We start from the raw sequence: 72,089 nt of genomic DNA, 5'->3' as shown, positions 1-72,089 counted from the left end.
GATGTAACTAATTATTACAAATAAGGGAATCCATGGGAACTATGTTTCTTTAAGACTGGCTTATTTCACTTAATATGATTTTTTCCAAGACCTTCCATTTCCTTACAAATGAGGTGGTATCTTTCTTTCTGATGGAAGCATAGTATGTGTGTATGTGAGTGTGTGTGTCTCATTTTCTTGATACATTCATCTACCGAGGGGAATCAGAGTTGATTCCATATCTTAGCTATGGTAAATATTACTGCGATAACCATAATTGTGCTGATAGCTTTAGTGTGGCCTTGTTTGTGGTCATCAGGTTAAATGCCCAGAAGTGGGATTACTGGGTAATAGGGAGCATTATTGTGTACATCAAGGATAATCTTAGTAGATGAGTAGAATAGCTCAATAGCTATGTACATATGACCCTATAAGGTGATTCTAAGTGAAATGAACTCCAAGACATGTTCTTTGTTGTTGTTGTTCTTAATGTACTCCATGATTTCTTTTTATCCTTTTGTGGTTTCCCCACCTATGGTTTATCCCCTGTAGTCACTGTATTTGATTTTGATACCCTGTGTATTGTAAATATTTTGATCTGAACTGGGAAAGAGGAAGGAAAAAAAAAAAACAAAATAGTGAGACAAAGGACAAAGGGGGAACCTATGCAACAGTGATACTCACAAAACAATTGGTTGGAAACGATCTTGAGAGGTGCGTTGGGAGGGAAGAGGGAGAAAAATGGTTGAAGGGGTAAAAAGTTAGAAAAGAAATTAATTCATTACCTTAATTATGTAACTATAACCACTCTGTACATTACCTTGACAACAAAATTTAAATAAAAAATAAAATAAAATATATGAGAGCAGCAATACAGTCGGTGGGACTAGGGGAAATTCTGTACTATACAAAGCAAAGTAGAACAGCTGTGGAGAGCAGCAATTTGACTTCAATGTAGGAAGTAAGAAACTAGCATACAGATTTTCAGATCATGTCAGTCATTAAAAAGGGAAAACAAGGTGCATAATCAGCAAACCATTAGAGATAAAATAGAAAACTAAACAATTGAGTTGAAGAGATGAATTGGATCAAGAATAAAAAATGACAGAATTAGAAAACAATAACAAGATGGTAAGTTTAAAAAACATTACCGTAATTCTATTAAATGTTGTTTACATCACAATTTGTTAGAACTATAACTCAAATCACAGTTTGATAGTATATCATTTGAAAAATAGTTTACTTATAATTGATTACTTCATATTGAATGTTTAATATATAATTTTACTTTCTGCAGATGTAGAAAAGAAAAAATGAAACTAATTTTTAATAAATTAATGTAATAATTCAAAGTGTATCCTACACTTAGCACACATCTTAATATGAAAAAATGAATTATTGCTCATGACTCTTGGTATTAGGTGGAATGGTTCAGAATTGTAGTAAAATTCACACCACACAATACAGGAGGGTATGACTCCTCTAGGGCCAAGGAACTGGGGGATGAGAAACTGGTTTGGCTAGTACCTCAATGTTCTGTGGCATTATCCTTGACCTGGCTATGTCCCCTTTGTGTAAGTTCACTTCTTAACCCAGTGCTGGCCACACACCGGCCACTTGTGCTGTGGAAGTGGCAGGAGTAGAAGTGACATCTAGAATGACCAAAATCTGGATTTATGGCCTGATTGGGGTGTCTTTAAAAAATCTTAGAGCTGAAACTCAGACTTTGGCATTGTCCCTGAGCTTCCTTGATTCAAGGCTAACGCTCTAACACTTGAACCACAGCTCACCTTTCATCTATTTTAGTAGTTTAGTAGACAGAAGTGTCTCACATATTTTCCTGCTTGGCTTGGCTTCAAGTTGCCGCCCTAAGAGCTCAGCCACTTAAGTATCTAGGATTGCTGGTATGAGCCACTGGCACCTGCTAAGGATGTGTGTGTGTGTGTTTGTGTGTGTGTGTGTGTGTGTGTGTTTACCACGGCTTGAACTCAGAGCCTCAGTGGTATGCTTTAGCTTGTTTGCACAAGGTTGGGGCTGTACTACTTGAACTACAGTAGTTCTGCTACCCATCATTTTGGCGATTCATTGGAGATAAGAGTCTGCCCAGGCTAGCTTTGAATCTTGATTTATCCTCAGGTCTCAGCCTTGAGTAGTCAGGATTATAGGCATGAGCCACTGGCACCCAGCTGCAAGGCTGTGTTTTCATAATCTCTTCTGTTCTAACAGCTGTCTTGCCCTGGCCTAGATCTCTGACCTCCACATCAGCTCCCAGCAGCCCCTGACTGTGTGAAGAACATAAAGCTCAAACCTGATCCCATTTCTTTTTTCTCAGGGGAGAAGGTTATATTTCATCTGAAGCCAGGGTTAGGAGGGGTAGCTATAGATGGGTGCTCAGCTGGAGAGAGGTAGTCTGTTTTAGCCAAGAAAGAAACTGGCCAGTTGGTAATAGCTCATGCTCTCATATTCCTAACTCCTCAGGAGTCTGAGATATGAGGATTGCCATTCAGAGGCAGCCCAGCTAGAAAAGTCTATGAGAATCTCTTCTGCAAATAACCACGCAAAAGCTGGAAGAAAAACTGTGGCTTAACTGGAAGAGTGCTAGCCCTGAATGAAAAAAGTGAGGGACAGAGCCCAGGCCCTGAAATCAAGCCCTAGTCCCAAGATGCTTATGCACACACTCACAAAAAACACACACAGGAAGGTGGTTATGATGAACTGAACTAGAACTGGAGGCAGTCATGAGGCATAGTCACAGTAAACTCTCAAGAGATACATCCATGTACAGGCCCACAGGACCATGGGAAGGACACTACTGATGCTTATTTGTAGTCGGCCCACGATTGCAGACCTTCATCTGCCCCCTAGCACTGGTGAGGAAAGCAGGCCTCTGAGCCCTGGGACTCCAGGGCCAGCGACTGCTACAAGCAGCAACCAGCCAGCTGTGAATTCCTGAGCCTAAAATTCTTTCATAAGCCAAAACTCAATACCTGCCCAAGGTGTGCCTGACAAATTCACACTCTTGTGATACCTGCATGAGTGGGCATTACCTGGTGTGATATCTTGCAGCTTCTGCCCTCCTGGCCCAGAACCGTGGTCTGAGATGTCAATTTACTGCTCAGATCCATATTACACCCATGACAGATGCCATTCTGATTATCTCCATGCCCCAAGGCTCATCCCTTCTCGGGTACTGTGGCTTGCTCTATAGGTAATGGCCTCCAAACAGGCTTCTCTCAAGACTTGTAGGACACCTAGACATTGGGAGACCCTCAGTAGCTGGAAAGTACTCTGCCTAGAGCAACAGAGGGCAGTCAAGCAGGCCAGGTGTTGGCCATGGGGCTTGAACTCTGGGCCTGCGCTCTGTCCCCAAGCTCTTTAGCTTACCACTTGAGCTACAGAGCCACTTCCAGTTTTCTTGAGGTTCCTTGGAGATTAGAGTCTCCCGGAATCCTGCTTGGGCTGGCTTTGAACCGTGGTCCTTATATCTCAGCCTCCTGAGGATCTAGGAGGACAAGTGTGAGCCACCGGTGCCCAGCTGATCTAGCCTTTCACCCCCAATAGACTAGGAGCTCCTGAAAGCTTTTCTGTATTATATCTGTGCCAGTACACAGGCTTGAACTCAGGGCTTGGGCTCTGGTCTCTTAACATTTTCCCTCACGGTTAGCACTCTACCACTTGAGCCACAGCTCCATTTCTGGCTTTTGGTAGTTAATTAGCAAGAAGACTCTCACTAACTTTCCTCCCCTGAGCTGGCTTGACCCACGATCTCTATCTCATCTCAGTCTCCTGAGTAGCTAGGATTTACAGGGGTTGAGCCACTGGTGGCTTTGGGCTAGAAGCTTTTCTTAAGCAAGCTTTATTCCCTGTGTTTGCCTTGACTCCTCCATGCAAAGGAGGTCTGAGGGTCAAGAGTTGTGAAAAATAAGCTTCCAGCCACAGGAAATGGCTGGGGTACCTGGTAAAAAGCAAGCTAATCTTCCCCCTGGGCCCTATTCTGGGACCCGACCATGTACCCTACCTGTGACTCAAGTACAAACCTTCACCCAACCTTGAATGTCCTCCCAGACTTGTCTGAAGCCACAGAACCTTTATCCCACCCATACCATCTGCTCTACACACACCTCAGGACCTTTGCCTATGTTGGACCTTCTGCCTGATGACCCTCTGTCCTGAATCCAAATCTTAGAACTCCTGTGGAATTTTGCCCTGGTTATATCACCTCGTGGAGCAAGTCTTTTCTTCCCTTCTCCCTTTTTTTTTTTTAATATTGAGTTGCTAGAGATGACACTTTTGCAGGCTGACTGGCAAATGTTCTATCTTGGTGTGTGTGTGTGTGTGAGTGTGTGTGTGTCTGCATGGGTGTACCAGTCCTGGGGTTTGAATTCATGGCCTGGATGCTATCCTATCCTTGAGCTTTCGTGCTCAATGCTAGCACTCTACTACTTGGGCCACAGCTCTACTTCTGGTTTTTGGATGTTTAATTGGAGAAAAGTGTCTCATATAGGCTTTCTTGCTTGCAATTGGGATCCTCATATCTCAGCCCCCTGAGTAGCTTACAGGGGGGAGCCATCAGCACCTGCCGTCTACCCTACCTCTTACCTATAACCTCGGTCTTCCTCTGAGTCCTAGAAGAATATGTCTCACCAGGCTCACTTTTTTTTGCCAGTCTTTGGGCTTGAACTCAGGTTCTGGACCTGTTTCTGAGCTTCTTTTGCTCAAGGCTAGTACTCTATCACTTAAGCCACAGTCCCACTTTTGGCTTTTTCTGTTTGTGTGCTACTGAGCAATCAAACCCAGGGCTTAGTGCACGCTAGGTAAGCACTCTACCACTAAGCCACAATCACAGATCAAGACTCACTTCTAACAGGAATTATGAGGGTGAGATTGGCATACCCCTTTCGGCATAGATATTGCTGACTATTTCATGTCTTTGCCCTGATTTGGGACCAGCCTGTGACTCAGCAATGAGGAATGATAAATGAATGATATCCACCATGCCCCAGAGGTCTAGTCTCACATTCTACAGAAAGATAGAGAATATGGAGCCAGAAACTTTGTCAACTCCTACAGTATAGGTACTGTGGTCTCCCTGGAGGAAGTGGCTTGCTGCTAGGTGTCCCATCGGGCTTCAGTTATTAAATGGTAGAAAAGGATACTATGTTCAAGCTGCCAGCTCAGACTTAGTACAATGCAAGTCTTGTCCCAGCTTCCCCAGGTTGGACGGCTGGGCATGGGCAACCTGCTGAATGCCCATCATCCATCCATCATCCATCCATACACAGAGACATGGAGTTATTGCCTCTTTTTTTTGGGGGGGATGGACAGTTCCGGGTTTGTACTATGAGACTAGACCCTGTCCGTGAGCTCCTTTGCTCAAAGGTAGTGCTCAGCCCTTGAGCCACAGCCCAATTCATGTTTGTTTGTTTTTTTCCTGTGATCTCTTAGAAATAAGAATGTCTTGGACTTTCCTGTCCCGGTTGAATTCAAATTGGCATTCTCTATATCTCAGCCTCCTGATGAGTTAGGATTACAGGCAGGAGCCCCTGGATCCTGGGTTTCTTTTCTTCTTGTTCTTTTTTGTAATCATAACAATCTGAAATCTTCATGCTGTCATTCCAATGGTTTGCATTATAAGTAAACTACCCAAGCCTAGAGTTCGAATGCCAAGACTGCCACCCACAAATTGAAGGTGATCCTGACAAACTCATTCCTATTAATGTGAATGCTAATGGAATGTTATAAAAGTAATAATTAAATTTGCAATTAATTCATGATTCTATTTTAGAATGCCACATAAAAATTATTGGATTTATATCTTCCATTCTAGCACCATGGTATGATTCCCCTAATGGAAGGATATTGACTAATTTTTAATCAAGGCTTTTATAAGTATTCAAACATGATACTTCATTAAATGGAAGCATAATTTGCTAACTAATAATTGGTTTTATATATATTACCTAATATCCTCAAATTCCCTCTCTCTCTTCATATATATATATGTATGTATGTATATATCTACACACCAATTTATCTATCTATCTATATTGTGTACTCCTGTGGCTTGATCACAGGTCCTCAGAACTTTCTGGCAGCTCAGTTTGCTAGAGGCTGGTGTGCTAAGACTGTGACCCCATTTATGGCCATTGTAGGACATAAGTTGAAATCCCAGCATGTCCAAAAATTTATTCGTGTAGTAAGAAGCCAATTTTGACACCTTTTTTTCCTTTTCTGTGAAAATCCTGTGTCTCAGTATGATGTATAATCCATATGCAAATATATCCTATGTGATATGATGTAATAAAAGAACTGTTTTATGTGTAATAATACTAAATAAATAAGGGTAATAAACATAATATGCATGCATGTAAATAGATCTCATATATTAATATTACTTTTTCCAGTGCTGGTGTTTCATTTCAGGCCCTGGGAACTGGTCTGAATTTCTTGTCTTCAAGGATGGTGGGCCTTTCCCCTTCATCCACAGTGCCACAAAGTTATCCAGACCCTGAGTTCAAATACAAGGCCTGCCAGAAAAATAGTGCAAATTCCAAACCATGGAATTACTATTATTATTATTATTATTATTATTAGCCGAGCACAGGGCTTGCTCTCAGGTCTTGATACCTCTGCCACAGCCAACTCTTGGATCCTAGGACCTAAGTTCAAAATTTGGGGCTGGCAAAAAAAAAAGAAGCATAAAACTGACAAGTTCAAGAAGATGGTTTTACTTTAGTTTCCTTTGTATTGTGACCATCCTGGATGTAAATGACAATGCAAAGAAAGAGTACATGACCTTGTATTGCTGATGTTTGGTGGACTATTAAGGAAGCCATAGCCGAAACTGGCAACTTAGGTGTGGAGGTCGAATCCTGGGATTGCCACTAATGAATGGCAGAGATTCTAAGAAACCAAATTCTCAAGTACATCCATACAAATAGAATGTTATAAAAGTAACAACTAAATAAGTAGTTAGTGTTTGATTATATTATAAAATTATACACAACATTTATACTACCATGACTAATTTTCAGTTAATACTTTGTATGCAATCATGATACTTAAAAAGGGAAGGCGTAATTTCATTGCCAATAATCGGTAGCAATATCATGTATGAATTTTCATAGTATACAGACATCTCTCTCTTGTTTCATGCATCTATCTGTCTGTCTGTTTGTCTGTCTATATATCTATCTATCTATCTACCAATCTACACATTTATCTGTTTATACACTTGTTACTACTGGGACTCAGTATTAGAGTGCTCGCCTAATACGTATAAAGCCCTGGGTTTGATTCCTCATTGCCACATGCACAGAAAAATCCAGAAGTCATGCTGTTGCTCAACCAGCTGAGCACTAGCTTTGATCATAAAAGCTTAGGGACTGTGTCTAAACTCTTATTCAAGATCCAGGAATGGCACCAAAAAAGATAGAATGTTCTGACTGCAACTATATAAGGATAGGACTGCAAATACTTCATCACAGAGCAAGCCGGGAATCTGGTGCTGACAGCTGCCATCTAACCTGACTTAGCCAGAGGTAAACTGCTGCAACTCAGATCCACAGAACCAGATGCTGCTGGCTCACTCACCCCATCATCCAAGATCCTGGGGGACTGAGATCTGACACTGGTGGGTTTAAAACCCAGTGCTGGCAAGAAATCTGTGAAACTCTGAGCTGTGGCTCAAAGTGGTAGAGTTCTAGCTTTGATCAAAAGGTCTTAGGACAGTATCCCCAACCTTTCAGTGCAATCCCCATGGCTGACTCTACCTACGCAATAAAACCCACCCCTCTAAATCATTAGATGTGAACTTTGTGTAGTTTGTGATGTGTTTATGAAAGAATGGTGATACTAATGGAAGCACCCTAATTCTAATGACAGCGTGTGGGATACAGCTATGTGATGAGTCCTTCATGAGGTGTTGTGTGCTAAGTCCTTCACGGGGTACATTCTTTCATCTGGTTCTTGTAAGAGCTCCACAAGTCAGATGATTGTGCAGATGAGAAACTTAGGGCTCAGATATCCCCATGTCAGGGCCAAAAGGATGTATGTACCTAACTCTATTGAGTTGTCTCCTGCAGACAATTGTTTTGGTTTATTTTTCTCAGTCGTGGACCTTGAACTCAAGGCCTAGCCACTGACCCTTCCCTGTTGGGCTCATGGCTAGCATCTTACCATGTGGAACCAAGGACCCCTTGCAAAGGAGTGTAACAGTCTAGGTGTCTGTAGCTGACGTATGTCATCCTGTCTACTCAGCAAGCTGAGATGTAACAATCTCAGTTCCAAATTATCCCAGACACAAAGGTTCCCATGAGACTATTATCTCCTATTCACTACTTAGAAACTTGAAGTGGAAACTGGGTTCCTGCGACTCACGCCTGTCATCCTGGCTACTCAAGAGCCTGAGAGCTGAGGATCACAGCCTGAAGCCAGGGTGGGCAGCAAAATCCTTGAGAGGCTTCTCTCCAGTGACCTACCAAAAATCTGCAGGTGTGCTGTAGCTCAAGTGGTAGAGTGCTTGGCTTTAGCTGAAGAGTTCAAGGACAGCACCCAGGACTAGATTTCAACTCCTCCAATTTCCAAGAAAAGAAAGAAAAAACCTGAAGTGGACTGCTGGGAATGTGTCTGAGGAGTAGAGTGCTTTGCATGTATGAATCCCTGGGATGGATTCCTTAGTACCACATCACTAGAAAAAAGCCTGAAGTAGCTCTGTGGCTCAAGTGATAGAGTGCTATCTTTGAACAGGAGAAACTTAGATACACTGCTCAGGTCCTGAGTTCAAGCTCCAGGACAAGTGTATGCACACACATACATGAACACACACACACACACACACACACACACACCACAGATACCAGAAATGAAGCTGTGACACCAAATGGTAAAACACTGAGCTTCTGTTCTCATCTCATGGTCAGCACCCAGGCCCTTTGTTCAACCCCAAACCTAGCCACCCAGGACCCAACTAGGAGAGGTCAAAGGTTTCAAAACCTGATGAGCTTCACCAGCCCTAAATGACAGGAAGCATTGTTCTATTACCCATGTGCTTAGATTTTGCAAACTTCCAGAAACCTAGTAAGGCACCATTGCCGATAATGAATCATTTTATTAGGTTCAGATCCCTTATTGTCTGACAGAAGGACCATTGAATTAATTGTAGCAGTTTATTTCAACACTGAAACATAGTCTAAAAAAGACAGGATGAGTGCAGAGAACTTGGCTTTCCACAGAAGGTGGCACAACTGAAGGTTTCCTGTCAAAACAGAGCACTGGAGAGAGAGATAGATTGGGGTACAAAGAGGTCTTTTTCTCTTGGCCTTCAAAGCCTGCCCACACTCATCCTCACTAATTGCCCCGGATGAATTGTTTGTTACACAGCTGTACAGGAGTCAAGCTTTTTTTCTGCCTGTTCCAACAATGAGACAGAGTTTCTCCAGCAGCCTGGGGTGAAGAGAAAACCTCAGGCTACCCTGGGAACAGTGAGGGAAGCCCCGGAACATGCACTGTCTTGAAAAGACTGTCTGTGCTATGAAATCATTCTATTCAAAGCAAATTTCCTAGCTGGGTGCCTTTCATTATAGGGACTCTGGACCTTCACCGATAGAAATGCATGATACATGCCTGGGGAGACATGGAGTTACTTGTTTTTTGTTTGTTTGTTTGGCATGTCTGGGGGCTGTATCATGAGCCCAGGCACTGTCCCTGAGCTTCTTTTGCTCAAGGGTAGCACTCTTTCTTTGAGCCACAGCCCCATTCATGGCAATTTTTTTATTCCTGTGATCCCTCAGAAATAAGAGTGCTGTGGACTTTCCTTTCCAAGCTGAATTCAAACAGGCATTCTCTACCTCTCAGACTCCTGAAGAGCGAGGATTATAGGCAGGAGCCTCTGACACCTGCCTTTCTTTTCTTCTTGTTCTTTTTTTTTCATTGTGATGAACTGAAATCTTCACAGTGTCATTCTAATGGTTTGCATTTAGAAGTAAACTACCCAGGCCTAGAGTTGACTGCCAGGACTGCCACCTACAAATGGAAGGAGATCTGGAGAAAATCTTTCCTATTCATGTGAATGCTTAAAGGAATGTTATAAAAGTAACAATTAAATTTGCAGCTGGTTCATGATTTTCTTATAGAATGCCACACAAAAATTAGTGGATTATGTCTTCCATTCTAGCACCATGGTTTGATTCTCCCAATTAAAGAATACTGACTACTTTTACATTAATACTTTAATAAGTATTCAACCATAATACTTCATTAAATGGAGGCATAATTTATTAATAATTCATAATATATATATATATATAATTTAATATCTTCACATTCTCTCTCTCATATATATTGCAAACTATACATCTATCTATCTATATCTATATTTATATCTATCTATATCTATCAATCACTACTATGGCTTGTTCCCAGGTCCTCAGAACTGACTGGCACCTCAGTTTGCCAAAGCCTTTTTTTCTACAACTGACCCTTTCATGAATTGGGCATTGTGGGCTGTAAATTCAAATCCCAGCATGGCGAAAATTTTATATGTGGAATTAGAAGCCAATTTTGAGACATGTTTTTTTCCTTTTCTGTGAAAGTCCTGCTCTCAGTAAGATTTATAATCCATATGCAAATAGATCCATGTGATAAGATGTAATAAATGAAATAGATGCTATATATATACTAATACTAAATAAAATAAAAAAATAAGGGTAATAAATGTCATAAGGATTAAACCCATGTATGTAAATAGATCTCATATATGGATATTATTTTTTTCAATGCTGGGGCTTGTATTTGGGCCCTAGGAACTAGGCTGAAAATCTTGTCTTCAACGATTGTGAACTTCCTCTCCCCCACAGTGCCACAGAGTTACCCAAACCCTGAGTTCAAATCCCAGGCCTGCCAGAAAAGTGGTGAAAATTCCAAGCCAGGGCCTTAATTTTATTTTGGCCATGCCTGGGGCTTGAACTCAGCTCATGGCAACTCTGTCTCAGCTTCGATCATCCTAGGCTGGTGTGAAGCCTCAGGAACCACAGCCCATCCTGAGATCCTAGGACCCAAGTTCAAACCTTGGGACTGGCAAAAAAAAAAAAAGGAGAAGTGCTGGGAAGGTGGCTCAGTAATAGACGGCTTGCCTTGCATACATAAGGCCCTGGGTTCGAGTCTTCAGCACCACATAAGCAGAAAAAATGGAAGTAGTGCTATGGCTCAAGTGGTAGAGCGATAGCCTTGAGTTGAAGAGTTGAGGGACAGCACCCAGACCCATAGTTCTGGCCCCAAAACTGAAAAAAAAAAAAAAGAAAAAGAGAGGGAAATAAAGGAGAAGCATAAAACTGGGAAGTCCCAGAAGGCAGTTTTACATTGTTTTTCTTTGCATTGCAACAATCCTCTAAATGACAGGGCACAGAAAGTGTACATGACCTTGCACTGCTGAAGTTTAGTGGACTCTTAGGGAAGGCATAGCCAAAATCAGCAACCTAGGCCCCGTGTGCGAATCCCAGGACTGCCACCTATGAATGGCAGTAGATTCTAAGAAACGCATTCTGATATATATCCTTACGAATGGAATGTTACAAAGTAACAATTATATTAGTAGTTAGTATAGGATTATATTATAAAATTATACACAATAATTATAGTACATTGACTAATTTTCAGTTAATACTTTGTTATGTATTCAACCATAATACTTAAAAAAAGGAAGGAATAATTTATCGATAATTGGTAGTAATATAGAATATATAATTAACTAATATACAGACATTTCTGTCTCGTTTTATACATACATACTTACATATATATATATTTCTATATGTGTATATATATGTGTATATATATATATATATATATATATATGTGTGTGTGTGTGTGTGTGTGTGTGTGTGTGTGTGTGTGTGTAACAATCTACATATCTATTTCTACACTTGTCATTCCTGGGGCTCAGTTGTAGAGTGCTCGCCTAGTATGTATGAAGCCCTGGGTTCGATTCCACACTATCATATGCACAGAATATGCTGGACGTACTGCTGTCACTAAAGCAGTAGTGCACTGGTGTTGAGCATGAAAGCTTAAGGACTGTGTCTAGACCCTTACTCAAGTCCCAGGACTGGCACCAAAAACAAATTAGAATGTTCTGACTGCAAGTATAGAAAGTCAGGATTTCAAATACCTCATCACAGAGCAAGCTGGGGGTCTGAAGCTGATGGCTGCCATCTAACCTGACTTAGCCAGAGGTCAACCATAGAACCAGATGCTGCTGGCTCACCCCTTGCTGCGTGGGAGATGAGATCAGACACTGGTAGGTTGAAAACTCAGCCCTGGCAGGAAGTCTGGGAGACTCTGAGCTGTGCCTCAAAGTGGTAGAGCTCTAGCCTTGAGGAAAATATCTTAGGACAGTACCTCCAACCTATGAGTGCAATCCCCAAGGCTGATGACCCTCCCCACAAAAACACCCCTCTAAACCGTTAGATGTAAACTTGTGTGGTTTGTGACGTGTATCTGAAAGACTGTTAATACTGATTAAAGTACCCTAAATCTAATGACAGTTTATGGGATACAGCTAGGTGATGAGTCCTTCCTGAGGTGCTGGGTCATTCATGGGGTACTGTGTGCTGAGTCCTTCACAGGGTGCTATGTGCTGAGTCCTTCATGAGTTGTTTACTTTCGTCTGGTCCTTATAAGAGCTACACAAGTAAGATGATTGTGCAGATGAGAAAGTTGAGGCTCACATATGTCCCCAAGGCAGGGCCAAATTTATGTATATACTATGCTCTAGTGACTTGTCTCCTGTAGGCAATTGTTTTGGTTTAGTTTTCTCCATCATGAACTTTGAACTCAGAGCCTAGGTGCTGAATTTATTCTTGGGCTCATGGCTAACATTCTATAATGCAGAGCCACGAACCCCCTTGAAGCAAATTGTCATGGCTTAGGTGTCTTTAGCTGAGGTCTATCATCCTGCCTGCTCAGGAAGTTGAAAGTCTCGTTTCAAAGCTATCTCAGATCATGGTGCAAAGCCAGCTTGGGCAGGAAATTCCTTGAGATGGTTATCTCCAATAAACCACCAGAAAGCCTGAAGGGGCACTGTAGCTCAGGTGGAAGAGCACTAGACTTGAGCTGAAAAGATCATAGACAGCACCCAGACCCAGACTTCAACTCCTCCAACTTACAAGAAAAGAAAGAAAGAAACCTGAAATGGACTGCAGGGAATTTTTCTTAGGGTTAGAATGCTTTGCATGTGTGAAACCCTGGGATTGAATCATCAGTACCACATCCATAGAAAAGTTCCACATCCCTGAAGTGGCACTGTGGCTCAAGTGGTAGAGTGCTGTCCTTGTACAGGAGAAACTGAGGTACAGTGATAAGGTCCTGAATTCAAGCACCAGGACTGGTGTATACACGCGTGCATTAGTGCGCACGTGCACGTGCAAGCACACACACACACACACACACACACACACACACACACACACACACACACATAGGCACCGTTGCCAATAATGAATTATTTCATTAGGTTCAGCTCCCTAATTGTCTTCCAGAAGGACTCTTGAATTAATGGTAGTAGTTTGTTTCAAAACAGAAACATAGTCTTACAAAGACAGGATGAGTGTAGGGAACTTGGCCTGCCACGGGAGGTGGCACAAATGAAGGCTTCCTGTCAAAAGAGAGCACTGGGGAGAGAGATAGCTTGGGGTACAAAGAGGCCTTTTTCTCGTGATCTTCAGAGCATGCCCACATTCATCCTCACTAAATGGCCCAGATGAATTGCTTGTTACACAGCTCTATAGTATAGGAGTGAGGCTTTTTGTCTGCCTGTTCTAAAAATGAGGCAGACTTCCTCCAGCAGCCTGAGGTATGAAGAACCCCTCATGCTACCCTGGGAACAGTGAGGGTAATCCCGGAACATGCACTGTCTTGAAAGCACTCTCTATGCTATGAAATCATTCTATTCAAAGCAAATTTCCTAGCTGGGTAGCTTTCTTCATAAAAACTCTTGATGTTCACTGATACAAATACATTCATACATACACAGACACATGGAATTAATGGCTCTTTTTTGTGGCAGGTACTTAGGCTTGAACTGTGAGCTTAGACATTTTCCCTAAGCTCCTTTTGCTCAACGAACCATTTTATTTTGTCTTAAACCATGATTACCATAGGCTGGGGTGCAGCTTTTACACCCACAAATGATCTAGGGATCCTAGGACCAGAGTTCAACTCTCAGCACTGGCAAAAGTACATCCAACCAACAAAAATGGAGGAGGAGAAAAACAGGAAGTTTTACACAATAGTTTTACCTTTGTTTCCTTTGTACTGTGACCCTCCTGGGTCTCAATGACTCAGCTTGAAAATTTACGTGAGCTTGCATGGATGAAGGCTGGGGCCTGTCATTGAAGCCTGAGTCTAACCCAGACACCTAAGCCCTGAGTTCGATCCTAGCACTGCCACCTATACACAGCTGAAGATCCTAGGAAACTTGTTCCTATGTATAGGAACACTAACAGAATGTTTGAAATGTACTAACTGAATGACTAATTAGATAGTCATTCTAGTATAAGGTTGTATGCAATAAATATAGGTCATTGATTAATTCTTTATTAAGTGTTCTACTGTGATTAATTAATGGAGGCATAATTTTAGACCAAATAATTGGTAGTAATGGAATATATAAATATAAGCTATAGACATAACTCTTTATATAGGGTTACACACTAGAATCTATGTAAAAGTCTATCTGTCTCTCTCTTTTTATATTTATAGATGTATATACATATGTAAATACACACACATGCGCGCACACACACACACACACACACACACACACACACACACACACTGCAATCTAAACATCTATCTGTTTACATATTGGCCATTCCTAGGGCTTGATCTCAGGTCCTCAAATTTGCCTACCAACTTCACTTGCATCAGACTGGTATGCTAACATTTAACCATTCCTGAAGTGGGTCTGCTAGGCCCTGAGATCAAGTCACAGAACTGCCAAAAACTTAATACTGGTGGAAAAGCCAATTGTCACACTTGTTTTCCTTTTTGGTGAAAGCCCTGGGTCTCAGGAATGATGTAGAATACATAAGCAAATCTATGTCTTATGTAAAAAGATGCAAAAAATGGTATATGTGTAATCATACTCACTAAAATACATAAGAAATAAATAAAAAACAAATAAAATGAATAAGTACACTAATCACAATATGCAGTAAATGTGTATGTAAATATAAATCATGTATTAAAATGTATATGCATATTATTCTTTAGAGTGTTAGGACTCAAATTCAGGCCCTAGGAACAGGCCTGACTTTTGTCTTCCAGCAAGGTGAACTTCCCCATCCCCCACAGTGCTGCATATTTACCCAGAGCCTGAGTTCAAATCCCAGGTCTGGCAGATAAAAGGGCATGAATTCCAAGACAAGTAGCCTCATAATATTTTAAATATTTTTAATGTATCAATGTATGTACTTATTTATTTCTTTTTATTTTGTTAAGCACAGGGCTTGAACTCAGGTCGTGGAAATTCTGCCTCAGCTTTGATCACTCTAGGCTGGTGTGCAGCCACTGGACCCACAGCTGAACCTGGGTTCTTTGGCCCCAAAGGCTGACAGGGGAAAAAAAAAATTAATGCGACACAGAAAAAAAAAAAATACCTGGCAACTTGCAGATAGCTGCCAGTTTTGCATTTGTTTGGTTTGCAAGGTGACCATCCTGTGTCTGAATGACACGGCTGAAAAAGGTTGATAATCTGGCATTGCTGAAGGCTGGCGCGCTACCAGGAAAGCCATAGGCCAACATGGTAACATAAGACCTGTGTTAGAAGCCCCTTCCTGTCTCCTACAAATGGAGGGAAATCCTAAGAGTCTCGTTCTTATTCATAGGAAAATTATGAATGGCAAGGTGGAATTGGTTGTTTCTGAATACTACTATACAATTAGACAGAGTGAGTTTAGGCAGACAATGTATTTTAATGAATATTTTTGACACATTCAAAGAATACTATTAATTACATGGACGCAATAGTTTCCAAACAGCGGTTGAATTAATTAATATTTCATTAAGGATGAAAACAATAATATTAATTACATGGAGGCATAATAAATACCCAAGAATTGGTAGAAATGTAGTGTATATAACTGAAGAATATATAGACATCTCTGGCACTCTATAAATATCTGTATTTATTTGAATCTTCATGTCAATCTGTTCATATTTTGTTAATGCCTGGGGTTAGATCTCCGGTGATGGAGATGCTTGTCCGCTCCATATGCCCCAGGCTGGTGTGTTGACACTCACCTATTCATGAATTGGGTCTTGTAGGCCGTGAATTCAGTTGCCAGCACTCACAAAAATTGAATCGTGGATTAAGAAGTCCATGGTGATTCACTTTTTCCTTTTCTGTGAAAGTCCTGGGTGTCAGGTGTGAAGTTTCATATATAGGCAAATCTATACCCTATGTAATAAATGTAATAAAAATTTTATGTTTAATAACAGTTAATAAAATAAATGATAAATGAATAAAACAAAAATAAAATGAATAGCTATATAAGCTCGATATGGGGTCAACATCTGGGGCTCGATCTCAGGGCCTAGGAAAGCCTGGCAGCTGAATTGGCTAGAGGCTGCTGTGCTAACAGTCACTCATTCATGAATTGAACCTTCTAGGCCCTGAGTTTAGATCCCAGTACTGCCAAAATGTAATTGTGGAGTGAGAAGCCAAGCGTGACACATGTTTTCTTTTTCTTTGAAAGTACTCGGTGACAGGTAGGATGTATAATTCAGATGCAAATCTATAAGCTATGTAATAGGATGTCATAAATGTAAAAAATGTCATAAGTGGAAGAATTGTCACTACAATAAATGAAAAAAAGATTGAATTAGTAGTGAATCATTCTAGGATAAAATAGACACAATAATTATAGGACATAGATTAAGTTTAATATTTTATTAAGCATTAACAGAATGAAAATTGCATGGAAACCTAAATACCTAATAATTGGTAAAAAGAGATGATACATATTAATAATATATAGACATCTGTGTCATTCTATAAAATATGTGATTATATATATGGGTGTATGTACATATGTGATAAATACTAATAGGATATTTAATTAATGTTTTATTGTTTACTGGGACACATCATTAAATGGAGACATAATGTAATACCTAATAATTGGTAGTAATATCTATAAATTAATAATATACAGAAATCTTTTTGTTTATATAGTATTTATAAACAGTAATCTCTATCTATGCCTCATTCACTCCTGGGGCCTGGTGGTTGAGAGCTCGCCTAGTAAGCACAAAGCCCTGGGTTCGATTCCTCAGTGTGACATAAACAGAAAACCCGGAAGTTCTGCTATCTTTCAATCAATTCAGTGCTGGCCTGGAGCACAAATGCTTAGGGACAGTGTCAAAGCCCTTACTCAAGTTCCTGGACTAAGGCCACAAAAAGGTAGAATGTTCAAATGTAACTAGAGAAGGACAGGACTTCCACTACCTCATCACAGAGAAAGCTAGTAGTCTGGTGCTGACAGCTGCCACCTAACCTGACTTGGCCAGATGTAAACTGCTGCAACCCAGCTCAATGGGTTACCCCTGTCATCCTGGTTTACCTTGGCTTACCACCAACATCCTGGCTGCTCGGGGGCTTTAAAACCTGGCAGGAAGTCTGCTAGACTCTTTGAAATATGGATTGAAGTGGTAGAGTTCTAGCCTTGAGCAAATGGTATTAGAACAGGACCCCATGCTTGGAGTTCAAGCCCCATGGCTAACCCCAACAACAACAAAAACAACACCCCACTAAACCATTAGATGTGAACTTGTGTGGTTTGTGAAATTTTCCTCAAAGAATGGTGATACCAATGAGAGCACCCTAATTCTAATGACAGCTTGTTGAATAGAGCTACGTGCTGAGTCCTTCATGAGGTGCTCTGTGCTGAGTCCTGCACATGATGCTATGTGCTGAGTCCTTCACAAATTGCAGTGTGCTGAGTCCTGCATGGGGTGCTGGGTGCTGAGTCTTTCACAGGATGGTGTGTGCTGAGTCATGGAAAGAGTGCCATGTGCTGTGTCTTTCACAGGGAGCATTCTTTCATCAAGTCCTTGTAAGAACTCCACAACTGAGATGATGATGCAGACAAGAATATTGAGGCTCAGATATGTCCCCATGGCAGAGAAAAAATTTTGTATTACTGAAAAGTAATGAGTTGTCTCCTGCAGAAAATTATTTTTTGTTTTGGTTTTTCTCAGTCATGAACCTTGAACTAGGGGCCTGATTGCTGCCCCTTACCTCTTGGGCTAGCACTCTACCACATGGAGCCAAGGACCCCCTTGCAGCAGAGTGCCAACTAGGGGGCTATAGCTGAGGTTGTCATCCTGCCTTCTCAGGAAGCTGAGATCTGAGGATCTGGGTTCCAAATTATCCCAGACACAAAAGGTCCCATGAGACTATTATCTCCAATTCACCACTAAGTAACCTGAAGTTGAACCTGGGTGCTTGTCGCTCATGCCTGTCATATTAGCTACTCAGAAGGATGAGATCTGAGGATCATGGTTCAAAACTAGCCTGAGCAGGAAAGTCATTGAGACACTAAGCTCCGATGGACCACCAGAAAAACTGAAATGGTACTTTGACTCAAATGGTAGAGCACAAAACTTGAGCTGAAGAGCTCAGGGACAGCACCCAGGCCCAGACTTCAACTCCTATAACAACAACAAAAAGACAGAAACAAACTAACAAACCTGAAGTAGAGGGTTGGGAATGTGCCTTAGGAGTAGAGTTCTTTGCATATATGAAACCCTGGGTTTGATTTCTCAGGACTACATCACTAAAAAAAAGCCTGAAGTGGCTCTGGCTCAAGTGGAAGAGGGCTATCCTTGTACAAGAGAAACTAGTTACAGTGCTCAGGTACAGAGCTCAGGTCTTGAGTTCAACTTCCAGGAATGGTGTATGAGCCTGAGCACATGTGCAAGCACACACACACACACACACACACACACACATACACAGACTAGAAGTGATGCTGTTACACAAAATGGTAAAGCACTGGGTTTCTGCACTGAGCTCATGGTCAGCACCCCAGCCCTGTGTTCAACCCCCAAACCTAGCCACCCAAGCACCAACTAGGAGAGGTCAAAGGTTTCAAAATCTGATGAGATTCACCAGCCCTAGATGATAGGAAGCTTTGTGATATCAGATATGTGCTTGGATTTCCCAAGCTTCTGGAATCCTAGGAGAGGCATCATAGGCCCATCATCGCGCTCAATGAAACATTTCATGAGGTTCAGTGCCCTGGTTTTCTGCCAGAAGGTATCCTGAATTATATTGAGCACTGTATCTGAATACTGGAATATAGTCTCACAAAGGCAGGATAAGTGCACAGGACTTGGCTTGCCACTGGAAGTGGCACAAATGAAGGCTTCCTATCAAACCAGAGTACTGGGGATAGAGATAGTTTGGGCTACAAAGAGACCTTTTTCTCCTAACCTTCAGAGCCCTCCCAAAATCATTCTTACTATCTGACCTGGATGGAGTTGATTGTTACACAGCTGTACAGGAGTGAGGTCTTTTGTCTGCCTGTCCAGACAATAAGAGTGACTTCTTCCAGCAGGCCTGGGATGCAGAGTAATCCTCAGGTTACACTGGGAACAGTGAAGGGAACCCTGGAACATGCACTGTCATGAAAGCAGTCTCTGTTATGAAATAAATTTCTTGAATACAAATTTCCTTGCTTGGTGCTGTTCATCATAGCTACTCTGGAACTTCACCTATAGGAATACACCCATACATACCCAAAGACATGGAAGTACAGGCTCTTTTTGAGGTGGCACGTCCAGCATTGAACTATGAGCCAAGGCGTTGTCCCTGAGCTCCTTTTGCTCAAGAGTAATGCATTAACCTAGAATCACAGCCCCACATCTGGGTTTTCCTGTGATATCTTAGAAATAACAGTGTCATGGACTTTCCTATGCTGGCTGGATTCAAACTAAGATTCTCTACATCTCAGCCTCCTAAGGAGCTGTGATAATAGTCAGCAGCCACGGGCACCTGCCTTTCTTCCCTTCTTCATTTTTTAATCTGGACAATCTGACTTCTTAACAGGGTCATTCCAATGGCTTGAATTTAAAAGTTAACTACCCCAATGTTCTTTACAGCTGCTTTCTCTGAAAAGGATTTTCTCTCCTCATCTTCTCCTCTGGTCATAGGTTTGAAGCCAAAAGTGAGAAGTGAGTATCACAGGATTTGGCAGCTAATGTCCACATTACATGCCAGTTCTGTCACTTAACATTAAGCTGCAGTGAATTTACTGTCTCAGGATGAGAGGATCGAAAGCTGGAGCAATTCTCATACTGTCTGCATTGCTCCTTTTGCCTATAAAATGATCCAATAATTATGAGTGTTGTGTGTCTCTAACTTTAAGTATCTAGAACACAATAGAAGCATCATCATGTATCTCTTTTTCTCTAGTGCCTCTTAAAATTTAGATTAAGGGCTTGTGTGGAGGGGCTACTCGGTGAGTCCCTAAGGAAAGCCCCTTGAAGCCTCTCGGGAGATCGCCGTTCAAAGTAAGCCTGAGCAGGAAGTCTATGAGATTCTTATCTCCAATAAACCACCAGAAAACCAGAAGTGGAGCAGTGGCCCAGAGGGTAGAGCTCCAGGTTTCAGAGAGAAAGCCTAGCAGGAGACAGAGGCTAGACCAGGCAGGAAACCTGGGAGGCGCTTATATCCAATTAATGACCAGATGGGTGGAAGTGGATCTGTGGTGGTGGTATAGCCTCAGCCTTGTGAAAAACAGCCAAAGAATGCATCAGGCCCTGAGTTCAAGCCCTGGGATGGCCACAAAAATTTTTCAAAAAGAGAAGGCCAAGTTTATGTATCAGTGCCTTATGCCCTTATGTGTGTATATTACCTCCCTGAGTGCAAACAGACCATATGCAATTCGTCTCCTTTTATTTACTGGTTTATTATTCAGTTATGCTCCTTGCACACACTGCATCATTCTGCATTTCAGGCCCATGGCTTTTCTCTTCCAGGGTTCCAGGCCTGTCTCCTTATATTATGCACACTGAAGCTCTCAGCAGCTTTTATTTACATTTTATTATGGGACCAATGCAAGAATAGTCACAAATCAGGCAGGGGAAGTGAAGATCAGGTTTCATAGAAGTAACCAGTATTCAGACAATTAAACTTGAGGACATAAAATGGTAGCACACTTATGTAAAAACTACCATTAAGGAAAAGATGAGGATGCTGAGAATGTGGATTGCTGAGAGAGTGCTTTCCTAGCATGCAAGAAGCCTTGGGTACGATTCCTTGGGAGCACATACACAGAAAAATCCAGAATCAGTGCTGTGGCTCAAGTAGTAGAGTGCTAGAGACATTGTCCTGGCCTTTAGTTCAACCCAAGAACTGGCAAAGAGATACCTAGGTAGGTGGGTTGATAGATAGATACATACATACATACATACATAGATACAAAGATACATAGATAGATGGATAGATACATACATACATACACAAATACATAGATACATAGATAGATACATAGATAGATTAAATAGATAGAAAGATGATAGATGAATCTGGTCTTGGATATCAGGAGGAAAGAAGGGAATAATTCCCAGTCATGAGGCCTTCTGCAGTGTGCTACACCACCAGCATCGCCTTCACACAACCACAGGGCAGGAATACTGTCTCTTTTCCACTTCTTAGGCAGCCAAGGGCCCCAGAATCAAACGGGCAGACCTAGGTTCTAACTCAGGGGCTTGAACTGGGGATTTGCATTAATGACATGGAGAATGAAGGAAGGAGAAAAGACTGGCAGAGATAGAAGAAGGGCCTTCAAATCTGACAGATGGAGAGTGAAAAACCCACTCCCTAAGACCAGAGAGCAGTGTTTTTATACTCTGTTCCTCCCCTCTCACCCACTAAACTGGCTCTCTATTGGTTACCTAAAGATAGCCTGAGGCTCCCTTCACCTGAGGGAAGAAGGTTAATTACTCATTGTTTTAAGAGGCTGAGAAAAGCCTTAGCCTAGTTCAACTCTAACAACTGTTTCAGGTTTTCCCCCATTGGTGGCTGTTCCTGGAAAGAATGAAGTGATTTTGCAGCTCCCTTCCTTGGTGAGTGTGTACATTCTGCCTCCTAATCCTGTAGGCCTGGTCTCTGCATCTAGCTTGGCTTTGGAAACTGTTTTCTGCCTTCAATTACAGTGTTACACTATTGTTCTTCCTGCTAACATGGCTAGGGTTTGGATCCTGAGAACTTCATTTGAACCCAGGATGGGTCAATAATGTTTCTTTCCTGCTTCTATAGCTCACGAACTCTAAGAACATTTAGAGTGCAAGTACTTATCACGAAAGGAAACATAGGAAGCTCTTGAACATCTGACCTTTCATAAGTGGAAGTCTGAGTGTCATAGACTTTTCTGCCCTGGCTGGCTTCACCCTGTGATCCTGACACCTCAGTCTCCTGAGGTAGGGTGACGGGCCTGAGCTACTGGTGCTCTGCTTGGTTCAGAATTGCAATGACATTGACAGTACAAGTCAACTGCTTATCACAAAGGGTTTGGGGAACATATTAAGCCTTTCAACATTGGACCTTTCAGAATCTGGTAGGACACAAGGTTACAATGCTAGAGTCTGAGAGGCTGGGCATATGGATCTGCTACACTTGAGCTTGGAGCTCTTACTTCTATTCTGGTGCCAATCAGTGTTCATTTTCCAAAGAATGTTCTCATAATTAGCAAATAGGAAAAGTACTTTGATTAACCCTCCCTTTTTTCCAATTGTGTGTCTCGAACTCAAGCCTGGCACTGTCCATGAACCCATCAGCTCAAGGCTAACACTATACCACTTGAGCCACAGCACCACATGGGGTCTTTTGGTGGTTCAATGGAGATGAGTCTAATAGGCTTTCCTTGCCTAGGCTGTCTTTGAACTGTGGTCTTCAGCTCTCAGCCTCCTGAGAAGCTAGCATTCCAGGTATGAGCACTGGCATGTGGCCTATTGTTTTTGACAGTCCTGGGGCTTGATCTTAGGGCCTTGGTAATGTCTCTGAGCTTCTTTTCCTAAAGGCTAGTCACTTGACCCACACCACAGCTGCTGGCTTTTTCTAAGTATGTGGCACATACTTAGAAGGTTTCACACCCTGGTATTCATGCATGCTGAGCGAGCTCTTTACCACTAAGCCACATTTCTGGCCCCACACTTACAATTGTATCCCTCACTTTCATATCCTCAAGAAAAGGCATCTGACTATAAATCATCTAAAGAAATCCCAATAGGAAGATGTCCAAAGATAAGACAAACTCATACTTGGGAGAGACTCTAAACATTTGAATACTGTGACAAATGCTTCCAATTAATTATGTATTATGTTTCAACACTTAACAAAATATTAATGAAAAATGAGTCAATGTCCTATATTATTGTATATAATTTTATAATAGATGTGCAAAATGTAACCTATATTGTGTATAATAAATACAATAATCAATAAATGAATGAATCAAATAAAAATGAAATATAAAATCAATAATAAAATCATAATATGAAATTAACATATATATGTAAGCATATATAATATATTACACATGTAATGAAATACATTTTCTATTGCAGGGCCTTCATTCAGGCCTTGGGAACTCTAGCCTGAACTTCTTTTTCTCAAGGACAGTGAGCTTTGCCTTCACCCATGGTGCAAAAGAGTTACCTAGACGGTGAGCTCAAATCCTAGCAATGATGGAAATACTGTCCCCAGTTCCAAGACAGTAAATTACTTTTTTAATGGAAGCAGTTATGTTTACAGTTCCATACTGAACATTAAAAAAAGGCAGAGTAGAATTTTGTACAGCTATTCACACATCCTTCCCTTACCTCCAAAGTGCTTCTCTGAGAACTATATTGTTCCTGTTCTTTTGTAACTATTTATTTTTAAAATGTTGTATAGAAAGGTTACAGGTACAGGACTAAGGTATTGAGTTCATTTACTAATGAGCATTGTTGATTCCTCCTTTGTTTTCTCCCTACCATCCCTTGCTTCCCATCTCCACAACTACCTCCCTCTGCCGAGTTCAGTGACTTAGTTTTTCATATTTGGTTGGCACGGGGTTTGAACTCAAGTAGTGGCAACTGTTCCCTCACATTGCTACAGATTTACCAAGATCCTGATTTCAAATCCCAGGATAGGAAAGAAAACTGGCAGAAATTCCAAACCAGGCAGGGAGCTTTATTTTTAAAATCTAGTTATATGATTTATTTATTTATTTTTATTTTTGGATATTTATTTATTTAATTATTTATTTATTTTTGGCCAACCATGGGGCTTTACGTCAGGTCGTGGAAACTCTGCCTCAGTTTGGATCTCCCTAGGCTGGGGTGCAGTCTCCGGACCCATAGCCGAACATGAGATCCTAGGCCCAGAGAACTTTCAGGAAGAAAAAAAATAGCTGGAAAGCATAAAGAGTGCCGAGCTACAGAGGGCTGGGATTTTAGGATTTTTCTCTTTGCACAGTGACCATCCTGGATCTGAATGACACTGTTGCAAAGTGGACCTGACCTGCCATTGCTGATGGCTGGTAGGGTATCAGTGAAGTTGTAGGCCAAGGCCAACCTGTCAACATAGGCCCTGGATTCAAATCCCAGTCCTGACACTAATGGCAGGAGATCACAAGAGACTCATTCCTATAAATAGGAATACTGATTGAAAGAGTAGTTCATGCATCGGTCTAGTCTAAAATTAGATGCAATAATCCTAGAATGTTGATTGATTTTAATTAATAGTTTGTTAAGCATGAAAAGAATAATATTCCTTCCATGGCAGTAAAATAAATACCTAAGAGTTGGTAGGAACGTAGTAGATGTCATTCAATCATAGATAGATGTCTCTGGCACGCTTTACCAATATATATTGATTTGTATACAACCGTCCGCCTATCCATGTATTGCTGTTTTGGCCAAACCTGGGGGTCAATCTCAGCATGTGGAACCCCCTCACAGCTTCATTGGCAAGAGGCTGCCATTCTCAAACTCACCCATTCATGAATTGGGCCTGCTAGGCCCTGAGTTCAGATCCTAGCATCGCCAGGCATGATGGAGAACACATCTAAAATCTAGATGCTATATGGTAGGATATAAACAATGTAATAAATAGTATAGGTTTCATCAGAGTCAATAAAATAAATGGTAAATAAATGAATAAAACAAGAAATAAAATGAATAAACACACCAAACACAATATGGACTGAACATCTGTACGGAAAGTATAAATCCTACCTTTCAAATGTATATAAGGAGTATCTTTTCCAGGCCTGAGGCTTGATTCAACCCCCGCTATGAAGAGGGAATGGTGGAAGATCCTGAGTTACTGGTTTCTGGACCTAGAAAGAGTAATGGAATGCTATCGATCTCATCCTTGAATGAGTAATTAGTGCATGATACGAGTATGAAATGATAGGCAAGACTCATGGGGTGTTGATTATTTGTAAAGAAGAGTTGATGAAGCATGACAACAAGCATCACAGTCATGAAATGGAGGCATCAGGAAACGTTCAAGAATCGGTAGTCACACAGATTGGATTCCATCATAGATCACCATCTCTCCAACTCTATACAAATATGTACTTTTTTGCATACTACCTTCAGCTTATGAATGGATGACTATTGTGCTCCACAATTTCCCCCGGGGAGGCTCAACCTCAGGTCCTGGAAATGGCCTAGTTCCTTTTTGGCTCACAGGCTGGTGTGCTCATATGGACCCATTTTCCAATTGGACCTGCTAGGTCCCGAGTTCAGATCCCAGCCCTGCCCAAACATTCATCTTCATGTCAGAAGCCAATTGTTGCACCTGTTTTCCTTTCCCATGCAAGTCCTGGGTCTGAGCTATGATTTGAGAATGCGTGGGCCACACTGTGGCCATGGGAATAAGTTATCTATGTCAGCCCAGTTATACTTGTTATCATATACTCAAAAAATACACAATACATCCATGAATAGCATACAAAATAAAGAGAATAACTACACTCAATGCACGATGCAGTCCACTCATAGATGTGGATACTATCCCATGTGTCAATGATGCATTGAGGACTATTTTGGCCTCCCTGGGACTCAATCTCAGTTACTGGGAACAGCCAAGCTCCTTAGTGGCTCACAGTCTGGTGTGATCATGTGGATCCATTGGGCAGTTGGGCCTCCTAGGCTCCGAGTTCAAATCCCAGTACTGCCAATAATTCACCCTGATGTGAGAAGCCAGTCGTTACACCTATTTTCCTATGCTGTGCAAGTTCTCGGTCTCCCTAGGATGGAAAATGTATAGACAACTCTACACTCATGAGAATAGGTTGTCATCCAGGTCACCAGAGTTATATCTGTCATCCTATACTCAAGAAAATATACAATACATCAATGAATAAGACACAAAATAAAGAGAGTGACTACACCGAAACCAAGATGTTCCCCAGCCATATTTGTCAATATAGATCCTCTGTTTAATTATAACTATATTGACCCCCTCCAGGACTTTATCTCAGGTCCCAGGAATGGCCTACCTCCTCAGTGGTTCACAGGCTGTTGTGCTCACCATGAGCCATTCACCAATTGGGTCTGCTAGGCCTTCAGTTCAAATTCTAGCACTGCCAAAAAATTCATTCTGATGTGAGAAACCCAAGGTTGTACATGTTTCATGTTTTCCTGTTCTGTGAAAGTCTTCGGTCTCATCGAGGATGGATAATGCTATATAGGCAACTCTATAGATATGGGAACAGGTTGTCATCCATGTCAGCACAGTTATATCTGTCACCATACTCAATAAAATACAAAATACATCCATGAATATGACACAAGATAAAAAGAATAATTACACTGAACGCAAGATGCATACCACACCTATAGATATTTTGTCTAGTGCTATTTTGTCTAGTGCTGTGGCTTCAAATCAGGCCCTGGACCAGTTCTGACATTCTAGTCTTCAAGGATGGTGAGCTTCCCCTTCTCCCCCAGTGCAACAGAGCTGCCCAGACCTGAATTCAAATCCCAGCTCTTACAAAAGATTCATCCTGATGTCAGAAGCCAGTTGTTGCACACATTTTCCTCTCCTGTGAAAGTCCTGGGTCTCAACTAGGGTGGAGAATGCATAGGCCAATTCTATAACCATGGGAGTCATCATCCATGTTAGCACAGTTATAGCTGTCACCATATTTAGTAAAATACACAATACCTCCATGAATTATAGACAAAAAAGGAGACCTACACCGAATACAAAATGCTGTCCACACATGTATGTCAATATAGATTCTATGTTTAAATTATGAATTTATGACTATAGTGGACCACCTTGGGGATCAATGTCAGATGCTGGGAATGGCCTAGCTCCTTAGATGCTCACAGGTTGGTGTGTTCACCTAGACTTATTGGCCAATTGGTCCTGCTATGCCCTGAGTTCAGATCCAGTACTACCAACACGTGGATCGTGGAGTAAGAAGCCAAGTGTGAAACTTGTTTTCCTTTTCTCTGAGAATCCTGGGTGTCAGGGATGATGGAGAACATTTCTACAAATCTTGATGCTCTGTGATAGGAAGTCATCAATGTAATAAACAGAATGGGTTTCATCATAGTAAAATCAACTATAAATAAATGAATAAAACAAAAAATACAAGGAACAACAACACTAAACATGTATGGACTGAACATCTAGAGGTAAGTATAAATCCTATTTTACAATGTATGTTTCCAGAGATGGGGCTTGAATTCAGGACTAGTGAACAGTCCTGACTTTCTTATCTTCAAGTACAGTGATCTTCCCCTTCATCCACATTGCTGCAGATTTACCCAGATCCTGAGTTTAAATCCAAAGCCAGGGAGCTAATTTTTTTTTAATTTTCCTCACCGTGGGGCTTGAACTCAGATCGTGGCAACTCTGCCTCAGCTTTGATCACCCTATGCTGGGGTGCAGCAACTGAACAAACAGCTGCTCCTGGTATCCTAGGCCCCCAGTCCTTTCAGGGAAAACAATGCACAGAAAAAAATATGGCCTTTGTAATTTTTCTTCCTTTACACAGTAACCCTCCTGGGTCTGAAAGACACTGTTGCAAAGGGTACTTCACCTTGCATTGCTGAAGGATGGCAGACTTTCAGGGAAGCCATAGGCCCACGTGGCAACATAGGTCCTGATTTTGAATCCTCGTCCTGACACCAACCAATGACAGGAGATATTAAGAAACTGATTCTCATCCATAGGAATAAAAATGGAATATTATCAATGTCACAGTTGAATGCGTTGGTCGTGAGTGATGCTGCTATAAAATTAGACTGCAATAAACCTCCAGCAGTATTCTTACTGTTGAGGATCGTTTTTGCTATTCCGGGTCTTTTATTTTGGAATCAACCCAGATGCCCCTCAGTAAATGAATGGATCAAGAAAATATGGTATATATACACAATGGAATTCTATGCCTCCATCAGAAAGAATGATATTGCCCCATTCGTTATGAAATAGAAAGGCTTGGAAAAAATTATATTACGTGAAGTAAGCCAGGCCCAAAGAAACATAGGTCAAATGGTTTCCCTTATTTGCAATATCTTATATATGTCTGAATCAAGCAGAAAAGATCAGATAAGATGATGTTAGGGAAATGAACCCTAAGATATGTATGCAAATGTTTTCTTTTTCTTTCATGCAATTGTCTCTAACACATTTATAAGATTATTCCTTTGTTGCTTTGTATGTCCCTCCCCCACAGTATAACCCCTGCTTTCACTGTATTTGGTGTCGGTATAATTTGTGGCGGGGAAGGGGAAAAACAAATCGTTTAAGTAGGGATACAGATGGAACCCTTGCAACAATGAGATGTACAATGTCGTAAATGAACATTACAACTTTGGTGGGGGAGGAGGGGTGGAAGGATTGGGTGGGGGCGGGGAGGAGGATGGGAAGGGATGTGAAGGGGAACAAAGGAGGAGGCTACAATGCTTGATAAGTAATGTACTCATAATCTTGCCCATGTAATTGTAACCCCTCTGTACAGAATTTTCAGAGTGAAATATATATATATATATATATATATATATATATATATATATATAAAATAAAATAAAATTAGACTGCATAATTTCTGGAGGCTGATTGATTTTATTTATTATTTATGATGCATAAAAAGAATATTATTAATTACAGTAACACAATAACTTCAGGACACTGATTGATTTCATTAATAGTTTAAGGATGAAAACAATAACAATTATATGGAGGCATTATAAATACCCAGGAATTGGTAGGAATGTAGTCTATATAACTTATTAATGTATAGACATCTCTTGTTCTCTATAAAATATATATTTATTAGCATGATGCCATCTGAATGTCAATCTGTTCTTATTTTGTTAACACCTGTTGCACAATCTCAGGTTCTGCCTGTCCACTCAATTTGCCCCAGGATGGCGTGATGACACTCACCCATTCATAAGTTTGGCCTTGTAGGCCATGAATTCAGATGCCAGCGCTCCCAAGCCATGAATCGTGGAGTAAGAAGCTGATGGTGACACATGTTTTCTTTTTCTGTGAATGTCCTCGGTGTCAGGTATGAAGTAGAATACATATGTAGACCTATATCCCATTTAATCAATGTAATCAATGTTCTATGTGCCATAATAGTCAATAACATAAACGTTCAATACATGAATAAAACAAAAAATAAAATAGCTATACTTAACACAATATGGAGTCAACATATGTATATAAATATAAATCATATGTATAAATTGTACATGAATAGGATATTTTCTAGTCGTGGGGATCAATTTCAGGCATAACGAAAATACTTGAATTTCTTGACTTCAGGGAGGCAAGCTTTCCCTTCCCACACAGTGCAACAGAGTTACCCAGACCATGAGTTCAAATCCCAGTCCTGGCATAAAAAATGGCACCTTTATATTATGTGAGGCCCAATTCATAGGTATTTCATTATACCTCCATTTTATGAATGTGATGGTTTAAATGCTTCATAAAATATTAACTAAAATCGATCAGTGTCCTATAATATAATTGTGTATAATTTTATCCTAGAATCGTAAAAGAACTGCGCATTAAATCATGACATATATCACATTCCATTGTTAATTATATGGATAGGAACAAGTTTCTTAGGATCTCCTGCCATTTGGAGGTGGCAGGACCAGGATAAGAACTGTGGGCTCCAGCTCCCACCACTTCGACCCATGGATATAGAACTCACATGTCTGTCCAAGAACATCAGCAAGACCAATGATGAGGCAGGCACCAGTGGCTTTCAGCACTCCTACTTGATACTTACCAGGCTGTGATGTGAAGATCATGGTCAAAGTCACCCTAAGCAGGAAAGTCCTTGAGACCCCTGACAAACTTCAGTGCCAACAAAGCCAGAAGTCCTGTGGCTTCAGTGTGGAGGGTGAGCCTTGAGAAAAAACAGCTCACAGACTGTGCCCAGATCCTGAGTTCAAGGTCCAGGACTGGCAACAAACAGACATACACAACACATCTGTGCAGCCATCCAGCTAAAGCAGGTCACCTTCTTTTCCCCAATTGAATTGGACAGAGTTCCATCGCAAAGGGTTGGAGGACCCGCTGTCATCTTGACTCTGCCCATGCTGCTGGCATCACAGGATTGTGGCCACACCCCCATTCTTTCATGTTTCTTTCTGATCAATGGGATACAAGAATGGTGGCCCTCTCCACATTCCAGGCTTCCCATTAGCACCTAGATACCCTCTTTTAGTTTACACCACTACCAGCAGTTGAGGAAGGTAGAGATGGCTGAGTGATGAGCAAGAGACTCGATGTGACTTGGGAGTATAGTAGGAAATTGATGCACCAGCCCACCTCCCGGCCCAGTCCCTACCTTCATGAAGTGGTGCCAGGTTTTAATCCTCAGATGATGGCTCCCTGCCAGCTGGCCTAAGGCCCCAAACAGGTCTCTGCCCCTGGTCTTCTGCTCTGGGCCCATGTATCCATAATGCCGCCGCCATTGCTGATTGCCCCACCTGGAACAGACGCCAACAGCTTCTTCCAGCAGCACAGGCAAGTGGCTGCCCCCAAACCACCCCCACCCGGGTCAGACACCCTTCTGTGGGCACCATGACACCCTGCTTGTTTCCTCTCCTTGGCTCTGAGGAACCACCTTTCTGTCCAGCATTTCTGAAATAGAGACTCAATATATGCTCATGCTGGGCTGGATCAGAGTCCTCCTATGTGTGACAGGTAGGTCCTCTGTAGTTGGGATGGTAGACATGTAGCACCATGCTCATTCATCGGTTTAGATGTATTATCCCAAAATCTTAGTACACAGCAGTCAATTCTTGGCCACAGGTGAACTTCTGGTTAGGGCCTCAACCATCAGACCTCACTCTCCTCACAGGAGAGTTGTCAGGAAACAATAGATTTATATAGAGTGATCTCTAGAGCATGGCTAGGCACAGAGGGAGCAGCCTTCAGATAAGGTTCTTGGTAATTCTGTGAGCATATGACAGGAAGATACCAGAAAGGGCTGAGGTGGGGCCAGTTATTAATCATGCAACAGGTGGGTATTATGAAACAAAACATGGTTCTCTTTCATCATTAACCTATCCCCATAAGGCAGGGGATCCTTCAGTCTGTTGAGTTTTACAGCTGAGGAAATCGAGGCACAGAGAAGCCAGGTGACCTACTTAGGACCTCAACTTCACAGGAAGCTCAGACTGACTTCTCTACCATGCTCCCTAGGACAATGGGTGCTATTTAGTCCACTTCTTTTGGTGGGGAGTCCACTTATTGTCAGTCGTGGGGCTTGAACTCTAGGCCTGGGTGCTGTCCCCAAGCTCTTCAGCTCAAGGCTACCACTTGAGCCCACAGCACCACTTCCAGTTTTTGGGTGGTTCTTTGGAGATAAAAGTCTCACAGTCGTTCCTGCCCGGGATGGCTATGAACCATGATCCTCATTTCTCAGCCTCCTGTGTAGTTAGGATTAGAATTCTGATCCACAGGCACCTGAATTAAGTGTAATTCTGACTCTCTCTCTCTCTCTCTCTCTCTCTCTCTCTCTCTCTCTCTCTCTCTCTCTCTCCCTCTCTCTCTCACACACAGGAACTTGTTGAATGAGTGCTGGAGGAGGTGGCCCAGCGTCTCCATGTGGGTGGAACCCAAGGTGGCCCTGTCATTCTGGAAGTGCTCTGTGGGTCAGGGCAAAAAAAATTTTTTTGGTTAGTAAATGCAAAATAAAGAACACGTTCTGGCAATATATAATTGCATTCTGACACCTGACAATAGTCTCTAATTCATGTACTTTATTTATATTAGGATAGTGTGTTGAAAAAAGTTTTGTTCATTAGGTCACAGCAATTAATGTCAGGAATGTGCTTAGATGTCAGGTGAAGGCTAATTCTGGTAATTCAAACATACCAGGATTTTGTGTGGTCACTGCTAATCACAAAGACAAGGGTAGTCTAAGTGAGATTTGGAAATCTTTTTGGTCAGTCATGACACCAAAAGGCAGAGACTAATTTACAATTGTGACAGAAGAGAAGGAATGACTCCAGATGGAAGGAATAAATGATAGTAACTAAGATATAGCAGAAACTGTTCTAGAGAACCATTTTTGGTTATTGAAAAACTATTTATCAACTAGGCTTATTCCTCATTGCCTTTAGCATTCTAAATCTCTTAGGCTAGTTCTTAATCTCTGTGTGATAAATGTATCTCCTTCTATGCTGTTCTTTCATACCTGATCTCCTTTGCTTTCTAAAAATCTCAGTCTTTCTATATTTCTCTATGAACATTTCCTGATACTAAATACACCTATACAGATGGCAGAGGATGCTAATGTAATAGCTCATGAGTCATTAATGTAACAACATGGAAAAGGACGACATATTCATTGCTACCTCAATTTTTCTGAAAAGCCTCATTGGCATCATTTTGTTCAAATTTCCATTCTTTGGCTACATAGTGTCTTTCAGTGCACATAAATGCAAACATGAGCCTGGTCCTGGTGGTTCATGCCTATAATCCTAGCTACTCAGGAGGTTGAGATTAGAGGATTGTGGTTCAAACCAGCCTGGTCTGGAAAGTCCATCAGAAACCCAGAAGTGGTACTTTAGCTAAAGTGGTAGATTGCTCAACTTGAGATGAAGAGCTTAGGGACAGCACCCAGGATCAGAGTTCAAGCCCCACAACCAACAAAAAAAGCGAAATATGACTTTAAGTTTCCCCCAAAGGAAAAAGATCAATTAACTTCCCAAGCAGAAAAAATAATTCCAAAATTATTTTTTGCTGTGTTACTTAAGTTATGTCCTTTTTGCTGGACATAGTCTTTTATTTTAAAATTTGTCAAATATTAGGTTTACAGTAAACTTCATCTAATATTTCTTGTTTCAAATGAAAAGTCCATACATTTGATATCACTTAGCTGTCTTACTATCTTAGTTCAAAGCCAACCCAGGCAGGAGAGTCGGTCAAATTCTTATCTGTAATTAAACACCAAAAAACAAAAGTAGAGTTTTGGTTCAAGCAGTAGTGTACTTGCTTTGGGGGCAGGTGGGCAGGAAAGACAACTATTCAGGATCAGGGTCCAGCCTCTGGGTAAAGTCCCATTACCAGCACAATCCAAACAAACAAAAACCCCAAATATTTCTTTGGGACCCTCCTTAAAGGAGCACTAGTATGAGAAGAGGCACTTTTGCTTTTCATAGTCACTGGATCCTGCTTTTTTGTAATCCTTATTGCTCTGGAGAACTCAGGATCAGACGAAAGGAATTGATAACTGTCTTCTGCAAAAAGAGAATCATCTCAGGGATGAAATATCCATCCATAAGACACTTTAAAACCTCCATCTCTTTGTTTCTTTGCTGTAGAACAATTTTAAAACAACGTTATTTCCTTTTGTTCTATTTTGGCCTTCAAATGGCACATTATTTCTTTTTGTAATACTCTCAACTAGAAGTTTACAGAAAAGTTTTATATGAGTATAGAACACACTCGAAAAAGTCAGGGACAGAGTTTCCTTCAAGCCTTGGGATTCTTTCTTGTACATTAAAAGGAAAGCACAAGTTAACATGAACGTTGTCATTCCTCTATGTTCATTTCCTCTCCTGGGAGTTTCCACATCCACTAACAATCGATGGTGCTGCCTGAGGTATGATGAAAGTTTTCTGGTCTCATTGAAATAACACAAGGACACCTTTGGACCTGAGGTAACACTTGTTTCAGAGACAACTTAGTAAAGAGAAAATATGAAATTTATGTTGCTTTTAAATACATTATCAATGACTACATTGAGTTCAAACGTTGTAAGTTCTCTGTAAATTAAGGTGAGTTTTAAATGGGAAGAAGGTTCTCAGGTTATTCTTTTTGTGAGTGTATGTGCTGCGCATTATTTCCCAAGTGTACATGCATTAACAGTAAGGAAAACAATAGCAATAATAGGAGAAAGAGAAGTTCTGTTTTTAAGTATAAGGGTTCAATATACTATAAAAAGACTCTACAAATAAGAACATTGAAACAATAAAGCCAAGTCTAGTATGTAGATTTATGGGAGTGATATAGAGAAAGCATTACTCCTACGTGGAACACGAATTCTGAAGGCAATCCCTTTCTAAATCATGCTTGCTAATCAAGCAACTTTGTAGAAAGAACAATGGAAGTATAATTCTGCTTCCAAAAAAAGTCAGACATGAGTATGGACTTAACTGGGAAAAAAAGTCCATCATGAGAGAGTAGGGAATATACTAGCAATGAACTGGTGACTAAGATGACATTTCTTTTTCTTTCCTTTGCTTATATATTTATTTTGGTGGTGGTCTTGGCACTTGAAATCTGGACCTGGGCACTTTCCCTCTGCTATTCCGCTCAAGGCTAATGCTCTACCACTTGAACCACAGTGCCACTTTCATTTTTCTTGCAGTTAATTGGAGAAAAGAGTCTCTGGGACTTTCCTACCTGGGCTGGCTTTGAACCCCAATCCTCAGATCTCACCACCACCCTGCTTAGGATCTCATTTCTAACAGTGTACACTCAGCATATGTAATTTTGTACATTCATCTATCTTTATATGAATTTTGGAGTTAAAAATCTGGGCTACAACTTTGACTTTACACTCACAAAAATGTTTGTAGTTTAAAAGCTGATTCTACTCGATAAATAAAACCTATGAATATAAAGGAGTCTAGGAAGTTCAGTTTGCATCCTGCCTTGGCAGAAAATTTTTGAGACACTATCCATAATTAACCAGCCAAAAGCTGGATTGGAAGAATGGCTCAGGTCATGGAAAACAGTCATGAGCAAGATTGATAAATAAGAGCTTGAGGCTTTTGCATACATACATACAAACATAATCATAAACACAGAAGCACTTAAATGTGCACACACAAATACACAAATGATACAACTCTAAGAATATGTAGAAAATTTAGAAAGCAATAGAAAATATGTCCTGAGTAAGACTAGAATCAAGTGATAATTTTTAAAATTAGAAAATCCACAAGTGACCTTTCTTCAAAAAAGTTTGAGAATATTAAATAGGTAAGCTAGAGATAGTAAGAGAGTCAAATAATGAATATTAAAGGGATTGGATACATGGACGAATGAATCAGAGAACCCGCAGGTGCATTTGAAAATGTTCATATCCTGTGTCAAATGTTAGAACATCTTTGAAAATAGTACATGAACAGTCAGAAGTCTAGTGGATAATATCACTGGAGAAGTTCAGAATTTCTAGTCTGTATCTAGATTAAATAAACCAAGAAACCATGGCAGGGCAATGTTATACAAGGCTACAATTCTAGCACTCAGACTGACAGGAGATTAGAGAGTGGAATTACATAGTGATACCTTCCCTGGACTAGGTAGTATAATTTTGTCTTAATACAACAAACCAAACAAGAAAGGAATACACAGTTGGAAGTTTGGGCTAATTTTGTCACTATGTTTTGAGAAGTCAAGGTTCCAATTACAATGGAACTCATATATAATCCTCAGTTGTGTTTCAAATGCTGTCTTCATTACAGAACATTTCTAGATGCAAAATGGCTCTTGATTCCCATCCAAAATTCTCATCCAAAGTTATCATAATCCTGTTAGAATCCAAAGAATTGATGAAGCATTACAAAAGCTTAAGCACAGAGGAAAAGCAAAGTTTGTCTAATGTATGTCTTTATAGGTATTGCTAAATTAGAATTTAGATTTAAAATAAATGTTTTTGTTTTGTTTTTATTTTCATATTCTATAAGATACGACAAAATTCTTTTTAAGTAGAGGGTTTAATTGACAAATTTACAAATGAGTCTTGCATTCTAGTTGCCTAGAATATTCTTTCAAGAGAGTTATAATTAGAACTTAATAGATAATTCCAACAGTTCATGTATAACATGATAATGTGAATAATGTAGACAGAGTTGTCAACATATAGATGATGTTAATTTAGAAAATAGCAATTTTTGAGGCTTTGGTGTAACATGGTATGAAGAGTATAATTGTACGACATCTTCTTTTTTCTACCTGTATGTAACACAGAAAACAATTTCTGATAAACGAATTTCAAAAGGGTTTTAAAATTATGTCAGGTAAATTTTAATTGTTCAAACTTTTTAACAACTTAGCCTATTAAAGAAATTTAAAATTGCCTGGGAAAATAGGCTTTCATGCAAAGAAATCCATGGAGACTTAGCTGAGAGGGAGCAATGTGGGTCAAGATGGCTCATTTTCACACTAAAAAAACAAACCTCATAAACCTTGCTATTAATCCTGTAGGTTCCCTTGAGAATTATCCTTACCCAGGACATATACTCTCACTGTGTGAAACAAGGTTGTAGTGGAATTTAAATTCAAACTTCTTTAAAAAAAAAAAAGACATCAAAATTTGTGAATTGACTTTAATTACCAAACAGTAATTCTCTGAAAAAGATAATTTGGGTCAAAATATTGAGAGAGAAAGTGCCCTTAACAATGAAAGAAGGTATTGGGTATACACTTTTCTGTTTATAAGACTTTACACAATGTCTTTGCATGTGAAGCACAGAAACAAAAAAAAATATCTGATTGGATACCTCAAACCAATGGTTTCACATTTCTAAGTAGCTCACAAAATATAATATCCTTATTAACATGAGATAGTGAAGACTTCTCTTATTACATTAGCCAAAAAGTTTTGGGATCAGAAAAGAATTGAGCAAATTGAAAAGGTAATAAAAGGTGTTCTTAGAAGCCCTAGCTAAGCGTATTGGCTTCAGCAGTAGAGGGATTCCAAAACTTTTTGATATAGATTTTGTTAATATATTTGCTACCTAAAGTGATTTTACAGAGCCTATTTGTCTCACTACAATGCAGAACAGATTGAATGAAGACATGAACATAAATCCACAACCAAATAAAAGAGTTTAAAAAGAGAAACCATGAAGATGTAGCAGTGGGGGAGGCCTTATACTCCTTCAGCTTCACTAGACTTGCAGCCAAGAAGGTATGATTAATTGGAAATCAAGCAAGAACTATGAGGAGGACATAGAACTAGGACAAAGAAGTATTGTTCCTTTGTAACAGACACTGTTATGCAAGGTATGTGTGATTTAACTCTATTTTTCTCCATACATCTTGTTGAGCAAAAGCAAGACCAAGAGAATGCAATCTATTGAAATCATTTTGGAAAGAATAACTTTGTTCCTGGTATGTTATCTAAGGAGAGTCTTACGAGAGAAGATTAAAGTGGAGTATACATCCTCTAAGCACCTTGTTAGCAAAATATATCTTTTAGGTTAGAAGTGATTGAACCAAAAAGTGGGGGAGTAATTATTTTGTGACCCTTTAGACACAAGAAGACTTTCAAGGTAAAAGAAAAAATGTATAGCTAAATTTTTGTGATCACAGCTTCTTGGACTGGTTTTATGGAGACAAAGTTTTACATTAGAGTTTGTCCTCATTAACATAGATGTTAGGTTTTCGTGGCAACCAAATGCAAGAGTGAAGTTTAATGGACTCTCTTGGATAAGTAAACAGCATGGTAGAAAAAAATGGCAAATAATATTTAGTAAATTATTTTGGCTAATTATTTTGCCAGAACAAAGAATGAAATATATAATTCAAAATCACTTGACTTAAAAGGATGAAGAAAGAGTAGTGAAGAGAGAGGAGAGAAAACATAAAGGACTCTTCTGTCTCCAGTGGAGTAATGGGTTCTTGATTTGTTTCTTCCATTCTATCTTCACAAGTTATCAAGCGTGCTGAGCCCTGGAGTATCCATTGCAGACAAAGAGAACTCACAGTAGAAAATATTTACAGCAGATGTTGGTGATTCTTAACTTTAGACAATCTATTTAAATCTATTCAAAATTCTCTGATACCCCAAACTGCCCTCTTTGAACAACTTTGCTTGCTTTTCCCAAGTCTACCCTTCATTAACTATTTAAAATTTTGAGATGTCATATTCATCCTCTCTAGAGATTGCTGTTTGTTTGTGTTTTTTGTGTGTTTTTGTTTCGTGTTTTGAAACTAAATCTCAAAAGGTTGTGCAAGTGTATTACAATAAATATGTCCATCAAATTGTCCAATATTCCTGGATCAGAGTGACTCCTTCTCTCATTCTCAGCCTGCCCCTTCTCCAAGATTTATTTCAGATTTACTACTTCCTTTATCATATGTGTACATTGAGTATTCTAGCTGTACTTGCCCCTCCTTCCATTTTTCATTCATTCTATGTCTTTCTTCTCTGGTTTCAACTTCCTGATAGTCATTCTGTTAAACTGTCTGTTAATAAGTTGAAAGGTTTATATACATTCCATGGAGTTTCAATCCTGCTTATACTTGAACTGATGTCAGTTTATATTCCCACAATTCATTCATCTGCAATAACAATTTGCAAGACTGGAGACGTGAAGCACCAAGACATGATTTTATTCTAATCCATTTGGAAGATTAATCTTTAGTCAACAAGAAAGTTTAAAAATGGCTTAGAATATATTCCTAACTACCAAATTTTAGAAATGGCTTTGTATAAAGGCTTGTGATTATTTTATTTTACATGGGATAATATTTTCTACTACCTATAAGTTTTGGAAAAAGAAGAAAACTACTATGATTTACTACTATAGAGGAATATGAGAGAAATAGAAGACAGATTTTATGTTTGTCACATCTCTGATGAGTACTCATATTCATGACTTTAAGTCATATTTCTTACTATGTTAGACAGATAGGGAAAACATAAAACAACATATGATAAGGCAACTATTTGTGACTTTTTAAAATGTACCTTATTAAGTGATGAAATTAACTTTATTAGCTAGTGTTTGAGTTTGAATTATGGGAGGTTGATCTATTTAACACATTCCTGGAAGGCACCTACTGAACAACACGAATGGTGGGTGGTACTATTTCTACACTTTAATGAATGGTTGAACCTGTTTGGCATTAGTGCTGGGTAAATAAATCAACTCTATTGTAACTTGCACCCTAAACTTGAAATGATTGTAATGTCACTAATTATCATCAACTTGTCAATTGTTACTTTGGTGAATATGATTTTAAAAGATTATTTGAATAGGAATCTGTTTTCAGGAGATTAAAAATAGGTTATCATTTGTTTGTGAATGATAACATTTATATACTACAGAACCAAGTTTTACTGAAGTACCAGTATTTTGAAGCATTAACGATCTTCTCAATTAATGTTTTTGTGAATTATATTTGACCTGTAAGTCAAATTTTCCTAACCTTGGTAGACCAATTATGAATCTATCATTCTAGGAACTATTTTTTTGGCCTACTTAAGTTGGACTGAAATTTTTAAGTAATTATTAGGAGAGGGGTATTAAAAATAATTTGTGACATTTGTGATCTTGTTCACTCATATGGGCTGGTCATTTGTAAATTTGAATTACTGTACTTTCTTTCAGATTTTGTGATCTCATATTTCATTTTAAATTGCCTTGCATTTCACAATTGCTTACTGCTAATTCCAGTGTCGTCAGGAATTGAGATGGATTTTCAATTACTTTCTGTGGGCATGTTGCATGGGCCTCGATTAAAAGTCTTGTCCTTGTTACTTGATGATGCGGATAACTGAGACCTGGGATCCTAGGATATGTGTGTCTTGCAGAAGAATAATACCTTTTAGACATCGTATCAGCAAAATTTGCATAAAATCAGTAGGAATGCTTCAGAAATATGGAGAAAAACATTTTGGAACCAGTGAGTTAAAATAATAACAGAGCAGCAGAGTAAATTCCTTTACAGATTAGAGGAAAATAACATTTGTTTTTACAATGTCAATTCTGAAGACCAAGAACACTTAGAACGTATCACAAGTTTATACAGAAGACATTGCATTGATACTTTTCATATTCTAATACGTATATTCTAAACCTAATTATTTATATTCCAATCTATTTATTGTAATATATATCTATTTATTTTTCAAATTATCAATTAATTCTAGTAAGTTTCAATGTGTGAAATAAAATATCAACATGTATAAATATAAAATATATAACTATACATAATATAAGAAAAAGGCACATGTTTTGCAATGTTTTGTTATGGTTAGGGTATCAAAGGCAACTGTGTTTTAATGTATTATTCCATTATTTCTACCTCGGTGTTTGGTAGAGTTGGACCTAAAGCTTTACCATTTGTAGATTTACAGCCTAGAGGCAAGAGCAAAAACTGTGATTAAAACATTACCAATTTAAGGCCTAATATGGAGGAGAAACATATAGACTTCTCTTGTAACTATGAAAATATTTGGTGAATGAAAGGCAGTAGTGTAAATTCCTTCCTGGTTGGATGGTAGACTAGCCAGGACATTAGTAGTAATCATGCATGTGAAAATTTTTTCACCTTTTTGGCTTTAGCCACTTTTGAAATGTTAGGTATAAAAACAATTATTTTTTTGATAAAATACCTTCTAGTCCAAACGATTCTATCTTAACTGTTCATCTCTCTATGATCTCTTTTAACTAAGATTAGTTTTGTTCCAATAAGAAAATCTAGGCTGTCAGGGTAAGATATTCTGATTGGACTGTTGCTACATGGAAGAATAGTAAAGGGTCAGGTAAACATTTGTGCCAGTATGACCTCATTTAGGAACTTTTAAGCTGCAGAAGTTTAGAAGTAACTCTTAAGCAAGGCTTAATTTGAAGCCATTAGCTCCACAAAGCTAACTCAGTTGATAAATAAGTACTTGAAAAGGATCACCTTTGGACTTAACTATAAAGGCTTCAAAGTATGATCAAATTTAAAATGAAAAATGTTTAAAATAGTCATTGACAAAAAAATTGCAAATGTGAGCAATCGACCAAACAATATGTTTTTTTCCAATATACACAGAATTTTAGAGAAGTAAGATCAATAGCATTTTTAGGAACAATAAGGTTTCCTAGTTACAAAGAGTTAATCAAGGATATATGCCTGTATAAAGACTGCATCATTAACTACTTAAATTTACAGGATACTACATGCTTCAGCAGCCCATTTACCCAAATTACAATATAGAGATTAACATGGCACTTGCACAAGCATGATATGAAAATGTGTGAAGTATTCCATATTTTTCATTCTTCAGATGCAAGAAATTAAAAACAGTTATTAAAAAATTGATTACACAAATGCAAATGTAACAATAAATGTAATTCATTGATCTGAAAGTTAGTTTGACATCAGTGTACTAAATCCTCAACTTAGAAAGGCCTTTACATAGCATAATCTTTACAAAACTTCTCAAATTAGATATCATTGTCATTTTATCCCAAAGAAATAAAATACTATATAGGCCTAGGATAAAAAGGAATCTTAATCTGTTTCTATATGGAATGCTATCTGAAATAACACATTTAATAATGAACCGATATATCATAAAACAATGTAGAATTCAAAGTATTATATCCAGGAACAAATGAAATACATTTTGGACATTGTACAAACAAAATACAGATTATTTTAAAATATACTTTTTTCAGACAAGCACCAGAAATATCTTTAGTTTCTGTACTACTCATTTCAACAGATAAGTTAAAATGATTTCTGATTTAAAAAATCACAAACTCGTCAGAAATCATTATAGATGTATACAAACAAATCTTGAATATATTTTGACGTCAACGTCAGGCAATTCACTTGAAAAATACGATGGAATCCATGAATTTTTAAAGTAAGATATTGCCGTTGCTTTGTATTGTGAAAATATTTTGTACGGACACAAAGATGGATTGGCATTTTTAAAATTTCAGAAACTTAACCAAACCATTATGACTTAGGAGAACAATTTTTACAGCCTTCCACAACTTCAAAGAGGTAGTGATACATATTTATCCTTTTGGCAATATCAAATACAGCTTCTTCCAAGTTCTTCATACCTGGTTTCATATAATGCTTCAATAGAAGGAGATCCAGCATATCTTTGCTATTTCTACTTCAACCAGCAAGATGCAAGGGGGTCAAGAGGACTTTAGTTTGGGCAGTGGTATCTGCATCATGATGAACTAAGAAAGAAGCCACTCTGGTATTATTCCACATATAAGCACTGTGCAGGGGTGCCTAGCCATTCACAGTTATTGCATGAATATCTGCCTTGAGCCACCAATTCATGGACAATGTCAAAGTGTCCACTGTAGGCTTCCTGATGAAGAGAGGTATACTCATCATCATCCCTAGTATTCACATGAGTGTTCTTTTTGGAAAGTAGTCTCTGTACTGTAGTAAGCCAATTATTTTCAGCAGCCCAAACAAAAATTTGCTTGAATACTTCTCCATTTTTTTTGCAAATGTTACCATTCCTCACTTTTTCATTTTTTTCCTTGTCTATATCAGAATTGCCTAACCAGAGACATTGAGTACCAGTGGGAATGAGGTACACATGTATTCCCCAATAGTTCACATTGGTTGAACTGGTCAGAAAAATCCAGTGAAATTTCTACATCTGTTATTTCACCATGATTTTTTTTCTCTTTTTCCATTTTTACTCTTCGAAATTATACTAACTGGAGAGTAGGGAATTGATAGAGAGCAGAGGAAAGGTTTTCCTCCATATTCAAAGGTATAGACTGAAAATGAGGACCAGTGGTGTCTTCATGCGCAGCTTATTCTAGGAATGAGAAAATATGAAATAATGCCTTCTATGTAAATGATTTGGGAAATGGCAGAGCAGAAAGTGAAATGATGCAACCAAAAATATAAAAGCAAAATAAATTAGAATAATTATGGAGCAGTCATATTATCTATGAGAACCATGAAAGGGAGAGAGAAAGAGAGAGACAGATGTGCGATGACCTAGCTAGCCACAAAATCTATGCCTCTGATCAATTTATAGAGCAAACAGTTTTATTTTTTACAAGAGATGGAAATAGAATTTATGTATTTATTGAAATTAGAACATTCATTTTTAATAGCCTACATATAGAGACATAGCTTTGACCAAATTACAGACAAGAATCTAAATCTCTGAAAATTCTTGTAACAGATCTGACTGAAATCAGTTAAATCACACTTTTCCTATAAAGTGAAGGAATAGGTCCAGGCTAGGAAAGCAGCTAGAGAAGTCAGGCCAATTGTATCTGGGACAAAACTTTGTGGAAAATGGTATCAAGGATTAATTACTGGTGATCCACTTGCACTGGAAGTGTGAATCTGAACTATTGCTTGCTGATTCTGAACTATTGCTTTTATCATTATATGTTCCAAGAAGAAAAGGTGAGAGGTAATTGATAGCAAAGGGTTAGTAATAAACTTTGACTTCTCATTAATCACCTTCAATCATCAAAATCACATGAAGACAATAGAGAGGCCTACTTTTTTAGATGAAAACAAGTGTCTTTAAAAACAAGGTAATTATGTATTCCTACAAAGGACTTCTATTTTACTACTGCATTATACAGATGTTGGGTAACAAATAATGGATCTATTAGAAAGCTCTTAAAACTCATATGTTCAATAGTGAGTTCCCTTATATTATATCATGGCATTTTTGTTTATGGTTTTAAGAAGAAATTTACTAGCTTAAATTTCTGACAAGACAATATCATCACTGTACAACTTTCTTCTATACTCTAAGTTTTAAATTACTATCTAAGTATGTGCATTAGATATCTATAGAGGAAAAACTAGAAGCCACACTAGTGGCTCATGTGTTTATAATTGCTAATCAGAAAGATGAAATCTGAGGATTGTGGTTTGAAAACAGACCACGCAAAAAAAAAAAGTCCATTAGATTCTGATTTGAAAGTAACCAGCAAAAGCTAGAAATGGAGCTGTGGGACAAGCAGTAAAATTCTAGGCTTGAGAAATCTAAAACAAAAAAATCAACAAATTCTGGGACAGAGCCAGGCCCTGAGTTCAAGCCTGGTATTAGCACCAAACAAATGAATAATGAATGAATTAAAATAAATTAAATGGTCACATGTGGTGAGGCAAGTAAAATGTAACACCCATGGTAAATGGATTGTGTATTATTTTGTAATAAGGCAAATTAACGTTTGTCCTAATCACTAATATTTTATTTGTACTTTTTTGTACTAAACCCTGAATTTAGCATGCATGTATATGTGTGTACATGTTCACACATGTGTGTATGTGTATATGTGTGCATGTGCTGTTGCAATGTTGTTTGCCAATGTGGACCGTGTGAGGCTGAAGATAGCTAACTGTGTTGCAATGTATTTATTTATCAGTTTCTATCATGTCATTTCTGTGGAGCCACCCTTCTGTACATTTTATTTGTCAAATAATAACATCATCATAATCAAAGCATATACAACATTAAGTTACATAAAAGAGACTACTTTCAGCTCTTATTATATGTTAGGTAAGAAGATACAGATATAATTAGGTAGTAAGATATTTTTGTAAGATGACTGTCAGTACAAAATATGTATTTGACCTCTTAAATTGGTTATACTTTTAAGATATACTCATGGAGTGAGTTTGACTGACTTGACCAAACAGGTGTTACTCCATGGTTTTTCCTGTGAAACACAAGGTGGATAAACTCTTTCCGGATTTCTGTTGAAAATAACTTTCTTTGTAACATCATATCTATTCTCACTAAGATAATCAACCCTGTATTTATTAGGTTTGAATATCCCATCATATTGACTGAAAATCAGTATTGTGGATATGCTTGTTAGATATACCTTTCAAAAACAAACAAACAAAAAGCATGTGTCACCTCCAGATTGTGGATGCATTTGAAGTTGTTTTGTACATTCAATGGGATCTTCACTAATGGCTTTTTTATGGGAGTAACTATCACAACTTTAACAAATAAGGCTTTTCGAATATCTTTTCCAATATAAATAACAACCCAGAGTGAGTCTTGCAAATTCTGAAAAGCCTTTGAATATTTTAGTATTATTTCAGTTTATTGACTATAGAGCTAAAGACATTTCTGAAATAAATATTGTTAAGATCTGAAGAAGTAAGTGGGTATATAGGCTTTTTTATGCATCATTTTATGAAAACCCTGTTTTTATGAAAGTAAATGAAATAGAATAAAATAATGTAAGTGAATTCGGCGGCGGTTGAGCGGATTCTACTCAACCCAGCAAGAACTGACAAGAAGCAGACATCATCATCCTACAGTTCGCAGACAAGGGACAACCCAGGAACCAAGACTCGGTGTGAGTAGAAGCCTGACATCCTCATTCCTTCTCAGGGAGCAAAGGAGGGAAGGCCACCCCTTCCCCCCACTACCAGAGATCTCCATCTTTGATACTGACAAAGGCCTGGCTGAGCTGCTAGCTCCAACTCAGGCCTTGGAAGAAAACAAGAGACATTTAGCAGGTCACAGGAACCTAACCTGACCTGCTAGAATCAGCTCTACCCAGAGAAAAGTCACCCAGCCTGGGCCGAGCAAGCTCCACCAGCCCCAGGAGTGGATTTCTTCACTGGATAAACAGAACTAGAGGCTGCCCCTCCCTACAGCAGCCTTGACAATCAATTGAAATTCAGTAAACTTAAACCCTGAGAAAGGCTCTAGGCTGGGCTCTGTGAGTGCCTCACAAGCTAGTCCCTCAGGGAAAAGCTACTGTTTGCTGAAAGGCCTCAACTCTGTCCAGAACCTAGCCTCATCACAGCATCTCCAAACTAGAGGAAACCTCCATCTCCCACTTTTGTGATACTCACAGCAGATCTCCCTCCCATTGAACCAGCATGGGAGGAGGATCACACAACCCTAGGTAAAGCAGAGCATTTTTCTGCCTGCTCAAACTAACCGACTTAAGAAACCAACCAAGCCACAGGAAAATCAAACACCACAAACAGACCAGACACCAACTAGAGACTGCTTAATGACACAAGATACAGGATCTTCCCATCCCCCCGAAAAAATCAAAGAACTCTTTTTAGTATTTTATAAAAAAAATTTCCAAAAGCTTTTTTTAAATTTTAATTTTTAACATTAAAAAAAATTTGTTTTCTATTAAAATTTTTTCTTCCTCTTATAATTTTTATTTTCGGGGTATAAGTGTGTGTGCTTTTTTTTTCTTGTTTTTTTTTTTTTTTATACTTTTTTTGTTTAGCTCTATTGACCTTTTGATCCTTTTTTTTTTCTTTCCTTCTCATTCTTTTCACCTTTTCTTCTCTTTTGTTCTTCTTAACATGACTTAATTGCTATTCTGCTCATCCTCAGATATACCCATAGTCGATTATTAGACCTTATCACCCATTGTGTACATACTTAATCCAGAAATTCATTACTCAATTCAAAACCTTTAGACTTAAATTCCTTAATACCAGTACTACTTCTTTATATGTATATAATATTTTAAGCATTTCTATTTTTACGTTTTTGACGTCTCCTTTCTATCCCTACCTTTATCTTATCCTATACAAATTCTTCTTTGAATATTATGTTTGTATTTTGCATAATTTTTAACTTTTTAAGTGTTTCACTTTTTAATTTTTAATATTTGTTCTTCTATTTTTTTCTTGTCTCATTTTTTCTTTCTTTTTATCTTTTTTTTCTCTCTCTCTACTATCATTCTATTCAACCTATTTCCCGCTATGAGATTAGGACTTAGTTAAATTAACTCACCCTCTGCCTTTCCACATCCCTGTATTCCTATTTTTACCAATATCTCTCCCTAAACCTGATAATTTCTGGTTTGCCAAATTCTTCTTTGTGGTTCGTAGTCCATTAATACATAGTTGTTTGATGTTCAATAGATATATCTGTTGAACTAGAGTGTATCTTCAGACTTTTGATGGTGCATCTACAGACTTTGTTTGATGTTTACCTTAAGATAGTGTTCTAGCACAAAACTGGTGTTGCTTTCATCCCAAAAGGACAGGGCAAGCCGTAAAAACACAGGAAAAATGGCAAGTCCGGGTACCCTACTCCCACTCATGATACTCGGGGGACAGAACAGATAATTAATAATCCATTGGGGAATTCCCAGAAAGCTCTACAAACACTACTGGTAAACATGGGCAATGAAAAGATTGAAAACCTGCAAAGGACTCTGAATGTACATGATAGGGAGAGAGATGAGGCAAACCAAAGTTCAATACAGGAATATCATGAGCGTGAGGAAGCTACTCAAAGATTGATACAAGAATTGCTTGAGCAGCTTGAGAACACACAAAGAGAAATAAAGGAATGCCATGAGCAGGCTGAGACCAGTCAAAGAGGTAGACAGGAACTGGGGGAGCTGGCCAAGAACAGAAAAAGAGAAAGTCAGGAATGGCGTGAGCAGGCTAAAAATACTCAAAGAGAGCAACAGGAATCGCGTAATGTGAGGAAGCTAATAAAAGAGTAATAAAGAAATTGAGAGAGCAGTGTTGGTGTGAGCTCTACTTTGAAGGCCTTGTAAAATTCCGCTGTAAAACCATCTGGTCCTAGACTTTTCTTAGCTGGGAGGCCTCTTATTGCTGTTTCTATTTCAGTGCTGGATATGGGCCTGTTAAGATGATTTAACTCATTTGGTTTAGTTTTGGCATGTCAATATTTGCTTGGAAAAGGTCCATTTCTGTCAAGTTCTCAAACTTATTAGCATAAAGTTTTGAAAAGTATTATCTAATAATGTTATGAATCTTGGTTGTTTCCGTGGTGATGTGTCCATTCTCATCTCTGAGTTTATTTATTTGGGTGTGTTCTCTTCTTTTTCTGATAAGATTCGCTAAGGGTCTGTCAATTTTGTTAATTTTTTCGAAGAACCAACTCTTTGTTTTGTTGATTCTTTCTATAGTTTTCTTGGATTCTAATTCATTCAATTCTGATTTAATTTTAATTATTTCTTTCTCTCTACTGGATTGGGGTTTATCTTGCTTCTCTTTTTCAAGGAGGTTTAGATGTGTGATTAAATTTTTGGTTTCAGATCTCTCCAATTTGTTGATGTAGGAGCTCAGAGCTATAAAATTGCCTCTGAGTACTGCCTTTGCTGTGTCTCAGAGGAGCTGGTAATTTGTGTGTTCATTTTTGTTGAATAGCATGAACATTTGAATTTCCGTTCTAATCTCTTCCATGACCCACTCGGGATTCAGCAGTGTGTAGTTCAGCCTCCATGTGATACCGGACTTTCTTTGGTGGCTTTTGGTCTTGAGTTCTAATTATATTCCCTTGTGGTCAGAGAGAATGCAAGGTATAACTTCAATGTTTCTGAATTTAGACAAGTTTGCTTTGTGGCCTAAAATGTGGTCTATTTTAGAAAATGTTCCATGTGCTGCTGAGAAAAACGTGTATTCTGATGCTGCTGGGTGAAATGTTCGGTAGATGTCTGTTAAATCTAGTTGATCTATGCAGCTGTTTAAATCTGCGGTGTCTCTGTTGAGTTTTTGCCAAATTGATCTATCTAGTGGGGAGAGTGGTGTGTGAAAATCCCCAACAATTAATGTCTTTGGATCTATGTGGGATTTGAGGGAAAGTAGGGTTACTTGGGTAAATTTAGGTGCTCCTTTAATTGGCGAATAGATATTGAGAATTGGAATATCCTCCTGAAGGAGAGATCCCTTAATTAGTTTGTAGCGACCTTCTTTATCTCTTCTCACGAATTTTAATTTGAAGTCTATTTTATCTGATATTAGGATTGCAACTCTCGCCTGTTTATGGGGGACGTTGGCTTGGTAGATTTTGTTCTAACCTTTAACATTGAAAATGTGTTTGTTTTTCTGGGCAAGATGTGATTCCTGAAGGTAGAAGATAGAAGGGTCTTGTTTTTTAATCCAACTAGACAGTCTATGTCGCTTAATTGGAGAGTTAAGTCCGTTAATATTGAGAGATAGGACTGTGACGTATTTGGGAGTTCCTGCCTTGTTATCCACCTTCTTGGGGGCTGCGAAATCTGGGTTTTCCTATGGTTCTTGGATTCTCAGTTTGGGTGCAGTTACTTGGCCTTTATTGGGGTCTTGTTGGTTTTCTATGTGTAGGACATCTTTAAGAATGTTTTGTAGGGCTGGTTTGGTGGAGATGTATTGTTTCAATTTTTCTTTGCTATGGAAGGTTTTTATTTGGCCTTCAGTTATGAAAGTGAATTTACTTGGTACAGTATTCTTGGTTGATAGTTGTTTGTTTTTAGGGCATGGCATACATCATTCCAGGTTCTTCTTGCTTTGATTGTCTCTTCTGAGAAATCTGAGGTGATTCTAATTGGTTTCCCTTTATAAGTGATTAATCTTTTCTCCTTGACAGCTTTAAGGATCTTTTCCTTGGTCTGAGTTGATCCTGTGTGGATTATAATGTGACAGTGTGATGTCCTATTCTGGTCTGGTCTATTTGGGGTTCTAAAAGCTTCTTGTATCTGAATAGGCCTATCTTTTTGCATGTTTAGGAAGCTCTCTGCTAGGATCCTCTTAAACAAATTTCCTAGACCATTAACTTCTGTTTCTAGGTGCTCCTCTACACCCATTATCCTTAGATTAGGCCTTCTGATGGTGTCTTCCAAGTGTTGGATAGATCTATCATATTTCTTGGACTTGTCTTGGATGGTTGTATGTTCTTTCTCTATAATATCTAGGCTGTCTTCAATCCCTGAGATTCAATCTTCTGCATGGAATAACGTGTTGTCAAGACATTCTACTTTGTTTTTTTATCTCTTTTCCTTCTAATTGGTCAGCTTTGATGGCTTCAAATTCTTTGTTGAAGCTTTGTTTTAGATCTTGTATGAACTTGTTTACTTCCTTAATTTGGTGTTCAGTGTTTATTCTCAGATCACTTAGTTGATTGGTTATGGTTTCCTTGGATTCCCATTCCTTCTGTTGGGTTCCATTCAGCATTCCCTTTGTGGTCTCCCTGACTTCCTTCAGCTCTTTGTTAATGGATTCCATGAATGCCTTTACTGATCTTTGTGTATTCTCTTCCTGATCTCTCAATTCCTGTATTCCTCTTTGATTAGCTTCCTCCCGTTCATGGGAGTTCTCTTTGACTGTTCTCAGCCTGCTCACTTCATTCTTGCCTTTCTCGTTGAGTATTCTCAAGCTGCTCACACAAATCCTCTATCAGTTTTTGAGTAGCTTCCTCACACTTATGATATTCCTGAATAAACTTTTGGATTGCCTCCTCTCTCTCCCTATCATGCTCATACAGTGTCCTTTGTATGCTTTCAATCTTTTCATTTATCATGTTTGCCAGCAGTATTTGTAGAGCTATTTGGGAACTCTCCTCTGGATTTTTCATTATCTGTTCTATCTCCTGATTATCAAGATTGGGAATTGAGATACCCGGATTTGCCATTTTTCTTGTGTTTTTTCCGGCTTACTCTGCCCATTTGAGATGTAAATAGCACCTGTTTTGTGCTAGACCACTCTCTTAAGGCAAGCATCAACCAAAATCTGAATTTGCACAGTCAATAGTCTACATATACAATCTAGTTCAACAGATATATCTATTCAACATCAAACAACCATATGTTAATTGACTACGAACTGCAAAGAAGAATTTGGAAAAACAGAAATTATTATGTTAGAGAGCGATGTGGGTAAAAAATAGGAATAGATTGGTGTGGGGAGGCACAGGGAGAGTTAACTAAGCCCTAATCTCAAAGCAGGAAATAGGTTGGGTAGAATGAAAGTAGAGAGACAGAAAAAAAGAAGAAACTGAAAGGGAGAAGAAAAGAAACCAGTTAAAATAGAAAAGTAAAAATCAATAATATTATGCAGAAATAAAATAATCTATTTAGAGAAGAACATGAATATATTGAGTGAAGGGGAGGGGTATAAAGGAGATGTGAAAAACTGAAAAATAAAAATGCTTAAAATATTATATAGGTATAAAGAGGTAGTACTGCTATTAAGGAATTTAAGTCTCAGAGGTTTTTGAATTGAGTAATAAATTTGTGGATTAAGTGTGTACACAATGGGGGATAGGGTCTAATAGTTAACTACAGGTTTATTTGAGGTTGTGCAGGACAAGAATTAAATCACATAAAGAAGAACGAAAGAGAGGAAAAGGTGAAAAGGTTAAGGAAGGAAGAAAAAAAGACCAGAAGTTCAGTAGAGGTAAACAAAAAACAAAAAGATAATTAAAAAAGAAAAAAAGAGAAAGAAAACAAAAAAAAGAAAGAAAAACGCACACTCACGTATCAATAAATTAAAAAAAATTAGAAGAGAAAAAAGAATTACTGGAAAAAAAATTTTTTCAAAAAAGGCAAAAATTAAAGAGTAAAAAAGTTTTATAAAAGAAAAAAAAATTTATATAAGGTGAAGAAGAAGAAGAAGAAGAAGAAGAAGAAGAAGAAGAAGAAGAAGAAGAAGAAGAAGAAGAAAAGAAGAAGAAGAAGAAGAAGAAGAAGAAGAAGAAGAAGAAGAAGAAGAAGAAGAAGAAGAAGAAGAAGAAGAAGAAGAAGAAGAAGAAGAAGAAGAAGAAGAAGAAGAAGAAGAAGAAGAAGAAGAAGAAGAAGAAGAAGAAGAAGAAGAAGAAGAAGAAGAAGAAGAAGAAAAGTTCTTTGATTTTTTGGGGAGGGGTGGGAAAAATCCTGTATCTTCCTTGTGTCCTTAACCAACCTCTTGTTGGAGTCTCTGGTCTGCTTGTGGTCCTGTGGCTTGGTTGGTTTCTTAAGTCAGTTTGTTCGAACAGGCACAAAAATGCTCTGCTTTACCCAGGATTTTGCGATCCTCTTCCCAGGCTAGTTCAATGGGAGGCAGATCTGCTTTGACTATCACAAAGAGGGAGATGCAGTGATGAGGCTAGGTTCTGGGTAGAGTTGAGGCCTTTCAACAAATAGTAGCTTTTCCCGAGGCCTAGTTTGTGAAAAACTCACAGAGCCCAGCCTGGAGACATTCTCAGGGTTTCTGTTTACTGAATTTCAATTGATTGTCCAGGCTGCTAGAAGGAGGGGCAGCCTCTGGCTCTGATTACCCAGTGAAGAAAACCACTCCTAGGGCTGGTGCCTTCATTTATGAAGGAGAGTATAGCTGGGTACAGTATTCTTGGTTGATAGTTGTTTGTCTTTAAGGCATGGCATATATCATTCCAGGCTCTTCTTGCTGTAATTGTCTCCGCTGAGATATCTGATATTATTCTAATTGGTTTCCCTTTATAGGTGATTCATCTTTTCTCCTTGACAGCTTTAAGGATTTTTTCCTTGGAATTGATCCTATGGGGATTATAATGTCACGGTGAGATATCCTGTCCTAGTCTTGTCTATTTGGGGTTCTAAAAGCTTCTTGAATTTGAATAGGTTTATCTTTTTCCATGTTTGAGAAGTTCTCTGCTTGGAATATGTTAACCAAATTTCCTAGTCCATTAACTTTTGCCTCTAGGTGCTCCTCTACTCCTATTATCCTCAGATTAGGCCTTCTGAGGATGTCTTCCAAATGTTGAATAGATCTATCCTATTTCTTGGGTTTGTCTTAGATAGTTGTATGTTCTTTCTCTAAAATAACCTGGCTGTCTTCAATCCCTCAGATTCGATCTTCTGCATGGTCTACCATGCTCTCAAGACTTTCCACTTTGTTTTTAATTTCTTTTCCTTCTATTTAGTCAGCTTTGATGACTTCAAATTCTTTGTTGGAGCTTTGTTTGAGATCTTATATGAACTTCATTACTTTCTTAATATGGTGTTGTGTTTATTCTCAAATCACTTAGTTGATTGGTTATGGTTTCCTTGGACTCCCATTCCTTCTGTTGGGCTCCATTCAACATTCCCTTTCAGGTCTCCCTGACTTCTTTCAGCTGTCTTTTATTGGATTCCATGAATGCCTATATTTGGTAGGAAAGTAACACTACTTTTGTGCTAGAACACTATTTTAAGCCAAGCATCAACCAAAGTCCTGTAGTTGCACAATCAAAGTCTGGGCCTTTTGTCAATATCAATTTCTGGGCCTTTGTCAGTATCAAAGATGGAGCTCTCTGGTGGTGGGAGAGGGGCCGCCTTCCCTCCTCTGCTTTCTGAGAAGGAGTGAGGATGTCAGGGTTCTACTCATGCCAGAATCTTGGTTACTGGGCTCTCTCTGGTCTGCAATTTGCAGCATGAATATATCTGTTCCTTGACAGTCCTTCCTGGTGTTGAGTAGAATATGCACACTGTGTCTGGCATCTTTTTGACTGGACTCTCTCAGTAGGCATGGTGGCTCTGGCCACTGATGCACAGATCTGTTTCCTTGCCTGGATATTATATCTCTGGCCAAACTCTCTGTACTGTGATGGCACACTGGGTGTGATTCCCTAGCCTAGGATTCTTGACTGGAATAATAAAACTGTTGTCTACGTGAAAGCTTGTTTAGCCTAGACCTTTTGCCATCTTCCTCCATACTCTAGATTATGACTTTAGACTCTAACTTGGGACAATGATCTGTTGTCAGTTATTTTCTACTCTTCTCCTTCTTTTGCCCTTCCACTTACATAATTTTATTTAAAGAAACATATTTGAGCTTGTATTTCTAAATTCTTCAAAATTATCTGAATTTCTTCATACTTCTGGCAGCCTCCTATATATTTCTCAATGGAATATTTTGTCGCTACCATTTTTATCCCATATGATATTGGATATCTTCCTGCCTAATTCAGTGCAAGACATAAATTACACTCATCCAGATATTTCAACACTTGTTGAAATGATTTCTTACATAGAAATCATTATTTTAGTATTTCTGGGGAGGTGTCATCTGTCATTTTTGAAAGACCCTACGTGATACTTATATGCAAACCTGTTTTAAACCAATATGCCATTCAGTAGATGAAAGAATCAACAAAATGTCAGATATATATACATACATATCTATATCTATATCTATATCTATATCTATATCTATATCTATCTATCTATCTATCTTTCTATCTATCTATCTATCTATCTATCTATCTATATGGCTGAATTCTATGCTTCCAATTCAAAAGGAAATGGAAAGATTTTTCAAAATACCTGCTGAATAAAACAAGCAAGACTCAAAAAAAAAACAGATTGCATAGTTTCCCTCATTTGTAATAATAGGAAATGTATAGAATAACACTATCAGATGAGCAGAATGGCTCAAAAGCTTTGTATATAGGAACATACAAGATCATGTTGACCAAAATGAACAACTAGATATGGAAATAGAGGTTTTTCTTTGTGGTTGTTTTTTTTTAAATGTACTATGTGATTTCTTTTTTCTTTTGTGTTTTCCCCTATAGTTTATTCCGTGCTATATTTGATTTCAGTACTGTATGTATTGCACATGCATTTATCTTAATTTGACAAGGCAAGATGAACAACAAATTGGGGAGACAAAGGACAAAGTGTAAACCAATGCAATAGCAATACTCACAAGACAACATGTTGGAAATTTACATTACAACTTGTGTGGGATTTGGGGGGAAAGGAAAAGTGTGAGAAAAATGATGTAGTGGTTAAAATTTCGACATATTAGGTATTCACTACCTTACAATTAATGCAACCCCTGTATTTATCACCTTAAAAATAAAATTAAACTAAAAAAAAGTTACATAAAGTATACTTTCACTGTATTGCTATAGTAAATATTATTTTATGTGCTTTATCTTTTTAAAAATGAACACTATTTGGCATCTAATTTGAATTAATTACACCTTTTTTATCAGAGGTTCATCAACTTGAATGTTATCAAAATATACAATATTTTCACAATATAACTACCATAATTTTCCAAAAAATTATAATTTCAGTATTATCTCATAGTGAAACAGAAAACAGTTTAATTCTCTGGAAACTTCTAACTTTTAAAACTGAATAACTGTTCAAAGGACAGTATATATGTGGTTTTCAAATTTCTTACAAATACTGACTACTCATTTTCAAATTTTGAGCATTTCATATCAGAGATATTCAAAACAGTACCTGTTTGCATGTTATTTAATTCTGCAATAGCTGCAGTTTCTAATGGGGTGTTACATATTGAGAAATCAACAGAAAAAAATAGCCATATTCTGGTGAAGAATATAACTATGAAGTATGTGTAATAATTAATTTCTCAAGAGTAAACATTTGTTTATCAGAGTAAGCTATTATTTCTGTGACCATCAATCCCAACCTTTTATGCCATAAAGTCTTCCTAGCCCAACAGTTTCTAATTTGTAAGGTGCCCTTAAAATTCCCTTAATTCACATTATGAATAGCTTATCACCCTTGTGAAAAAATACTATACTTGTGCTAATATGATGCCCTTCCTATTGTGGAAAGTACACTACACTAAACTTTGCTGCAACATATTTCTAGAAATCAGAACACTTGCAAATATTATTTATCTTTTTTATCTATCATAGATATTCAGGAGAATGAGATCAGAGATTATGGTTCGAAGCCCACCCAGTCAGGAAGATTCCTTAGATTCTTCTCTCAAATACATTTCTCAGGAAAAGCCAGACTCAAGGGGCACTGAGGTTGAATAGGTAGGGCATGAGCCTTGAGCACAAATCAGCTCAAAGAGAGTGGCCAGGCACAGAGTTCAAACCTGAGGAAAAACCAAAAAATAAAAACCAACTCCAACCCTAGCATTTTTCTCATTGTATACAGAGGCATGTAATTAAGGTATTTTCTTCCTCTATTATGAGTAGATAGAAGACCCAAGACCTCACACAATTACTCTCTTCATACCATGTTACATCAAAGCCCAAAAAAATTGCTTGTTCTTAATTTATAAATTAATATCATCCATTTGTTGGCAACTCTGTCTAGATTATTCACACTATCAATTTATACATGAACTATTGGAATTATGAATTAACTGTTGTAATTATACCTCGCTTCAAAGAATACTTTAGGCAAATAAAATGCCAGATTCATTTGTGAATTTGTCGATTGAAACCTCTACTTAAAAAGAATTTTGTAGTATCCTATAGAATATGAAATTACAAACAAAACCAAAATATTTATTTTAAATCTAAATTCTAATTCAGCAAGGTCTATAAAGTCCTACATTGGATGAACTTTGTATTTTTCCAGGGTTAAAATTTTGTAATCTTTCATTATTTCTTTGAAATCCAACAGAATGATGCTTACTTTTTCAAATTTTTGATTGGGAATCATGAGACATTTTGCATCTAGGAATCTTGTGTAATGAAGAGAACATTTAAAACACAACTGAGGATTATATATGAGTTGCATTTCAATAAGAAACTTGCCTTCTCAAAACATAATGACAAAATTAGCCCAAACTTCCAACTGTGTATTCCTTTCTTGTTGTTTGGCTTGTTTCATTGAGACAAAATTATACTACCTGGCCCAGGGAAGGTATCACTATGTAATCCCACTCTCTAATCTCCTGTCTTAGTCTGAGTGCTAGAATTCCAGGCTTGTAGCAAATTGCCCTGCCATAGTTTGGTGGTTTATTTAATATAGATACAGACTAGCAATTATGAACTTCTCCTATGATCTTATCCATTAGACTGACTGCTCAAACTGTTTATGTACTATTTTCAAAGATGTTCTATCATTTGACACAGGATATGAACATTTTCAGATGTACCTGCAGGGGTCTCTGATTCATTCTTCCATGGATCCAATCCCTTTAATAATGATTAATTGACTTTCTTATTATCTCTGGTCCCTAGGTATGTAATATTCTCAAACTTCTTTGAAGAAATTTCACTTGAGGACTTTCTAATATTAAAAATTATCACTTGATCTAGTCTTACTCAGGATATATTTTCAATTGTTTTCTAACATTTCTCCACATTCTGAGAGTTGTTTCATCTGTGAAGGTGGGTTTGTACATGTATGTGCTTCTGTGTGTATATGTATGTTTGTATGTGTGTATGCAAAAGCCTCAGCAACCTTATTCAGAAATCTTGCTCATGACTAGTATTCCATCACTTGAGCTCATGCCTATATTTCTAGATACTCAGGAGGCTGAGATCTGAGGGTTGCGGTTCAAATCCATTATGAGTAGGAAAGAAAGGTTCTGAGGCACTTATCTCCAATTAACCACCAGAAAACTGGAAGTGGCACTGTGGCCCAAGAGGTAGAACACACATTGCCCAGGCCGAGTTCAAACCCTGCCACAACAATCAAAAAAAAAAAGATAAAAGATAAAAGAAAGAAAAAGAAATGAGATCTTGGCCACCAGTTGTTTGCTAGTATAATTCTCACTTTCTAACCATGGACTTTTTTTCCAGTTAAGTCCATGCTCTTATATCTAACTTGCTTTGGAACCAGAATTATTCTTCCATTGCATATTTTCCAAATTTGCGTGATTAGCAACAATGATTTAGAGATAGAAGTTGAAAGACAGTGGCCTCATCATTCATGTTCCTCTTAGTATTAGTTATTTCTCTATGTCACTCCCATAGATCTACATAATGGCCTTGGCTTTATTGGTTCAATGTTGTCTTATTTGCAGAATCTTCTATAGTATATTAAACCATTATACTTAAACACAGAACTTTTCTTTCTCTTATTATTCCTATTGTTTCTTCTACTGTTAACTTGTGTACACTTGGGAAATAATGAAACACACACACACACACACACACACACACAAATAAACTTTTCTGAGAATCTTCTCCCAGTTAAATTTAATTTAAGAGCACTTATGAAATTTGAACTTAATGTACTCCTGGATAATGGTTTCTTCTTTTATAGTAAAAATAGTGTACAGAGGGCTTAGAGTTACATAAGTAAGGTAATGATAATATTTCCTATTTTTACATCCTCTTTTGTTTTTGCTGTGGTATCCGTTCCTTCTCCATCTACTCAATTCCCGCTCCACTCCCCAAGTTGTAAAGTTCGTTTTCTACATAGTGTCTTGTTCATATCATTGTTACAATTGGTCATCATGAATCTCTTTTTCAGAATTTTGTTGTTTCCCTTCCCCTTCCCAAACTACATGGTTTTACAGCAGAATTCTACAACTCCTTCATAGCAGAGCTCACAACAATACTCCTCCAACTCTTCAATTAATTGAAACAGAAAGTTCACTACCGAACACATTCTATGAAGCAATCATAACCCTCATCCCAAATGAGGCAGAGACTCATCAAAGAAAGAGAACTATAAACCCACTTCTTTGATGATCATTGATGTAAAACTTCTCAACAAAATTTTGGCCAATCGACTTCAACAATTCATCCAAAAAATCATACAACACGATCAAACAGGATTCATTTCAGGGATGCAAAGCTGGTTCAATATACACAAATCAATTAATATTATTTATCACATCAACAGGACCAAGAATAAGAACCACATGGTTATTCCAATAGATGCAGAAAAAGCATTCGACAAGATCCAACACCTCTTTATGATGAAGGCTTTGGAAAAATTAGGAATCCATGGAACATTCCTCAATACAATAAAGGCTGTATATGACAAACTTACAGCCAGCATTATACTTAATGGTGAAAAACTAAAGCCGTTTCCTCTTAACTCAGGAACAAGACAAGGATGTCCACTCTCTCCACTTCTCTTCAATCTAGTATTAGAATGCCTAGATACAGCAATAAGACAAGATGCAGACATAAAGGGGATCCAAATAGGGAAAGAAGAAATAAAACTCTCCCTCTTGGCAGATGACATTATCTTGTATTTAAAGAATCCCATAGCATCCACTCCCGAATTGCTCAACCTGATTCAAACTTTGGCAAAGTAGCAGGGTATAAAATTAACCCCCCAAAATCAATGGCTTTTCTGTATGCCAACAATGAGAAAAGTGTGGCTCAAATTAGGAAAGCAACTCCATTTGTAATAGCCCTACAAAAAATAAAATACCTAGGAATTAACTTAACCAAAGAAGTGAAGGACCTCTATGATGAAAACTTTAAAATCTTGAAGAAGGAAATCAAAACAGATCTTAGAAAATGGCAAAACCTCCCATGCTCCTGGATTGGAAATATTAACATCGTGAAAATGACAATACTTCCTAATGCTGTCTACAAATTCAACGCGATACCCACCAAAATTCCAACCTCATTCTTCAAGGAAATAGAAGAGTCAATCCAAAATTTCATATGGAACAATAAAAGACCCTGAATAGCAAAAACGCTCCTCAACGGAAAGAACAGTGCTGGAGGAATATCAATACCAAATTTCAAACTCTACGATAAAGCCATAGTAATCAAAACAGCTTGGTTTGGCATAAAAACAGACCTCAGGTACAATGGAATAGAATTGAAAACCCAGAAATCAACCTACAGACCTATAGCCATCTAATCTTCGATAAGGGAGCTAAAACAATAGAATGGAAGAAAGAGAGGCTCTTCAGTAAATGGTGCTGGCAAAATTGGTTAACTACTTGTAGAAAACTAAAGCTAGATCCTTATACATCACCCTGCACCAGAATCAAGTCCAAATGGATCAAAGACCTCAAAGTCAAAGCAGACACTCTGAAAACATTACAGGATGAAATAGGAGCACATGTCATAATTTACGTAATACTACTTACATATGTGGAGTTACCTTAAAAGATTTTAGGCCTTAGAGCAGGGAGGTAAAATGTATTTTTATTTCTGTATGAAACAATTTGTGACTTTATACCAACAAACTGAATTTGACTCTTTCCTTATTTGTAAGGTAAGTTGGAAAATATAAGGTCTCTTCACTTTTCTCTTTTCTTGCTCTAGAAATCAACAAATATATTCTTCATTTTTTCTGGTAGATTACATCCATTTACAGATGAGAAATGTAAGGCTAACAGTCAATGTAGTGAGTAAGAATGATAGCAGAATTTTTGTCTGAGGTCTTCACTCTGTGTGCTTACAAAGAGATAATTTGGTGATGGAGAGGACCAATATGAAAAGACTATGGGGAAAAAGCATACTTTGGAAATGGTGGTTTTAGGACTAGGTGACAGTGATGAGTAAATGAAACAGGCTGGTGTCAGGGGCATAAAAAGGAGTACATAGAAATCATATTAGTGACAGAACCTAAGAAAATCTTGATCATTCATCTTCTTTAATGGGGGGGAGTAGAAGGTAAGAAGAAATCTCAGGTGCTTCCACTGGTCTGGCTGGCAACTGTGTTAGTGATATTCTTAGTAATAAGGACGACAGGTTGAAATGATGGATTTAGGGGATAAAACTCTCTGATTGTTCTGAAGTTCATATTAAACAGATGCAAAAATAGGTCTGTTTAGACATCATCAAAATATCCACTACCACGAATATGAAAAATTATAATAAAATTGGGGTGGTATTATTGAAGGGAAGAGGAAAAGTAAAGTTCTCACACAAGTGTGAGCAATGTGAGCACCAGAGTGGACAAGATTGGAAGAAAGAGAAAAACAAGGAACCAAAAATGTAATAAACACAGATTTTCCGAAGTAAAGGAAGGAAAGAATTTTCAAGAAGATATTGAAGGAAATATGCTATTTGGATTTGAAAAGTAAAAGGACATAGACAAGTTTAATAAGAACAGTGTTTTGGTGAAAGTCATATTGATAAAATTTTGAGGTATGAATTCGAAGCCATAAAATTCTGGATCAATGAATTAAACAGATCCTGTTGATTTTAAATGCTGGGAACATATGCGTTTATCCTGACCGTAGCAAAATTATACAAATATAACTCTCATGAACTTTACTTAGGGCTATTCTGTGAATATTTTTGAACTTTGTTTAGCCAGCAGATTAGAGATTGAACTACAGCAGACACAAGCCTAATTTGTCCTAGAGTTCTAATGAGTGACCCATGTATCCACAACAGTTTGGGATTTTATTGAAATATCTTTAGATATGTCTGGATATTTTATTAGCTTATTCATTATAAATGTAGGAAAAGTATCACCAAGTATTAGTTTGAACATACAGCTTTACTGATGTGACTGAAGACTCCTAGAATTGATTCCTCTTTAGAATAGAAAATGCCTCAATAGCCATTGACAAATCACAACTGCCATATACTCTATTTAATTCTAATTCTTGTTAGGGATATCTCCATGCTGAAATAACCCTGTCCATCAACCTGCCACAAATTCTTGTATGTAGGAAGTACTCATAAACTTCAAGCTTTTATTGAATGGAAGAGTTCAGACATTACCCTCACCTCTAGGATTAAATGCCTAAAGAGATAAGACATTTTGCTTTAATGCCTTTCTTTCATTTTCTTATACCTATTTGCAAGTAGGGAAGGATTCTGATTTAACAACAATACAATGGTGACTTGTTTTAACACAACGTCTAAGATCTAGTGTTAATTCGGATACTCACTAATTAGCTACAGATTTTGTGGATATTTATATTTCTCCTGGGTAAACTAATGAGCTCCAAAAAAATGTCCCTAAGGAGCCTTTCAATTCTAATATCACTGTTTGTCTCAAAATGCTTTAAATTCTACACCCTCTAATGTGGGCATAGGGTTATCTTGTGGAACTTTTCTCCTCAGAGAGTGAGTACTACCCTATTGCTTAACATGGACAAAGTACATTCATACATAGACTGGGCATGTGCAAACAAGAAGTGATAGTTGAACAATGTTCTTAGCAGTATTTACAGATTAAATGGAAATAGAGCAACTATGAAGTCAAAAGGAATGTGCAAAAAGACAGAGGCACAAAGTAGAATGTGCCAAGGAAATGCTGAAGAGTAATTTGAAATTACGTGCTCAAGTGTGAGGGTGTGTTCAAAGTACAGCTTCAGACAATGTAACTGGATATCTTCAGGGGAAACTGCTTTAAACGATTCTGGGATAATTGTACAAGTAGAAGCCCTTTGGTCTGACTCTAATCAACCACAACATAATCAATTTAGGGATTATTTTCAAAGTGCAAAGTGAGCAAAAGAGGGCTAATCAGAGTTAGTGTTCAGGTTGAAGTACGTCTTCATTCATTTTGGAGCATTAAACTAGGAAAAAAACCAAGTAAACATTTTGCAAGTACCTAAATTAAGTGGGACGTATTATATTGGTCTCTTTTTAACTTGGAAGTTATAGATTATGTCCTTTTATACTTGGGACAATGATCTGCTGTCAGTTATTTCTTCTCTTCCGCTTCTTTTGCCCCTTACTTACATAATTTTTATTTAAAAAGACATATTTGCGCTTGCATTTCTAAATCCTTCAAAATTATCTGAACTACTTCATACTTCTGACAAACTCTTATATCTTTCTCAAGGGAATATTTTGTCACTACCATTTTTATCCTATATGATATTGGATATCTTCCTGCCTGATTCAGTGCAAGATATACATTAGACTGATCCACATATCTCAACACTTCTACCACCAAGAAATCCTATCTTACATAGAAATCATGATTTCAGAATGTCTGGGGAAGTGGCATCTGTCATTTTTGAATGGCCCTACGTGATACTTACATGCAATCATGTTTTAAACCAATGTGCCACTCAGTAGATGAACGAATGGACAAAATGTCGTATATATATCTATATATATATAGATATATATACCCGGTGGAATTATTTGCTTCTAATTCATAAGGAAATGGAAACACTTGGAAAAATCCTACTAAGTAAAATACACAAGACACAAAGAAATAGATTCCATGGTTTCCCTCATTTGTAATAAGTAAGAAATATCTAGGATTGTCCTAGCAGATGAGCACAATGGTTCAATAGCTATGTGTAAGTTGATGCTGAGCAAAATGAACTCCTACATATGGAAACAGAGGTTTTTCTTTGTGGTTGTTGTTTTTAATGTACTATGTGATTTCTTTTTTCTTTTGTGTTTTCTCTTATGGCTTGTTCCCTATTGTATTTGTTTTCAGTATCATGTGTCATTGTATATACATTTATCTTAATTTGGCAAGGGAAGAGGAACAACAAAATGGCGAGACAAAGGACAAATGGCAAACCAATGCAATAGCAATACTCACAAAACAAAATGTTGGAAATTTACCTTACAGCTTGTGAGGGGAATTGGGGTGAAAGAAAACAGTGAAAAAAATGAGAGAGTGGGTAAAAAGTTCATGTTATGTATTCACTACCTTACAATTACTGCAACCTCTTCTATATACCCCTTGACAATAAAATTTAATTAAAATATAAGCTACATAATATATAATTTCACTGTATAGGTATAGTAAATATTAATCAATTACCTCTTTCTTTATCAGAGCGTCATCAACTTGAATGTTATCAAACTATACAATATTTTCAGAATATACTTGCCATTATTTTGAAAAAACATTTTTAGTAATGTCTCATACTAAAACAGAAAACAGTTCTAGTCTATAGAAATAACTAACTTTCAAAAGTCAATAATTGTTAAGAGGAGAGAATATATGTGTTCTTCAAAATTCCTATGACTACGAAATATTCATTTTCAAATTCTGAACACGCCATACCAGAGACATTACAAATAGTATGTGTTTGCCTTTTATTTAATTCTGCAATAGATGGAGTTTCCAATGGGATGTTGCATATTTAAAATTCAACAAAAAATAGCCACATTCTGGTAGAAAATAAACCTATGAACTATCTATAATAATTAATTCCTGAAGAGTATACATTTGTTCATCAGAGCAAGCTATTAATTCTATGACAATCAATCCCAAGTTTTTATGCCATAAAGTCATCCTAGCACAACAGTTTCCAATTTGTAAAGTGCACCTTAAAATTTCCTAAATTCACATCATGACTTACTTAACACTATTTTGAAAAAATATTATACTTCTGCTGTGATGCCCTCCCAATTGTGCAAAGAACACTACAATAAATTTTGCTGCATCATTTCCCCCCCAATGTTATTCTTGAGATAAGAACACTTGCAAATATTATTTATTGTTATACTTATTTTATTATATTATTATTATTTTCTCTATCATAGATATTCAGGATATCTGAATATCTGAATATTAAGATCTGAAGATTATGGTTCAAAGCCCACCTAGGCAGGAAGTTTCCTTAGATTCTTATCTCCAATAAACTGTTCAGGAAAAGCCAGACACAGTGGCACTGAGGTTCAAGTGGTAGAGCAGTAGCCTTGAGCAAAAACAGGCTCAGGGAAAGTACTCAGGCCAGAGGTTAAGCCCTAGGAGAAATTAAAGAACAAAAACAAAATAAAAACAAACCTCAAACATAGCTTTTTTTCTCATTGTATATAAAGGTATGCAATTAAGGAAATTTCTTCCTGTGTTATGTATAGGTAGAAGAAAAAATGATTTCACACAATTACTCTCTTCATACCATGTTACACCAAAGTCTCAAAAATTGCACTTTTTCTAAATTCATAAATTAATAGCATCCATTTGTTGGCAACTCTCTCTAGATTATTCATGTCATACATGAACTGTTGTAATTATCTATTAACTAATTTCTAAGTATACCTCACTTGAAAGAATATCCTAGGCAAATAGAATTCCAGAATCATTTGTGCATTTCTAAATTAAACCTACTTGAATACAATTTTGTAGCATCCTATAGAGTATGAAATTACAAAAAAATATTTGTTTCAAATCTAATTTCTTATTTAGCCAGGTTTACAAAGTCCTACATTAAATGAACTTTGCAATTTCTCCAGGCTTAAGCTTTTGTAATCCTTCATCATTTCTTCCGAATCCAACAGAATGATGCTAGCTTTTTCAAATTTTTGGTTAGAAATCATGAGCTATTTTGCATCTAGGAATGTTCTGTAATGAAGAGAGCATTTAAAACACAATTTAGGATTATGTGTAAGTTGCATTTCAATAGAAACTTTACTTCTCAAAACATTATGACAAAATTAGCCCAAACTTGCAACTGTGTATTCCTTTCTTGTTGTTTGGTTTGTTTTATTAGACAAAATTATACTACCTGGTCCATGGAAGGTATTACTATGTAATTCCACTCTTTAATCTCCTGTTTTAATCTGAGTGCTAGAATTCCAGGCTTGTATCACATTGCCCTGCCATGGTTTGTTGGTTTATTTAATCTAGACACAGACTAGCAAACCTCAACTTCTCCAATGATATTATCCACTAGACTGACTGCTCAGAGTGTTTATGTACTTTTATCGAAGATCTTCTAACATTTGACACAGGATATGATCATTTTCAGATGCACCTGCTGGGATCTCTTATTCATTCCTCCATGGATCCGATCCTTTTAATCATAATTACTTGACTCTCTTACTATCTCTAGTCCCTACCTATGTAATAGTCTCAAACTTTTTTGAAGAAAGTTCACCTGAGGTCTTTCTAATATTAAAATGTATCACTTGATTCTAGTCTCAGAACATATTTTCTAACTTTTCTACACATTCTGAGAATTGTGTTATATGTGTGTTTGCACATATAAATGCCTCTGTGTCTATGTGCGTACTTGTGTGAATGTATGCTAAAACATCAAGTTCTTATTCAGTAATCTTGCTCATAACTAGTATTCCATCACTTGAACCATTTTTCCAATGCAGCTTTTGGCTGGTTAATTATAGGTAGTGTCGCAAAGGCTGTTCTGCCCAGGATGGATGCAAATTGAACTTCCCAGACTCCTTTACATTCTTAGGTTTTATCTTTCCAGGAATATCAACTTTTAAACTACAAGCTTTTTTGTGAGTGTAAAGTCTAAGCTGTAGCACAGATTTTCAACTCAAAAATTCATATAAAGCTAGATGAACATACACATTTCATATACTTAGTGTACACTGTTAGAAATGTAATCTTAAGCCGGGTTCCACTGGCTCAGTCCTATAATCCTAGCTACGCAGGAGGCTGAGATCTGAGGATTGTAAGTTCAAATCCAGCACAAGTAGGAAAGTTTCTGAAGCACTTATCTACAATTAACCAGCAGAAAACTGGAAGTGGATATTTGGCTCAAGTGGTAGAGTGCTAGCCTTGAACTGAAGAAAAGTGGGACATCGAAAAGGCCCAGAGATCAAGCCCCACAACCATAAAAATAAAGAAAAATTAAAAAAAGAAAGAAAAAGAAATGTGATCTGAGCCACCAGGTTATTGCTAGTATAATTACTGCGGTCTCAACATGGCCTTTTTTTTACAGTTAAGTCCATGCTCTCATATCTGACTTGCTTTGGAACCAGAATTATTCTTCCATTCTACTTTTTACAAATTTGCGTGACTAGCTACCATGATTTAGATGTATTAGAAGAAAGAAGTGGCCTGATCCTTCATGTTCCACTTGGTAGTAATGCTTTCTCTATATCACTCCCATAGATCTATATACTGGCCTTGGCTTTATTGTTTCAAAGTTGTCTTATTTGCAGAGTCTTCTATAGTATATTGAACAATTATACTTAAACACAGAACTTTTTTCTCCTATTATTCCTATAGTTTCTTCTACTGTTAACTTATCTACACTTGGGAAATACTGCACAACACACACACACACACACACACACACACACACACACACACACACACAGTTTATGTGAAACTTCTTACCAGTTAAAATTAGCCTTAATTTACAGAGAACTTATGAAATTTGTACTTAATGTACTCCTGGATAATGTTTTTTCATGGTTCTTATTGTAAAAATAATGTACAGAGTGTTAGAGTTACTTAAGTAAGGTAATGAGTACATTTCCAATCAATCGAGCATTGTTACCTCCTCCTTTATTTTCCCCTGCCATCCCTTCCCTCCCCATCTCCACAATTCCCCCTTCCCTCCCAAGGTTGTAAAGTTCATTTTCTACATAGTGTCTTATTCATCTCATTGTTACAGTGTGTCATATTGTATCCTTGTTTCAGCATTTTGTTATTTCCCTTCCCCTCCTCACATTAGAAAAATGTATATGCAAGATGCAAGCACCGAAATCATATCAAGTGAAAATGGGATATATGTGGGGGAAGAACATAGAAGAGAAACCAAAAAAATCACATAGTGCATTTTAGATATATTAAAAACAATAGCAAGAAAGGAACAACAAGATGTGTCCCTATCTTGGGGTTCATTTCACTTAACGTCATCTTATATTGCCATATGTACATTGATAATGTTTTTATAAGCCATTTAAATTCCATGTGTTACCTCATGTCCAACGATGTCTTTGTGCTATTTCAATGAAGCCAGAAAACATTCATTTTACCTGGATCAGCACAATAGATATTTACTGAATATAAGTGGAAGGAACTGTTACTGCAAGTGGAAACTGATCCCAAGAGAGGAATTGAACATAGAGAAATGACAAAGTTCAAGTTAAGAAAAGAATACAAGGCTTGAAGGAAACTCTGTACTGGGCTTATTCGAGTCTGTTTTTTACTCATAAAACTTGTCTGTAAACTTGTAGTTGAGAGTATTACAAAAGGAAACAATATGCCATTTGAAGACCAGCATAGGAAAAAAATAACTTTGTTTGAAAAGTATTCTACTGCAAAGAAACAAAGACACGTAAGTTTTAAAGTGTCTTATGGAAGGATATTTCACTCCTGAGATGATTTTCTTATTGCGAGTCAGTTATCAATTCCTTTTGTCTGGTCCTGAGTTCTCCATAACAATAAAGATTCTAAAAAAGCAGAATACACTGAGTATGATCAGCAAAAGGAGCCTCTTCTCAAACCAGTGCTTTAATGATGGTCCCAAAGTAATATGTGGGGTTTTGTGCTTCTTTGTTTTGTTGGTGCTGGTTCTGGGGCTTGAAGTCAGAGGCTGGACCCTGTCTCTGAACAATTGTCTTCCATGTCCAACTGCCCCCAAATCTAGTACTCTACTGCTTGAGCCAAAACTGCACTTCCGGTTTTTTGGTGTTTTGACCCCAAATCTAGTACTCTACTGCTTGAGCCAAAACTCCACTTCTGGTTTTTTGGTGTTTAAATACAGATAAGAATTTGACAGACTCTCCTGCATGGGTTGGCTTTGAACTGAGATAGTAAGAAAGCCAAGTGACATCAACTGTATCAAGATTTCTGTTTTGAACCAAGAAATACTAGATGCAGTTTACTATAAAACTAATATTTGACAATTTTTAAAAGAAGAGAATATGTCCAGCAAAGAAACCATAACTTAAAATACTCAGCAAAAGTAGCTGCACTGGATCACTTTGCAATTTTTTCTGATTGGGAAGATAACTATTGACTTCATAGTTCCTTTTGGGGAAACTTAAAGTCATATTTGCATTTTTTTGTTGGCCATAGGGCTTGAACTCTGATCCTGGGTGCTGTCCCTGAGCTCTTCAGCTCCGGTTGTGCACGCTACCACTTTAGGTACAGCACCACTTCCAGGTTTCTGGTGGTTAACGGAAGTTAAGTGTATCGTGGACTTTCCTGACCAGGCTGGCTTTGAACCACAATTCTCTGGTCTCAACCTCCTGAGTAGCTAGGATTACAGGCATGAGCCACCAGCACCCAGCTCATATTTGCATTTATGTGCAGGTAATGACACTATGTAGACAGAGAATGGAAATTTGAATCAAATGATGACATTTTCGCTTTTCAGAAAAATTGAGTTAGCAATAAATATGTTCTCCTTTTCCATGTTGTTACATTAATGACTCATGAGGTATGGAACTCTTACATTAGCATCCTCTGCTGTCTGCGTATGCTGACTTAGCAGCAGAAATTGTTCATAGTTAAATAGAGACTGAGATGTTTAGAAAGGAAAGGAGATCAGGTATGAAAGAAGGAAATAAAACTTATCTCACAGGAATTAGGAACTAGCCAAAGAAATTTAGAATGCCAAAGGCAATGAGGAATAAGCCTATTTGATAACTAGTTCTTCAATAACCAAAAATGGTTCCCTAGAACTGTTTTTGGTATAACTTAGTTATTATTATCATTTATTCCTTCCATCTGGAGTTATTCCTTCTCTTCTGTCAAAACTATTCATTAGCTTCTGCCTTTTTGGTGCTATGCCTGACAAAAAGATTTCCAAAATCTCACTTAGACTACCCTTCTCATTGTGATTAGCATTGAACACTCAAAAGCCTGGAATCTTTGAATTTTCAGGATTAATCTTCACCTGATATCTAAAACCTGGTATCTAAACACATTCCTGTCATTACTTGCCGTGACCTATTAACAAAACTTTTTTTGTTCAATACAGTTTTCTGATATAGGCAAAGTATATGAATTAAGGACTATTGTCAGATATCAGTATGGAAGGAGCAATTATATATTCCATGTATGGTTATTTTGTATTTACTAACTAAATGAGTTTTTGCCAGTCCTGGAGCTCGAACTCAGAGCCAGGGAACTATTCTTGAGAGTTTTTTTTTCCTCAAGGCTAGCACTCTTCCACTTCAGCCACAGTACCACTTCTCGTGTTTCTTTTTCTGTGTATTTGGTACTAAGCAATGGATTCCAGGGTTTCATGCATGCTAGGAAATAACTGTAATATAAAGCCACATTCCCAGAGCCCTAAATGACTTTCTTAAGATGGTATTACTTTTTCATTCCATTACTATGTATTATAATTTTGGCCAGGTCATAGAAAAGAAGTGGAAAACAATACTAAGTTCAGTATTGCTGGCATTCCTATCACATCACTAATGAAATACAGTGTTAAGACCTGCAGGACTCATAGGGCTGTTACATGTGACATTATTATGTAAAGCACCATTAACAGTCATCTCTGACATCGATAACATTCTGCTTCCACTTTCAAGGTCAAGAGCTGAATGTCTAAGACTTTTTATTGATTGGGTGTGTTTCCTAGGAAGGAAGAAGGAGGATGTGGAAGGTGATGGTGGAAAAATATGTATATTTGCTCCCTGTCCTCATTTTTTGCATTTTTAAAAAGTGCTACCGATGAACTCCCAAACACATCTAATTGACTCTGCTATCTGCACAAGATGCAGATAAATTAAGGAATTTATTCTTATTCATAGTCACTTGTTAACAAAATCCATTTCTGGAAAAAAAAGATACTAGGAAGAAAGTAGAAAGTATTGTCTATAAAATAATTTCTTCTCTTAGCAGAACCAAATGTAGTATTGAAATGATTAATCCAGCTTTCTTTGAGATTTTATGCTGTTTTAGTATCAAAATGTTCTCTAATTCCTGTAACATACAAGCATAAAATCATGATTTGAAGTTCTTAGTATTTTTAGAAACAAAGGTACATAATAGCTTCCTTCCTGCAGAGACATGTGATGACAAGTATGATTGGTTGTATTATCATTCTCTTCTTTTTCCTCTTTTCTCAAGCATTGTATTTCTTGGCATATTTCCCTGTCCTGCATCAGCTTCCTGTAGGTGAGATTTACCTCTACTCTGCAATGTCAACATGTGACTTACTTCAGCTTACAAAAATGAACCAGAAGTGGTCAAAGGGTATTTCTAGGGGAAGATTTCTAGCCCATTGTCTGTGTCTAGCAGCTGACTTATTTTCCCTTAGCCATAAAAATAGCATATTTCTAGAGGGAGTCTTCTTTCAATTTATATACTGGAAGAATATAGCATGTGAAATAGAGGCAAAATTCAAATACAGACACACACACACACACACACACACACACACACACACACACACATATATATATATATATATATATATATTAAAAAAACAGGCAGAACTAAGATAATATTAGAATATGATATTAAGATGTTAGTTTCTTACCATTCTTGTATATGTTTATGATAGTTGACTATAGCACACCAGAATTTAACAAACACTAAACAAGAACTAAACAAATAGATAACATTTCCTGTTTGATGGTATTCATTATTTTATAAATAAGCATTCTCCATGTGATCACTTGTGGGGTTATCTTTTTCTATATATGTGTTTAATCACTATAGACCACTGTATCTAATATCCACAATCATTATCCAGACGTTGTCATTGAGATGAGCAAGAACAAAATGTCTAGATTTCTCCTTTTCATTTCCTCTTCTCCTTTTTCTACTGTGAATTCTCATCCTTTCTCCAAATTCTCCTATTAATGAAGTAAGAATGACACATTGTAGATATCAAGCAAAAGCCTTCAAAGCCAGAATTTCATTCTTTCAGAAATAGGTGAAGTAAATCAGAGTGGCTCAAAGAAGAATAAATATATGATGTTTTCCTTGTCTGGCTTCCACCGTAGTGTGGGACCAGGACTCTAAATATCTAATAAACCATTTGCCTTGGTTAATTTTTTAAAATAAATAGTAATTTTTAAAAATTTTTTAAAATAATTTTTAAATAAATAGTAATTTTTTGTTTGCTTTTGGCAGGGAAAAAAATAAGACTGCTTTAACATTTTGTGATTTGAGAGGCTAAATCTTATCAGAATCTATACATAATGAAAAATAAATGATTTTAGTATAAATAGCTGTTAGATACAGTTTTAATGTGACATACACACAGAGACAACTTTTTTCTTCTTTTCCTCTCCACACTGATTCAATTTCAATATGCAGTTCATGTAATTCAAATAACTGTGTTTCAGAAATAGATGACACAAAAAATTAGAAAAAGCGAACCAGTTTTGGGTGGTATAGTCTTTAAAAATAGCTGTCAAGTTAATATTAACCATAATTCCAAAATAATATCAGTCAAAAGCTCTTGAAAAGAGAAGATTTTAAACAGAATGTATAAAAAGTGCGAGTGCCAGCACTGCTTCAGGAGCTGCTCTCTGGGATTTAGATTAATTGCTTTCCGGGAATAAATTTTTTTAGTTATATTTCATAGAAGAAATATGTTGTTCAAATTTAATGAAAGGATAACAGTTTATAGTAGAAAGAATGCTACACACTTATTGTGGTAGGCAGTGAAATACCTTCCCAAAATATCATCCCCAAATATCTAATTCCTCAAATGTAGATTTGCATGTTATACATATGTATCTATCTATCTATCTATCTCTCTATCTATCTATCTATCTCTCCATCTAAATACTAGTTTGTAAAATAAACACCTTTCTTTACCCAAGGAGCAAAAATTTGTATAATTATCAGATAGGGGAAGTATATTCAAATGGGTACTTAAAAGT

The 72,089-nt window shown here is 37.7% G+C and overlaps 1 pseudogene; it reads left to right on the top strand.

Annotated features, from left to right (window-relative positions):
• The first annotated feature begins 41,433 nt into the window (after positions 1-41,433).
• LOC122117564 lies at positions 41,434-41,530 on the top strand (annotated as a pseudogene).
• The last annotated feature ends 30,559 nt before the right edge of the window (positions 41,531-72,089 follow it).

Source organism: Dipodomys spectabilis, unplaced genomic scaffold (assembly GCF_019054845.1).
Source record: "Dipodomys spectabilis isolate Male_0828 unplaced genomic scaffold, ASM1905484v1 ptg000143l, whole genome shotgun sequence".
Classification (NCBI taxonomy): domain Eukaryota; kingdom Metazoa; phylum Chordata; class Mammalia; order Rodentia; family Heteromyidae; genus Dipodomys; species Dipodomys spectabilis.
Note: the sequence above shows the minus strand (reverse complement) of the source record. Positions and strands in the feature narration are given on the sequence as shown.